This window comes from Papaver somniferum, chromosome 2 (assembly GCF_003573695.1).
Source record: "Papaver somniferum cultivar HN1 chromosome 2, ASM357369v1, whole genome shotgun sequence".
Classification (NCBI taxonomy): Eukaryota; Viridiplantae; Streptophyta; class Magnoliopsida; order Ranunculales; family Papaveraceae; genus Papaver; species Papaver somniferum.
Genome location: NC_039359.1, coordinates 82,918,526 through 82,990,614, shown reverse-complemented (window position 1 = coordinate 82,990,614; position 72,089 = coordinate 82,918,526). Strand labels below are relative to the sequence as shown.

General features: G+C 36.3%; 2 protein-coding genes and 2 pseudogenes across 2 annotated transcripts; 3 read left to right on the top strand and 1 right to left on the bottom strand.

Annotated features, from left to right (window-relative positions):
- Nucleotides 1-35,041: 35,041 nt before the first annotated feature.
- Nucleotides 35,042-37,756, bottom strand: LOC113351508 (annotated as a pseudogene).
- A 12,371-nt stretch (nucleotides 37,757-50,127) lies between these two features.
- LOC113351507 (F-box protein At3g07870-like) lies at nucleotides 50,128-50,838 on the top strand. The gene has a single exon (XM_026595477.1). It carries the CDS (start codon nucleotides 50,128-50,130, stop codon nucleotides 50,836-50,838), a length of 711 nt encoding a protein of 236 aa, XP_026451262.1.
- Nucleotides 50,839-53,403: 2,565 nt separating this feature from the next.
- Nucleotides 53,404-57,011, top strand: LOC113348216 (annotated as a pseudogene).
- Nucleotides 57,012-64,678: 7,667 nt separating this feature from the next.
- On the top strand, nucleotides 64,679-66,656 carry LOC113348215 (E3 ubiquitin-protein ligase ATL42-like). The gene has a single exon (XM_026591922.1). The coding sequence runs from the start codon at nucleotides 65,004-65,006 to the stop codon at nucleotides 66,339-66,341; it is 1,338 nt and encodes a 445-aa protein (XP_026447707.1). The 5' UTR covers nucleotides 64,679-65,003; the 3' UTR covers nucleotides 66,342-66,656.
- Nucleotides 66,657-72,089: the final 5,433 nt, after the last annotated feature.

Below are 72,089 nucleotides of genomic sequence, written 5' to 3'. Positions count from 1 at the left end.
ATACTATTTTCTTGCTTTTGTAGAAAGTACATGGAAACCAGTTCACTCCGAGAAATAAACGCTTAAGTTAAAGCTTAAAATGGCGTTTGCCGCGAAAATCAAAAAACAAAGTTGGCCTGGTATCTTCACATATCAGCAGCATAAGCAGCAACTTCATTTCTTGTCAACAGAGGGTTATGAGCACTATCGTTTTGTGACTTATGCTACTGGTGGAGAAAGGTGCCATGACCAGGAGAGGTTGGATGTTGTATGTGTGATATTTCAGTCGTACAAGGAGCTGGTTTTGTTTCCATGGCCAAAAACTAGAAGGGTTAAGAGCTGAACTAGTTTGTTGTGGTCGACGTCGAGAGATGAACATAACAGCAACATCGATCGAGTATGAGGAGATGGAATCTGGGAAGTCGACCATGAACAGTGGCTGAGTTTGACAGTGTTGTTCGAGTGGCAGCATACACAGTGGTCGTGGTCTCGTTTACCTGCAATGGCCGTGGGGGTCTTGTACCGAGATGAAGAGTTTAATGCCGCTGTCGTTGTTGGCAGTCACTGGAGTTTTTGGTGGTGGATTTATCTAGTGGCTTGGTGTCTTGAATATCGAAAATGAGGAATCTCAGGATGGATGGTTGCTGGCATTTGCATTCGCAGATCAGGTAGATAAAGGCGCTGGTGGTGGTACGGTGATGTTGTTGTTGTGCGAAGAAGAGCTCGAGATGGAGATCCTGTTTAAAAATGGAGTGAACACGGATTGCAGTTTATTGAGGTGAGAGTTGTTGTTGCGATGGATAGACAAAGAAGGAAAGACGTGATTTTCCGAGACTGTTCGACTGGAAGCAAACAAAACATGGAGACGAAGTTATGCCGGAAGCTCAACAACAACGAACTGAAGCTGGAAATCATGGCTGCGAGAAGGTGTACTAGTGGAGATGCATGTGTTAGCTGAAATCATTCCTTTTCGTGTTGTGTTACTTAACCGAATGAAGTGGAAGCTCGGCTCAACAATTGCATGCAACGGTAATAGTTAACAACAAGAACAGTGGGGTTTTGGTTCGCCTGAGATGGAGTCATGAGCACATAGGTGAAGTTTCGAAAACTGCAGTTGCAGCTAATGGTGGCGTATGTGTTGGCTTGGCTGTACTGGTTGTGTTAGATGGATCGAATTTTGGCGATAGTGGTTCACGAAAGATGGCCGGTGGTTGAAGTTGAGATGTCCTGTGAATACAAGTTAGTGGCTTGGTCGGATTTAGGAAATATTGGACCAATAGAGAAGAGTAGTGGACTGAGCCTTGGCAACTGCTCGGTCCTATTTGCTGGACTTTCAGATTCGCAGCAGCAAGACATATTTAAACCTACAGAGACAAGAACAAAGGGGAGTTCCGACGGAAAAAAATTGCGGCTACTGGAACAGAGAAGAGGAGGCCGGCGAGAGTTCTTTTGCTAGAGGCGACGGCCAGAGAAAAAGGAGAAAAAAGCAGCGCTGCATAAGTGTTTTGGAGCATAAGAAAAAGAGACGATGAGGAGGACTTTGGTTTGATCGTTTCTCTTTTGATTATTATTTTTATGGGTTTTAAGAAATTCATTTCGATGTATTGTTAGATTTGTAACTAGGGTTTATAATTGAAACCACTCGGAGTTTAAGGCTATTTTGAATCGAATGAAATTGAGCAAAAAGACTATTATGATTTGAATATGGTTAATTCTTAATATTGTTTATCAATTTATCAAAATATAAGTTGTCACTTCACCGGTTTTGTAGAACCTTTGTGCATAATTGTTAGGATAACAAATATATTTGTCTTATTGTCTGATACTTCATGCTTGGGTTAATTCCTTTGATGGGGTATGCTTAGAATAGCCAAATATTATTTGTGAACCTATATTTAGTCTCGTATAACTTTCTCGCTAATGCAATTTGATGGTGCATGCTTTTGTTTAGTATTTTGATGTGCCATGCTTAGGGCGTCCTAGTGATATTTGCGAGTCTAATACTTATAATAGGTGATGCCAATAGAACGAACGATAAACACATGTTCAGAATTATGTTTTATTTCAGTGATTAAATGGAAATAGTGGTGGATACCAATAAAATCCTGGTTACTGATTCTCCCATTGGATTCATTTTGTTACTTTAGTTTATTTTTCTGTTATTATTATTTCAAAAATCCAAAAACATTTTTATTGGTTTATTTATCAGAGATACTGGTTACGGTATTTCCACCGCTCCTTGTGGGTTCGACCCGTACTTGCCTCTGTCTACTAGTTAGACACCGTGCGATTGCGGTTATTTATATAGGCATCTCCGGATCCTATCAATAGCAGAAAGGGGAACCGATCCTATGGACATGTGCAACACATATAAGTTAGATACCATATATATGTGGGGAAACGATCCTAGTACCTACTCAACCGAATTTTTGGAAAGCTAGTGTGACTATGCACAATACTCACATGGAGGTAGAACCGAAACTTGTTTTGGTAGAATCGTAAACCCATGATTGTGATTGAATGTTGTTTTGATCAATCACATAGTTCTTGAAAGTCAGATGAACCAATTCTAAACTTGTTTGGAAGTGTGGAAAATCGGTTTCATGCTTGTAAGTGTGAAAGAGAACTTACAAAGTTAAGATGTCGACAAACTTTGAACACGTGCTGTGAATGTTTATTTCTTTAATTGTTCAAAGATATTCCTTAACGGCTAAGGGAAGAGAATCCCAGGATCAAAACATAAGTAAGTTAAGAATCTTTTAATTAAGGTTATTAATTTCATTTTGTAGGGAAATTACAGAATTAGTAATGTGCATTTACTAATTAGATTTTCCGAGACATTTCGATCGTTATTTTTGGACAGAGCATTTACAGGAATTATGAAAACCGAATTTGTGCTTTAATGAGTATCTTGAGAATATTTTCGGTTTTGGAAATTCCTTGGTGTCCAAACTTCCTTGTCTACAAATACTCGAAGTTTTCCTTTCTAGCAAACTAATCCTTCGTAACAACAGATTTACTCTTTTGTTGTTGTTCCTGGTGTAGCCGCCTATTCAGAGAGGAGAGTAAGCGAATTAGACGAAATCTCTTACGACCGCTCAGTTTAAAGTCTTCTTTGGGATTGAGAAGCTCTAGCGCGACCCGTTGGTGGGAAACTAGATAATTGCGGTTTATCTTTTGTTTTCGATTGATTTTATTGACTAACGGTGGTTGAAATATGATTGCACCTAGTTTGTTTATTCTTGAGAATCTTCTCTTCTGATATAATATTCACTCAAACTAGTTCAGAGTTTCGACAGGGATCTTTAGACTGTTGTTAGTTCTAAAGATGATCTTGTGATAATCCATTGTTAACAGACTCCGTTCTGTGCTTGATTGATCACAAGAGATTCAAGTGATTGTGTGCAGGTTTTTATCGAAGATTTAAGAATATTTGAAGACAAAGAATATATTGAAGATATGACTTTGGTTTTATAATTTTTGGTGTGCACAATACTTGTTTCGGTAAAAGAGGATCCAATTAATAATCGGTTTATCCTTGTGGTAGATTGGATTGATTAATTGAGTAGATCGGCATTAACACGATTCTTCGGATTAAGGGTGTTGTTGGCTCAATCTTAATAGATTACCTTTGGGTGATTGAATATAAGATAGATCTAAGGACCTGACGAAGGAGTTTATGTTGAGATAAACGGAAGAGCCTTTGTCCGACTCATATCACTTGGTTGAATAGAGTTGATACTGATGTGTTTTTTAATTTGTTGTAGTAGTAAGATTCGAACTCTAAGACTTGTGAAGATTAAATTTAAAGGTTTAATGAAAATAATAAAAGAGAGAGTTACTGGGACTAGGATTCCACCGCATTCATATCATACGACTCAATTATTTATTCTCAACAATTATCGCTCAATAAATAAAATAACATCGACTCTTATTTTGCCAAAGTAGATTCTCAAAATATTAGTTATAAATCGTAAGCATGGAACATAAATCATCTAAGCAAGCATGACCCATCAAATAAAATGATAACTATTTAATTCAAGTCATAATTCTATTTTAATTAGTGCAAAAGTCATATAGAAAATAAAATAAATTCACCCATGTATGAAGTTCGGCTTCCTCCGTCGACCCAGTGTTGGGGTTTAGCTTCTCATATTGAAAATACACTCAAAAATATAATTTATAGCTCAAATGGTGTTTTTATTGAAGAAAATTAATATTACAATGAAACTGCAACGCTGTATTGACGTTACAGAAGTCACCGTTACAAGAGTTGTTGAAAATTCAAAACAAACGTGCCAAACTGACTGTTACGAGTACTGTTTATAAACGACAGTTCTCTGCGACAGTAAGTAGGCGTCAAATGTTCTTCTTCTTCTTCTTCTTCTCTGTAGCAGCAGAGAAATCTGCTCTGCAACCCTCTGGTCTTCTCCCCAACTCTCGATACCCTTCTCAGACTCTCGTCTCTCCTTTATATACTCATCAGACCCAATATATCACCGAGTAAATGCAAATAATCTTCCCAAATCTTCTCACAGCAAAAGTATTAACTCGGGATTATTTTCTTCTATTATTTTGTCTTCACGCGTTATTCTCCCAGCCTCCACAATCCAACACATGATAATATGAACCTCAAAACGTCTTAGCTGGAGTAAACTTTTTTCTAGCTCATGCAGCTGCCAAATACACAACCAAAAATCCGAGTATCTCTCTTACTCCCTATAGAAATCTTCTTAGTTTTCAATCATAACTCGGTCACCAGTCCACGTTTACTTTTAATAGGTTGTCCATAATTAAATTCCGCGAAACTCTATAACAGAATACCGAACAGAATATATTCCAGAAATATCATGCAGTTAAGAGAATATCTCCTTCTCTGTTTACCGAGAATCAACAAAAAATCTTCCTCTTTAACGTTTCCAATTCTCTTACCATCCCTGTCTTGTTATAACAGATCAATACAAATTCTAATCCCATGAAAATATTCGTGAAAATCTTTCCAAATTCATCTCAGAGAGTTACGCAGGTGACAAGTAAATTTCCCGCAATTTCTCAACTTTGAACGTAAAGAAGGTGAAGTTCCCTTAACCAGCCGATAAGTTCCTTTATCAACAGGGGTTCCCTTAGTACTTTGAGGAGTTCCCATAGTAATTTCCTTGGGTGTTTTTGACCTATTTTCTGGGGGTGGCAATAAAATTTAGGGGTGCCTTTAGTAATTTCTCGGAAGGGTGCAAAAAACGTTTTCTCGAGCCAATTCTCCATGAGAGATTATTCAACTAAAACAAGTTTATTAGAGAAAAATTGAGTCCCAACTAATGTATTTATGGGTGAAAATGCGTCACACTTGCGTGCTCATCAGGTACCAAACAGATTTGTTGTTCCTTTACTGTTTGGAATACGAACCAAAGGAATTGTTCCAAGTACGTGACTTATTTATAAGTTGGAGGCCTGGGAATACAGAAGGAAGTAGGTGAACTATAGGGTTAGTTACTTCGTCTCAACTATACGAAGTTAGTGTAATTTTGTGTAGCGGCGTAATCCTGAGAGTATTCAATTCTGGACTAGGTCCCGGGGTTTTTCTGCATTTGCGGTTTCCTCGTTAACAAAATCTTGATGTGTCATTTACTTTTATATTCCGTATTATAATTGTTTTATTATAATTAAAGTAAATTACACAAACATTAATTCTTATTTACTTGATAAGAAATACTATTGTGTTTGGTTAAGTCCGAACCTTTGTATCAAGTAAACATACTTCGTTGTTGTATTTTCTCAATCTCGTATCCATAGACGATCACGTGAAGTGTGAACCGATTAGTTGTATTGTCTCGACCCAGTCCATAGACAATCACTTTCGGATAAAGGACTTATATGTAGGAAAAGTTTTAGCTTGAGGTATATTTGGGTACCCTCGACTTTTCAATTGGTATCAGAGCAGGCAAACACGAAAAAATCTAACAATTTTTGTTTGGTGCGATCCAACCTATAAGAATTGAATCTAATGTCCGATTCAGTTAACGTTATGCAAGAGTTTGAATTCTCAAAAGTTGAAGATGTTAATACTTCGTTAACTCATGATCCAGGAGTTACGAAAACATCTATGTCTTTTTTCTGAGGAAAAAGAAGATGCTGGTAAAGAGTTGGTAAAACTCCTAAAGCCTATACAATCTTTGTCTTCTAAAGTGTTTATTTTAAAGATAGAGTCAAATCTTCTTAAATAGGAGATCAGAGAAAAATACATTCAACTGAAATGTCTAGCCAAAGAGAAAATGGATCTCACTGTCAAACTAGAAGCTCTTGGTAAATCTCTTACAGATAAAGAGACACGTCCTATGACTCTGACGAATGATGTTGTTGTGATTTCTTATGATGAGGAAACTAAAAGTCCTTTCTCGACTTTTACAGATAGTGACAAAACCGGGTTAATCACATCTGAAACAGATCAAGATAATAGTAGTTTGCCTAACTACATCAAGTTAGAGGAGGATGAGAAACCAGCTTCTAGATCTACTGATGATCAAACGAAATCTTTTCCAAAGGAAACTTTGAACTGATTCCGTGGTGACTCTAAGTAATACAATTTTCAGTCACTTGACAGGAAACTTATACTTTTTCAATATTCGGTGGTAAAAATTTTGAAAGAAGTTTCTTGTCTTAAAAAACTGAAAGATTATTCCTCAGTAGAAAGACAGATTATACTACATCCTAATAAGATCAACTCAATGGAGTCAGAGGAAAGAGTTGATAATTGCTTTTGGAAAAAGGTTCCTCCGCATCCATATCGAAACAGTTCTGGTTTTGATGAGGAACGACTTCAGAAGGAAGAGAAAGAGAGAATCTCTGCCAAAAGAAACAATCAGGATTTTCCGATAGTTGTTTCAAATGATGACACTAATGTGAATAATAAGGAAGTCCTTAGAATGAGAAAATCTTATGAAAAACTCATTGAAAGAATTAAGAGAGATCTATTTGTCTCCGAGAATTCTCACATTAGTACATTTTCTCCACATGATCATATCTCTAGAGTTAGAAAAGATCATCGTCTTGGGAGAAAATATTTTGGGCAGAAGTTCCCTAAAAGAAACATGAACTATGTTTCTGATATTCACTGTAATCTAGAAAAATCTTACTCCGATGCAACTTAGTTGTATCATATGTTGTGCTTTCTCATCTTTTCGTGCTCATAATCTTTGATGGGAAATGCACAATAAAACAGGAGCACATGTACCTTGTATAGTAGTTTATCAGAAGCTAGGTGATAGTATATGGGTTGTTGCGAATCCACGACAGTCTAGAAAAAGTTCATGTTTAAACATGTTTCTCCAAATTGGAGTTATTTGGAATTTTCGGATGTTTTTAATAAACCTTCCAACTTAAGTTTCTCGGATTATTTTCGGATTTTCCAGAGGTCTTTTTGTCTGAAAGTTGTCTCTTTTAAGAGGTGAAACTTTTTCTTGTTTGTATTCGAAACCCTGAGGAATCCTTTATATTCGTTCACAATAGATCATGCCTCCAGTAACTCGCAGTGTCTCAAATACTAATAAGGAGGAATCTCAAAAGGTTAAGGGTTGTCAAGGAATCAATATAGAGAGAAAGAAGAAAGGCATTATGTCTGATTATGACTATGATGGTTCAGTTGGATCACAAGATGAGTCATGTCTGTTAGCTTACAACAAACAAGATCCAACCAAAACTCAATGGATTCATTCTGACAGTATGTCTCAATATATCCAAAGTTTTGATGAACTAGAAACCAATCTTGCTATGACTATTCAACATCAAGATTGGGTAAAAGAGAAGTATGAACGAACAAGAGGAATTCTTGCTGAGCCCAAAGCTCTAATTGAAGAACTTGAAAAACAAGAAGTGGTTGCATACAAGTCTCTTGAGACATGCGTTAAGTGTTTGAACACTGAAGAGACCTCGGTGAACAACAAGAGCACCACTAGAGATTAAGTGATTTGCTGTAATACTTAATCTAGTATAATAGACATCAATTTTTGATTTCTTTCATTGATTGTATTGGTCTATTATAAATAAAACTATTATGAATAAAATTATTTAATTAGTAATTTTTCTTGTGATAGTTTTCGATTTACATAGCCTGTGCTTAAGTGCTTTTATCTTATTGCTATGTATGTTTATGGGATGTTTGATTTCGGTTTTACTACCTTAATATTCGATCTCATATATTGTGAACCCGTATGGTTTGGGTGACTTTTTGATTTAGCGGTATTAAGTTCTATCCCTAGTAGGTAGGCTTTATCAAAGGATCATGAGGGGTTCTGATAGAAACAATATGTGAAAAAGTTACAATATGTTGAATCGGTTTTGGCTTAACATAAAAGCATATGTGTTTCGACGGTTTTCAACTTTTTCTTGCAATTGTTAAAACCGGTTTTCAGCCTTTCTCTGGTAAAGGTTGAGGTGTGTTGTTATTATTTTGTTTATGCATAAGGATGACAACGTGGTGATATTTCCATATCAATTCTCCCTAGACGAAGATGCTATCATATTGGAGAAGTGGATGCGAAATTTGAGGTAACAATCTTGTTAGTTAATTGTTTTCCTGTTTAAGAAAAGCCTGAGTTTATATTATATATATTTGTTGCTTTTGCTTAACAAAATTTCAGTTCAATTGATATTTATTCCATGATGTGTATGTGGATGTGTGTTTCAATTGATTCCGGTTAAGAAAAACTATTGTTATCTTGCTCTATTGTGTAGTATCAAATGTTTAGGTTTACAAAAATTCGTACAATCGATGTGTGTGTGATTCAATTGGTTCCGGTTAAGAAAAACCATTGTTATCTTTCTTTTGTATGGTATCAATTGTTTAGGCTTAAAAAATTACGGTGCAATTGTGGTGCTTTTAATGTCTATGTTGTTTCAATTGCTTCCGGTTGAGGTGAATAATTATGCAAGTTGATTTATTTTGGTTTGTATGAATTATTTATGGCTTAACGAAATAATCTTTGTACGGGATGAGTTGTTTAGTCCAATTCGATTCCGGATAAAAAACTAAGTTAATTCTGATCTTAGTTTGTCTTATCAAAGTGAGGTTTCGGTTATTCAAGTCTAATCGAATGCCTAAACAAGGAATGCTAGTTAACTAACCTAGTACTTGTCTTGTTTAAAATTGAAAGGTCTAAGTTTATGGATAATTAGAACTTGATGAGAAAAATTGAGTTTATCTTTATTTTGGTCTTATCGAATTAAGCGGTTGTTTTTGAACAATCGGTTTAGCAAAGGGACTAATATGCTTAGTTGTTTTTGGTTTGCTGAACTAAATTGGAAAAATTGTTTCGGACAATTGTTTCCTTGATAACATATCAAAATAAGACTACTTGTAGTTTCAGTCTATTATGAGATTTGTAAGATTCTTTTCGTGTTGTCCTTTATTTTTTCGTTTCTTTGTCATTTTTGTGACAAAAAGGGGGAGAAATATATGGAGTAAACAAGTGATGCTGGCATTGATTTTATATTGATTGGCATCGATCGCTAGGGAAAAAAACATTGGTACTTGAATGTTTTATCTAACGAAAGAGTGAAAGCACAGACTAAGGGGGAGTAACATGTCATATAAGTTGGTATAACAAAGACGTGCGGATTAAATATCTACCTATCTTTCTTAGGGGGAGTATTAGCTTTGTTATTATAATGTCAACATCGGCATTTTCAAGGATTGAATGTAAGCAGTTTTACTGTGCTGTTGAATCGGGAATCAAGCGGATTGTAATGAATTCTTGTAATTTGTTTATCCATATGATGTAAGAGTTTTGTCACTAAAATTGACAAAGGTGGAGATTGTTAGAGCATTGCTCGGTTGAACCCACCAACAGTTGGTATGTCAAGTCTGGTTGTCATATTTTAGTGAATCAAAACTCATGTTAAGAGTCGCTTGATTATGTACTAGAGTCAACTTCGTATATGTTATCTTGAAAGTATTAGGATATGAGACATTACAAGTATTGCGAAGTCTTGAAGATGTGAAGAAGCAAGGAGCTACAACGACAACAATCATCCTTCCACTTGAGGTTAGTGATATTTTACTTGAACTGTTTCATACCCTAACGTATCTTTAAGTCGTGCATATTGAAAACATAACTGCGGCGCATATTTTGAACTATAGATAGACATAGTATTAAGGAATACAATACGAGGTTTATTTCTTAACCATTAAACTTTGTAGATAAGACATCCCCATAATCATTTGAATGCTATTGTGATTATGTCTGGGTATGAGGTGAGGATTTCATCCCAGGGAACAATGTTTACATGTGTTCTAAGGAAGTAAGTTCATAAACTCGTTGTGGACCGAAAAGGAAACTGCCAGGTGTTATTGGTTTTGTTATTCATTTCATACCTTATGAACAAGTAATATGTATGATATAATATAACCGCTCACAAGTTGTTGTGTTCTTGGTAGAACTATTCACAAAGGCCTGACTTATGTATTGGTATAAATTTTATTAGTAAAACCGATCTTAAGTAATTACCTGTGGTATGCCCTGATTTTGAATGTATGACCAATTAAAAGGAAAGGGGAACCGATCCTTGTAAGGGGTGCAATACATCAAAGGGAACCGATCCTTGTATGGGGTGCAACAAGATTTATAGCAGAAAGGGGAACTGATCCTATGGACATGTGCAACACGTTTTTAGGCAAAAGGGAACCGATCCTATGGACATGTGCAACACATATAAGTTAGATACCATATATATGTGGGGAACCGATCCTAGTACCTAGTCAACCGAATTTTTGGAAAGCTAGTGTGACTATGCACAGTACTCACATGGAGGTATAATCGAAACTTGTTTTGGTAGAACCGTAAACCCATGATTGTGATTGAATATTGGTTTGATCAATCACATAGTTCTTGAAAGTCAGATGAACCAATTCTAAAATTTTTTGGAAGTGTGGCAAATCGATTTCATGGTTGTAAGTGTGGAAGAGAACTTACAAAGTTAAGATGTCGACAAACTTTGAACACATGTTGTGAATGTTTATTTCTTTAATTGTTCAAAGATATTCCTTAACGGCTAAGGGAAGAGAATCCCAAGATCAAAACATAAGTAAGTTAAGAATCTTTTAATCAAGGTTATTAATTTCATTTTGTAGGGAAATTACAGAATTAGTAATGTGCATTTACTAATTAGATTTTCCGAGAGATTTCGATCGTTATTTTTGGATAGAGCATTTCCAGGGATTATGAAAACCGAATCTGTGATTTAATGAGTATCTTGAGAATATTTTTGGTTTTGGAAATTCCTTGGTGTCCAAACTTCCTTGTCTATAAATACTCGAAGTTTTTCTTTCTAGTAAACTAATCCTTGGTAACAATAGATTTACTCTTTTGTTGGTATTACTGGTTTAGCCGCTCGGAGAGGAGGGTAACCTAATTAGTAGAAATCTCTTACCAACGCTCAGTTTAATGCCTTCTTTGGGATTGAGAAGCTCTAGCGCGACCAGTTGGTGGGAAACTAGATAATTGCGGTTTATGTTTTGTTTTCGATTGGATTTATTGACAAACGGTGGTTGAAATCTGATTGCACCTCATTTGTTTATTCTTGAGAATCTTCTCTTCTGATATAAGATTCACTCAAACTAGTTCAGAGTTTCGACAGGGATCTTTAGACTATTGTTAGCTCTAAAGACTATCTTGTGATAATCCATTATTAACAGACTCCGTTCTGTGTGTGATTGATCACAAGAGATTCAAGTGATTGTATGCAGGTTTTTATTGAAGATTTAAGAAGATTTGAAGATAAAGAAGATATTGAAGATATGGCTTTGGTTTTATAATCTTTGGTGTGCACAATACTTGTTTCGGTAAAAGAGGATCCAATTAATAATCGGTTTATCCTTGTGGTAGATTGTATTGATTAATTGAGTAGATCGGCATCAACACGATTCTTCGGATTAAAAGTGTTGTTGGCTTAATCTTAATCGATTACCTTTGGGTGATTGAATATAAGATAGATCTAAGGACCTGACGAAGGAGTTTATGTTGTGATAAACGGAAGATCCTTTGTCCGACTCATATCACTTGTTTGAATAGAGTTGATACCAAACAGATTTGTTGTTCCTTTACTGTTTGTAATACGAACCAAAGGAATTGTTCCAAGTACGTGACTTATTTATAAGTTGGAGGCGTGGGAATACAGAAGGAACTAGGTGAACTATAGGGTTAGTTACTTGGTCTCAACTATACGAAGTTAGTGTAATTTTGTATAGCGACTTAATCCTGAGAGTATTCAATTCTGGACTAGGTCCCGGGGTTTTTCTGCATTTGCGGTTTCCTCGTTAACAAAATCTTGCTGTGTCATTTACTTTTATATTTCACATTATAATTGTTTTATTATAATTAAAATAAATTACACAAACGTTAATTCCTATTTACTTGATAAGCAATCCTGTTGTGTGTGGTTCAGTCCGAACCTTTGTATCAAGTAAACATACTTCGTTGTTGTGTTGTCTCGATCTCGTATCCATAGACGATCACACGAAGTGTGAACCGATTAGTTGTATTGTCTCGACCCAGTACATAGACAATCACTTTCGGAGAAAGGACTTATAGGTAGGAAAAGTTTTAGCTTGAGGTATATTTGGGTACCCTCGCCTTTTCAAAGTGAGTACCTTTTTTGAGTTGTATCCATGTCCGTCTGAGCCTTAGCGAGAACTTCTCTTCTTTCCATTAAATCAACAATGGTGATAGGGGGTTGGCATCCTCTGTATCCTCCGGTCTCTCGTCCTGATAGGTAAGTGGCAGTAGCTCTAGTAACGACCGAGGCGTTATGCTTGAAGAAATATTGGTGGCGGCAGCGACTCTGGCTCTGGTGATCGGAGGTGTCACATCTAAGGGAATGTCTCGCTGTTGTCCGGGTTGACATAATAGGCGAACCCTTTATGATGATTTTAATATGGGTCAAGCCTCCTTTGTTGTTGTAGATATACTAATTCTCGGAATTACTCCATGTTCTGGATCTATACGTTTTGTTGATGAAGTGGTAGCGGATATTCCTGACTTTAAATTGGTAGCAGTGGTGGAATAGAGATAGACCTTTTATTTTGTTATCTATGCAGGTGTCTCCTTAGGACTCCAATGGTGTTGAGATTTGTTGTCGACTATCTCCATACTGGAATAACAGCTACGCAAATCTTCACTTTGTATTTTTGGGTATGGACCCTTTGAGGCATTTCTGGCTTGCTCCATACAACAGTGGTGGTGTTTTCATAAAAGGCAGTTGCTTCATCCGGGTCTCCAGAGAAGCCGTTTCGTTCTTCTAAGAAGTAGTCACGTCTTCTTGTGTATCCACGCGGGTCTATGGTCCTTTCATCTGGGAGATTTACTGGTGCTCAGCTATCCAAGGCATTTCCAGTAGCATTGCTTGAAAAAAGCATTTTTATGAAGCTTCTTAGCGAATGGAACACCAGAATTGAAATTGGTTGTTGAAACTAAATTGAATTTAACAATTGAAATATTCATTTTGCAACTGAGAGATCAATCTCCCACTATGGTCACCAATTGTTTGAGGGTAAAAACTGGTTCTGCTGTTTTTGGTAAATTTGGGTGTGTTGATGAGAAACGAATTCAAACCCTAAACAATGCACTGCACGGGTGTACTTTTAGATTCGAGAGATCAATCTGTAAGACTCTGGCCTAAACCAAGAAATGGTCATTCCAGATTCAATTCGGTCACAAAGTGAAGGAGAAGGGTTGATCTTAGGGAGGGAAGCGAAGATGGTGTTTGAGATCAAAGTATTGAATTATGAAGGTGTGGATGTTTATGATTTGTATCAGAATGTGGAACTGGCTTGCATAATATAAGCTATAAGTTCTGGGTGTTTTCTGGATATCGTGTTAACAAAATTTGTGTTCCTGTCGAAATAGGTTGAAAACCTATTTATACAAGTCATTTGAGCGCAACCCTGATCTCGTAGGAAGTGGAGTAGGTTAAGTAATGGAGTCGTGTAAGAGGTGGTGATCATTGTCTGGTCACACCTTCACCCACTACTCCATCATTGTTAACCGTCCGTCCTTTCCTGACACGTTCTCGTAATGGGCGCGTTGCACGTTTGTGGCATGTTTGATGTCTCTAGTAGGTGGGCCAAGTCGTGGGACTTTCCGCAAAGAATAACATACAGTGCTATTGAGTGAAACAACTAAGTTGTTTATGGAGTCCATATTCATAAAGTATCGCATGTGTTCTATGCATGTAATGCATCGCTTTTAAGCAAGCAGCTCAAGACAATCGATATGCATGAAGCATCGTTGTCTTAAATCTTGATTGAATAAGTCGCGGATTGAGAGTCTTAAAATAGAAGCATGTCCGACCTCCTTCGGGTGATCGTTTGAAGGACGCATGGGCGAGCCATCATTTGGTCGATCGCTCCCCGTGGAAGAGAGGTGGCTGATGATTGTCATGCTGCTTTGCGGGTTTGCTGGAAATAAATCTACATCATCCAACTATGCATACAAAGTTCGATGGATGAGATGATTTACGACGGTTGCATATTGCCATTAATGCAATTTAGGGTTTGAAAACCGTGTGACCCACCACCATTTGGGAGTGTGTTTCGAGGCATCGAGTCCTGGTTTGCATAGGCCGGCAGGTCACATGTAAAGGTGGGTCGATGGTGGTCACATTAACACCTTTGGGAACACTTGAATCTAGATCTACACCACCTGTTTATGCTGGTGAATATGGATGGTTGTGATCAATTTAAGACATAAGTGTGTTGCCATAAACCCAATTAGGGTTTTGAAACAGCCACGACTTCTCTAGTTCGATCGAGCAATTCGATGCATCGTTGACTTCCCATGGGTAAGTCGATCGAACAGGGATAATGTTGGGATGGTGGTGGACTCATGCATACCTCCTTGATTGTCCATAACACGATCTAAGTCATCCAAACAGGCTGGCTAAGTTGGATGGTCGTGATAGATTTAAGACACTAATACACTTCCGCGACCCAAATTAGGGTTTTAAAAGCATCGCGTCTGCCATAGTTTGGGCAAACAATTCATTGACTTACGAACTTTCCGCGAATAGACCGATCGAGTGGGGGGAATGCTGGGTCGCAGGTGTGCATGCTGGCACTTCCTTAATCACTCGTAGAAAGATCCAAGCCGTCCAACTAGGCTGGCGAAGCTGGACGGTCGTGATACTTTCTAAGAATGTTTTGAAAAGTCTAGCTCGTTCGAGCTTCTTTTAATCAGAGCAACCACCCTATTTAGAGTTTGCGTTTGACAACGCTGGAATGGGTTAGACAAAGTCCGGCCGGTCGGAGAACTAGTGGGCCCGCTGGCGGAATGTGGTGATTACCTCGTTCTACCAGGAGTAGTCTAGGCTTGCTGAAACGTGCGGCCAAATTGTGTGGTCGGGATCGTTTATGAGACTGATATTGACAGTCTAGATTTTCCTTAAGGAATTTTATCATGTTCGATCGAGCTGTCTTTAATTAAAAGTACTTTGATAGGAGATTCTCTTTGTCAGGGAGTGACGGAGCCTGTGTGGGGTATTTTCATGCAGATCTCAATACTGGCACTTCCGGAGATTCATGCTAATCTGCTGAGAGTGAACACTTAATCGTCATGTCATGTCAATGACAAGAGTTCGGATGTGAACATAGCACGGAAAATACTAGGCATATCATGCATTAATTAATAATGCTGGTATAAAATAGAAATCACAGAATATTTGGGATTGCTACTACGCGCACCATTCTGAGTGAATTTCATATACATTGAATTGCTCAATGAGCGAGGAGGTTTTTTTCACTCGTTACTTTTCAAATGGCTTTACCCCTTGCAGGGTGACAACGTATTAAATATTGGTTTTACAATTTTAGCCTTGAACTAAAAACCACCATCAACAAAAAGTATCAGTAAAATTTAAATTGTAATATATTCAATGTGTGGATTATGTGTTGGTTAGTTGGTCATGATCGATTTCTAGTTTTGAAAAGACGAGGGTACCCAAATATACCACAATATTAAAATTTTCCACCTATAAGTCCTCTTACCGAAAGTGATTGCGTATGGACTTAGTATAGAAAATACAACGAATCGGTATTCACACTTTGTGTGATCGTCTATGGATACAAGATCGAGACAATACAACAATCAAAGTGTGATTACTTGATAATAGGTTAGGACTTAACCAAACTCTATAGGATCAATATCAAGTAATACGGAGTTAACGTTTGTGTAACTTACTTTAAATTATAATAACAACAATTATAATTGTGGAAAAAAAAGTAAATGACACAACAAGATTTTGTTAACGAGGAAACCGCAAATGCAGAAAAACCCCGAGACCTAGTCCAGAATTGAATACTCTCAGAATTAAACCGCTATAAAAAATCACCAACTTCGTATAGTTGAGACCAAGAACCTAAACCTATAGTTCACCTACTTTCTTCAATATCCCTGCGCTTTCGACATTCAACAAATGCACGCACTGGAACAATTCCTTTGGTTTGTATTCCAAACATTGAACAACAAATATGTTTGGTAACAACTCTATTCAATCTCAGTTATATGAGTTAGACAAAGGATCTTCTGTTTAATCCAATAAACTCCTTTGTCGGGTTTAGATCTATTTATCCAACAACTACCAAAGTAGCCGAGTTTATATTGTACAATCAAAAATAGGATCTAACAAGATACTATATAATGATGTCGATCTGCGCAACTAATCAATTAAATCTATCAAAGATAAACCGATTATAGTTGGATCCCAGCCGATCAAGTTTTGTGCACACCAAAGATTATGAACCCAAATAAGAAATCTTATTTGTCTTCACATCTTCTTAAATCTTCAATAAACACTTGCATACCACAACTTGAATCTCTTGTGATCAATCACACACAGAACAGATTCTGTTAACAATGGATTATCACAAGATGTCTTTAGATCTACAAACAGTTCTAAAGATTCCGTCGACACTTCAATCTAGTTTGAGTGAATCTTATATCAGAAGAGAAAATTCTTAAGAATAAACAAACTAGGTGCAATCAAAGTTCAACAACCGTTACTAAATCATATCAAATCGAAAACTAATAATAATGCAATTATCTAGTTTCCCACCAACGGAACTCGTAGAGCTTCTTGATCCCACAAAAGTTTTTAAATGAGCGGTCGTAAGAGATTTCGCCTAATTAGGATATTTTCCTGTTCGAATATACGGCTCCACCAGTAACACCACAACAAGGTAGTTTTGCTGGCTCTTAGAATAGTTTGCTCGAAATGCAAACTTGGGTATTTATAGACCAATGAAGTTTGGACATCAAGGAATTTCCAAAACCGGATATTCTCAAGATATGCAATATATTTCCAAATTCGGTTTTCATAATTCCTAAAAATGGTACGTCCAAAATTAACCGAAATCCTACTAGAAAATCTCCAATTAGTAAATGCACATTACCAATTTTTATTTTCCATAGATATGCATTTTAACTGCTGGTAATAAAAAGCATATAAAATTAAAAACCTAAACTAAAAGATTCTCAACTTATTTCGGCCCGTGATCTCCTTGAGTTATTAAGGAATATCTTTGAACAATAAAAGATAAGAGTTAATGATCATGTTCAAAGTATGTCGACATATTATTTCTTTGTAAATCCTTTTTCATATTTACAATATTGGAACTGATTATACCACACTTTCAAACAAGTTTAGAACTGGTTCATCTGATTTCCAAGAACTATGTGATTGATCAAATATCAATACACTAATCATGGGTTTACGGTTCTACCAAACACAAGGATTATTTCTACCTGAATATGGTTACTGGGACCGGTTACATCAGTTATCAGGATCGTTACATCAATTACCAAGACCGGTTACCATATTCTCATAGTATTACTTGTGATCGGTCACACTAGTTACCAGGATCGGTTATACCAATCACCAGGACCGGTTACACCAATTACAAGGATCGATTGCACACTTTTTTGTGATCGGTCACACCAATTAATAGGATCGGTTACACCAATTACTAGGATCGGTCACACCAATTACAAATATATATCATACCATCTTAGGTGATTACTTAGGATCGGTTACACTAATAAAAGTCATACCAATACATATGTCAGGCATTGCGACTAGTTTTACCAAGATACATAACAAGTTATGATCGGTTCTACTAACTCAAACATATTGGTAATCCAAAGATATGCAATGAATAACAATACCAATAATCCTAGCGATTTACCTTTCGATTCATAAAACAAGTTCATGAATGTACTTCCTTTAAACGAATGTAAACATTGTTTCCTAGGACGAAATCTTCACCCATACCCATACACATAATCACAATAACATTCATACGATTATGTCGATGTCTTATATACGAAGTTCAAAAGATAAGCGTTATACTTCGTATTGTAGTTTCTTAATACTATGTCTACTAAAGTATAATCGTTCACAGCTTCGCAGTTATATTTTCAATATAGCACGACTTGAAAGATACGTTGGAAATGAAACAGTTCAAGTCAAAATATTACTATCCTCAAGAGGAAGGATGATGTCGTCGATGTAGCTTGTTACTTCTTCACATTCTTCAAGTCTTCGAGTAATACTTGTTTGTCTCATTATCCTAATATTTCTAGCCTAACTTATACGAAGTTGTCTCTAGTACATAATCAAGCGACTCTTTAATTGAGTTTTGATTCACTAAAATATGACAACCAAACTTGACATACCAACGCTTGGTAAGTTCGAACGAGCTATGCTCTAACAATCTCCCCCTTTGTCAATTTTAGTGACAAAACTCTTACAATCATATGGATAAACAAATTACAAGAATTCATTATACATATGCTTGATTCCAAGTTTCAACAGCATAATACCCTGCATATATTCAATCAATAAATGCCGATGTTGACAATTAAATAACAAAGCTAATACTCCCCCTAAAAGCGAGATAGGTATATTTTCAATCCGCACATCTTTGTTATTTCTCTTTGTAGTCCAAATAACTACAATCATCATATGACATGTCCCCCCCCCCCCCCTAGTCAATGCTTTACTCTATCGTTAGATATAAAGTTTAAGCACAATTGTACTTTCCTTAGTGGTTACAAATCGCCCTTTTTGTCACAAAATGACAAACGTCTGAGAAAATACCAAAACCAAAAGGATCTTACAACTAAAAGAATTGTACAACCTATAAGAGTTAAGCACGAAGGTTTCACATACCACTTTAGATAACCAATATCAAAACCGAAACTACAAGTAATTTGGTTTTAATATGTTATCAAGGAAACAATTACCCGAAGAAATTTTCCCTAATAGTTTAACAAATTGACTAAGAAACTTAGTTCCCTTGCTAAACCGATTGCAAAAATACAATCGCTTATTTCGATAAGACCAAAATAAAGATCCGAATTAACTTTATTTTTATCATGAGGCACTAATTATTCAGATAATAACTTAGACATTTCACTTTATACAAAACAAATACTAGGTTAGTTAACTAATATTTCTTGTCAAGGCATTCGATTAGACTTGAATAACCGAATCCTTTACTTTTGATAAGTCTAACTAAGATCAGAATTAACTTAGTTTCTCTCATCCGTAATCGAATTGGACTAAAAAAAATGATTCTGTATTTTTTTAAGCCATAAACAAGACATACAAACCAAATAAATTTACTTGCACAATTATTTTTCTTAACCGGAAGCAATTGAAATAAACATAGACATTAAAGCACCGCAATTGCACCGAAATTTCGTTGAGTCTAAAACAATTGATACCAAACAATAAAGAAAGATATCAAACCAGTTTTTCTTAACCAGAAACAATTGAATCACACAATCACACACATCGATACACACATAATGGAATAAACATCAATTGTACCGAGTTTTGTTAAGCAAAAGAAAAATATATGCAATAAACTCAAGCTTTTCTTAAACAAGAAAACGATTAACTAACAAATTCGTTACCTAAAATTCCGCATCTCCCCAGAAATGTATATCATTAAGCGCAAGTTCAAGTTAGAACTCTCCCCCACTATGTTTTCATCCTCTCACAAGAACAAAAGAACAACAACAACAACAACCTTTACAAGAGAAAGGTTGAATCGGTCTTAACTAATGCAAATAGCAAAAGTTGAAAACCTGAAACACATATGCTTTTTATGTTAAACACAAATCGATTCAACATATTGTGACTTTTTTACATATGAGTTTCAATCGAAACACCTTATGATCCTTTGATAAAGCCTACCAATATGGGCTAGAACTTAATCCCGCTAAATCAAAAAGCCACACAAACCATAAGGGTTCACACATCATATGAGATCGAATATTAAGGTTATGAAAACCGAAATCAAACATCCCATAACACATAGCAATGATATAAAGCATTCAAGCACATGCTATGTAATCGAAAAACTATCACAAGAAAAATTATAAAATAATAATTTTATTCAGAAATAGTAGATAGTTTTATTCAGCAATAGGCCTTACACAATAATTGAAAGAAATCAAAATTGATGTCTATTTTGTTTGGGTTAAGTATTACAACATATAACTTAATCTCTAGTGGTGCTCTTATTGTTCACCGAAGATTCTTCAGAGCACTGATTCTTGAGTCTTCTCTTTTCTTTCAGGAGGTTGAGTCTCCGTTTTAAGAGATTCACTTCCACAATCAACTTCAACAGATTTGACTCAAGCCACTTCTCATTCTTTTTAGAAGCTTCCAATTTTTCTTGAGCAATCTCAAAATCTCTCATTAAATAGAACATGTGATCAAGTGATATGTGATTCCTCTTATGTTCCATTGAGTAGTAGCACTTAATCCCAGTGGGCGGAAATGTTTCAAGATTCTGTAATTGTGAATTGATATCAATAGTATCTTCACCCATCTTTAACCTCAGACTAAACGAGTAGGAAATAATCGGTTTATAAGATGTTTTTATATATCAAATTTAACTTGGTTTCCAAGTTTTTTGAGACACCTATTCAAGGTATTTTTATTTGAAAAAATACGTGAAAATATACACTTTCGGAAATAACAGTTAAAGTTTTCCGAAACAACATGATTAAGAGGGTCCGAAAATATTCTACCCAATTTTTGTCACGACCTTTCCTAAGATCGAAAGTATTCTTCTAAAAATAGAAAAAGTAGAATCTAGAAAAATACTTTAGATGTTAATGATGAGTACATAAATATACCTTTCAAATATTCCAGTGCTCTTTTAATAATTTCCCACTATATTTATATTGAGCACTAGATGTGAAAGTCCGATCAGCAAACTTAATTGTTGAAGTGAGCACTTGATTGCTCATTTTCGTATTTGGGACATGGCTCATTATTATAATTTCAGACATCTTCCTTTTTGAAACCATTCCATGAATAGGTTTCTTTCATTAAGTCACAACTTGAGTGATCTGGTGCAACAGAGGGATCATCAGTGTGACAGGAATTCTTTTGAGTCACGAAGTGAGCAGAGCTCTTATATCGTCCCAAATAGTTCTTGGAATATGACATCACCTTTTGATGAGATTGTTTCCTTGATTCTGATTTATACAGTTGATCAACAACAAAACAACATGATCTAAAATCATTCGTTTGAGTGCATTTCTGCTAATCATTGCCATACACAGTAGGATAATCCTTGTCAGACGTTTTGCTTGATAACATATCATCTATCATATTATTCCTTGAAGCACATCTCTCGTGATTCTTGCAAGTGATTAGACTATTAGAATGCGGATGTCGTTTATTAGTTAAGAGATTCCAGGAAGCATATATCCTTTCTTTAACTAATAGATTTCTTCTGACATGATCATTGTCAAACCCTTCGGATCTAGTTTCAAGAGAAAAAGGAGCAATATTTTTATCTTGATATAGGCTAGATGTGATTTTCATCATGTCATGAGGTTCATGAACTTCAAGAATTTTTTTAGAGATAGCTTCTTCATGAAACCTGGTTTTTATCAGAGATTCTCTGATAATTCTCTCGACAGATGGATAATAAATGTTATCTTTTAGATTATAAATTTCGGCAAGCTTCATGAAAACTTTAATCTCATTATTGTCATATGAGTCTGACTTGTCTGACACAAGTATTTGTTTTCATATTAACCCATTACAGTTAATATTTCATGAGTTTTTTATCAGGTTTTGAAAACAAATAGCCTTTCTGAAGTATATCATTTTCTTGCTCTGAGTTAAATGAATTACCCATAGATTCAATTTTTATAGGTTGGATCGCACCAAACAAAAATTGTTAGATATTTTCGTGTTTGCCTGTTCAGATACCAAGTGAAAAGACGAGGGTACCCAAATATACCACAATCTTAAACTTTTCCACCTGTAAGTCCTCTTACCGAAAATGATTGTCTATGTACTGAGTCGAGAAGATACAACGAATCGGTATTCACACTTTCTGTGATCGTCTATGGATACGAGATCGAGACAATACAACAATCGAAGTGTCATTACTTGATAATAGGTTCGTACTTAACCAAACTCTATAGGATCACTATCAAGTAATACAGAGTTAACGTTTGTGTAATTTACTTTAAATTATAATAACAATAATTATGATTTCGGAAAAAAAAAGTAAATGACACAGCAAGATTTTTTTAACGAGGAAACCGCAAATGCAGAAAAACCCCGGACCTAGTTCAGAATCGAACACTCTAAGAATTAAGCCGCTATAAAAAATCACACCAACTTCGTATAGTTGAGACCAAGCAACTAAACCTATAGTTCACCTAGTTTCTTCAGTATCCCTGCGCTTCCGACATTCAATAAGTGCACGCACGGGAACAATTCCTTTGGTGCATATTCCAAACAGTAAAGGAACAACAAATCTGTTCGGTAACAAATTTATTCAATCTCAGTGATATGAGTTAGACAAAGGCTCTTCTGTTTAATCCAATAAACTCCTTTGTCTGGTTTAGATCTATCTATCCAACAACTACCAAAGTAGCCGAGTTTATATTTTGCAATCAAAAATTGGATCTAACAAGATACTACATAATGACGCCGATCTACGCAACTAATCAATCAAATATAAACCGACAATAGTTGAATCCTAGACGATCAAGTTTTGTGCACACCAAAGATTATGAACCCAAATAAGAAACCTTATTTGTCTTCAAATCTTCTTAAATATTCAATAAACACCTGCACACCACAACTTGAATCTCTTGTGATCAATCACGCACAGAACGGAGTCTGTTAACAATGGATTATCACTAGATGTCTTTAGATCTACAAGAGTTCTAAAGATCCCGTTGACACTTCGATCTAGTTTGAGTGAATCTTATATCATAAGAGAAGATTCTCAAGAATAAACAAACCAGGTGCAATCAAAGCTCAACAAACATTAGTCAATCAAATCAAATCGAAGCTCAACAAACGTTACTACAATTATCTAGTTTCCCACCAGCGGTACTCGTAGAGCTTCTTGATCCCACATAAGTCTTTAAACGAGCAGTCGTAAGAGATTTCGCCTAATTAGGGTAGTTTCTTCTCCGAATAGACGGCTCCACTAGTAACAACACAACAAGGTAGTTTTGATGGCTCTTAGGATAGTTTGCTCGAAATGAAAACTTGGGTATTTATAGACCAAGGAAGTTTGTACACCAATGAATTTCCAAAACCGAATATTCTCAAGATATTCAATATATTTCCAAATTCGGTTTTCATAATTCCTAGAAATGCTATGTCCAAAATTAATCGAAATACTACTAAAAAACCCTCCAATTAGTAAATGCACATTACCAATTTTTATTTTCCAGAGATATGCATTTTAATTGCTGGTAATTAAAAGATATAGAATTAACAACCTTAATTAAAAGATTCTCCACTTATTTCGGTCCGCGATGTTATTAAGGAATATCTTTGAAAAATAAAAGATAAGAGTTACTGATCATGTTCAAAGTATGTCGACATCTTATTTCTTTGTAAATCCTTTTTCATATTTGCAATCTTGGAACCGATTATACCACACTTCCAAACAAGTTTAGAACTGGTTTACCTGATTTCCAAGAACTATGTGATTCATCAAATATCAATACACTAATCATGGGTTTACGGTTCTACCAAAGACAAGGATCGGTTCTACCTTAATATGGTTACTGGGATAGGTTACATCAATTACCAGGACCGGTTACCATATTCTTATGGTATTACTTGTGCTCGGTCACACCAGTTACCAGGATCGGTTATACCAATTACCAGGACAGGTTACACCAATTACAAGGATCGATTACACACTCTTTTGTGATCGGTCACACCAATTACTAGGATCGGTCACACCAATTACAAATATCGATCATACCATCTTAGGTGATTACTTAAGATCGGTTACACTAATAAAAGTCATACCAATACATAAGTCAGGCATTGTGACTAGTTCAACCAAGATAAATAACAAGTTATGATCGGTTCTACTAACTCACACATATTGGTAATCCAAATATATGCAATGAATAATGATGTGATTTCAATGTTGTTGTAGTAATATAATTCGTTCAAGACTTGTGAAAGAGGATTTTTAGTTTTTTTTTTTAATAAATAAAAATAATGAACTAAATTAAAAGATGTTGTGAAAATTATGGAGAGAATGGGGCTAGGATTCCACCATTGGTTGATATTAGTGATTTAATAAAACAATAATTATGCAACTAAAAATTCAAATTGATTCTAATAGTGTTGCCTAGACATGTTGATTTCCAAAAGAATAGATGTTAATCCAAGCATAGAATATCAAAACCCTAAAGCAAGCATATTCTATCAAGAGAAAATACACCTAACTAATCAAAATCATATAAACAATTTTTAGTTCAATGCAAAAATCATAATAGGGTTGTTGTAATTAATTAATAGAAATATATCACTTTTACCGAAACAACGGCTTCCTCCATAGCCCCAAGGATTGGGTTTAGCTCATCATGATGTTGGAAACACGCTCAAAAGTCGATTTCATTGCTCAAAGTAGGTGTACAAATGATGAAATGGAGAAAATGATGAAAATCGGGAGTTTGCAACGTTTATAATTGTTGCAAAACACTGTTACAAAGAACGATAAATATGAAGTGCAGTAGTCTCTGGAATACTACGACCCACACCAAACTGTCGTTCTCTCTTGCAAATACGACTGCTGGCTGGGCGTCTAATGTTCTTCGTGTTCTTCCTAGCAGCACTAGAAAATTTTTCTCTGCAACACGATCAATCTCCTCTGTTGTTACTCTAAACTCTCCCCAAACTCTTCATCCTCCCTTTTCTGCAACACCAGAACCCTTTATATATCCAGAGCACCAAGAAATCTCGCTATAACTCAAGATAATTCTCTCTTAACTCGGCCTTGATGAAAAATATTCTGGGAATATTTTCTTCCCTGATTTAGCTTCTCACGCTGTTTCCCCACGCCAAATTACTCTCAACGAATCCAGTCATTGTCCAGAAGTGTTCCAACATGCAGCAGCCACGCGAAAATCTCTTGGTCACTCAATCAGGACTCGGAATGGAAAACCAACCCGTGATGCTTTGATTTCATATCTTGGGTTATCTATCCAGATTTTATCGAAACAAACACCCATAATAGCTTTGTTCTAACAAATCACATCTACCCATGAAGTTTCAGAGATTGAATCGCAAAAAAACTCCTCCAAAATCCGATCGAAAAATCTGCCTATGAATGGAAATGTTTCCCGCCATTTTTATTTTTGAAACGTTGAAGATGAAGTTCCCCTATCCTTTTCTGGGGTGATAATAGCAGATGGGTGCTGAGGAAAAATTTGGGTGCTGAGTATGAATTTGGTTTACGCATAACCTTGGGTGTCCCTTAGCCAAATCTGGGGTCCGTATAAAAAATGTCCTCCAGGGGTCCAAATAGCGCTTTTTGAGCAACTTTTTGCACACAAGTGTATTTCTCCAAAAACACCTACACAAACATAAAAACACCATAATAAGTACAAAATCAAGCACTAGTAATAGAGACACTGAGGACAATTCAGACACAAAAATGTGTTTATTAAATACCCCCAAACTTATTATTCGCTAGTCCTCGAGCAAATCTAATATAAAATGACTACACTTAGCACGTGCAGCAATCCGTTAAACCGCTAGGTGGCCCTAGCGGCGGAGTGTTGTCTCCGGAGAGTTTATCAGAGGTGTACCCACAAAACTATTACTCCAGACCCTAGCTATCTATGCAGAACCTCGGAAGGCACTAAAGAATCTCCTTGGTTGGCATACAAACATTGACTATAGGAGGAAGTACCCTGATGCGAATTTCCAATTGTTGTACATCAGTTTGCACTCAGCATACTATAATTCATATATAAGTGACAGAGCTCTACTCAGATAGTTTCTAGACATCATACCCGAAGTCAACCAATCACATGGAAGTATTAAGAAGATGGATAAAGAGATGGTTAAAAGTGAACGGTGTTTCCCATATCTGTCTGAAGGCCTCTGCCAAGGTGAACCTATCCTAGTGGACTGAGATACCGGTCTGACTAATATCAACACAACTGGCATATACAAGGGGACTAATGGTCGATAAACCTAACTCTAGGTCAACACAACTGGCATATACAAGGGCACCAGTGGTCGACTTTATTGAATTTATTCTGGTTGGTCTAATGGTCTGGTCTCTTTTTTTTTTTTTGTTGTCTCAATCACTCTATTCCACCCTAGCAAAGGTAACAACTTGAATCGTGTGCCCCACCAAATCACTTAAAAAATAAAAACAGAAGGATTAAGATTCAACGAGATATGGCGAAACTACCATTTTTTTTTTTTAATTCTAACACCTGAGCTTTGTGCTTTTATGAATAAACTCTTTAAATGTTTCCATCTAATCATATTGGTTCCTCAACTCCTACAACCAAGATATTCCCATCCACTTAGATTGGTTAGTGCCAACCTTAATAAGCATAAATTTCTAAGCTCTGGAGTTTATTTATTGCAACTAAAAGTTTCTCCCATACCCCCAAACTTAAATCTAACATTGTCCTCAATGTTCTAAAGATAAAGCATGAACAAGGAGAAATTGTTACCACTTGAAGCAAAAGAGTTAAGGAAAGATATTATCGCATGAGCATGGGTTACCTCCTAGGAAGTGCTAAGTTTAAAGTCTTCATCCAGACTAAGAAAGGATTAGTCACCACGAAGAATCATATAGCAGCAGCCAGAATAATTGCGGGTCATCTGAATCAAAAAGTGTTACCCAAACGAAGAGAAAATCGCAACAGACCATGAAGATACCGAACATACCCTTACTTAACTTTAAGATAACAATATCTAGTTGTGGTTCAGGTTCGGGTTCTATAACTGGGTCTAGATAAAAGGTTTTCATCGGCTGGACTTCCTCAAAGGCAGGATCCTGAAGGTCAGGTTGTAGAGTCTGCAAATACTCAACTAAGAATTTAGAAGCACGTAAAAGTAACCTGAATAACTGGGGATCCTCTAAGTCAATCAAATTTGACTTACACAGCTGACCATAATGAACGTGGTGGTCTTCCTTAAACAAATGTGTCGACCCTAATCTCCTAAAGTAATTAGGTTTAGTCTCAAAACTCAATAATTGACACATCTGAAACTTATACGTTCCCACAATTGGTTGAAAAATATTTGGTGGGAAAAGAAAGTCAATTTGGGTACTATCGCCTGGGTAAACCACATCAACCAGAGGATGGGTATCTAACAACTGAACTTCTTCCTGGAAATTATTAGGTTCAGGAGATCTAGTATGAAGGTATTCTGGCACAATGGTTGAGGCACATATATCAAGTCCTAAGTGAGGGGACTTTCTGAGAGTTAAAGGTAACGCACTAAGAAAGTGATAATCACCACCAAACTTAGAGTTTTCAGTGTCTCTAGATAGACTAGTCACAATCTCCCTAATTTCTAGATCATCAGATTCTTAAAAATAGTCAATTGATTATTCTAAGTTACAATCAGCATCCTCACTTATCTCTAAGAGTTTATCTTCTTCTAAGACTAGCGTTTTTAACTCGCTAGACTCTAAAACAATATTCTCAGGGTAAACTCTTTCCTCTAAACCATTATTGGCTTCGCAAAAAGGAGATACTACATCGTCTAAAACGGGGATACTTCTAGTCAAATCCTCGTCCTTTTGAATAGGTGAATAATTACTAAAATTATTTGGATTTGAACTAGAAATAATATTATTATTGTAAAGCTCAGTTGGAGTAACAAATTCCTGATCACTATGCCTATATGTGTCTGATTCTTCATCAACACTATCCTCATCATAATCATCATTATAATAATATGAAAATGGTTGAACCTCATCTAAACTAGTAGTGTTACCAATTCTAACCTCGTCATCTTGATTATGTGAATAAAAACTATCCTTATTTTCAAGGGTGGTATTGGGAACACTATATTGGAAGTTAAGACTATCTTGAGCAAATTTTTCCATAATCCTATTTGTACTCTCATTAAACTGCTTGAGGGACTCTTCTAGAGACATCTTAGTTGACTCCTCTACGGACTCTTATGGAAGCGGAATATTATAAGTCTCTTTCATAAATAAGTGAAACTTCTGTGTTGACTCATTGAAACTCTTGAGAGACTCTTCTAGAGAAATAGGAGGATCGTTTTGCTCGTATGACCTGTAGGTGTGTGAATAGTAATTAGGCTCATCATGGTATGACCCATAACCTTCAAAAGGTGGATGTTCCCAACCACTATTCACACTATGGTCAAAGTAGTAATGTCCATTTTGTTCAATTGTATATTCGTTGTATTGGTTTTTGTACCAGTTTGACATTCTCAAAATAAACCCATTGACAAGGATGAATCTACCATAGCAAACCTACTGATTTCTAGCAAACAAAAAAGCATGATGGCTCCACTTAGATTGTTTCTAGACCAGCTTCTAATCCTTCGAAAGGGAATTCATTACAATTTAAGCAACCCCCTCTGGAATCAATCCGAGTTAAAGTAAGTTGAATAGAGGCGAGGGAAGCTCGGTGTAGCTTTGATACCCAAGGCCTCACCGGTATTACAAGGTGGCGCAGTCACGCATTCAACTTACAGAAACCATCAAGAACTTCGAAGTATGCTTAAAAGAGTAACCAATATTTTTCGAATGACTTTCCTGTTAATCTCGTTACCCTATCGGTCTCGTTCTAGTCAAAATTTTAGGCTTAGGTTCGCGTTTGGTGTCGTTTTCCTAAGGCGGGCAAGAAGAGAACGGTGATGAAATCGAAACCCTTATCTTGTATGGCCAGTCCTTTCCCTTTACTAGGAAATTAAAGCATCCGTTTTCAAGTCCTCAACATATATGCATACGAAGGAAGACAGTAACTCGCTGACAGGGGATTCGCGAGTGTTTCGACAAATTTAACTCCCGTACCAGACGGGGGATGAACCTTTGTAGTCGACACGGGCCACGACTCCTATGTCATGTACGAACCCGAGGGGCCGAGGTGATATCGTAATCACCGTCCTTCTCTGCAAACAGTTTATATTTAAACTACCCTTCCGTAGGGTTTAAAAATAATGTCCCAAAATTTAAAGTCCAAAGTCCAAAAATATAAAGTGCAAAAGAAAAAGAAAGTCTAAAAAAAATAAAAATCTACAAAAATAAAAATGTCTCTCTTTTTTTTCTCTCTTTTTTTTTATAAAATAAAAAAAAATCATCTTCTTTCGCTCCTTTCGCTTTGCCTTTCACTCGAAGTCTTTAAGTATTCACCAAAAGCTTTGGAAAAATTTTCTTTCGCTCCAAATTACGAATTCTGTAAGAAAAAGACAAAAACCCAAAAACGTAAAGAAGAAACAGATAAAATAAAAACCTAAAAAAAAATCTAAAAACTCTAGCCTAAAGACAAGTCCGCGTCGGCGGCGCCAAAAATTGATGTGATTTCAATGTTGTTGTAGTAATATGATTCGTTCAAGACTTGTGAAAGCGGATTTTTAGATTTTTTTTAATAAATAAAAATAGCGAACTAAATTAAAAAGATGTTGTGAAAATTATGGAGAGAATGGGGCTAGGATTCCACCATTGGTTGATATTAGTGATTTAATAAAACAATAATTATGCGACTCAACATTCAAATAGATTCTAATAGTATTGCCTAGACATGTAGATTTCCAAAAGAATAGATGTTAATCCAAGCATAGAATATCAAAACCCTAAAGCAAGCATATTCTATCAAGAGAAAATATACCTAACTAATCAAAATCATATAAACAATTTTTAGTTCAATGCAAAAATCATAATAAAGTTGTTGTATTTAATTAATAGAAATATATCACTTTTACCGAAACAACGGCTTCCTCCATAGCCCCAAGGATTGGGTTTAGCTCATCATGATGTTGGAAACACGCTCAAAAGTTGATTCATTGCTCAAAGTAGGTGTACAAATGATGAAATGGAGAAAATGATGAAAATCGGGTGTTTGCAACGTTTATAATTGTTGCAAAACACTGTTACAAAGAACGATAAATATGAAGTGCAGTAGTCTCTGGAATACTACGACCCACACCAAACTGTCGTTCTCTGTTGCAAATACGACTGCTGGCTGGGCGTCTAATGTTCTTCGTGTTCTTCCTAGAAGCAGCAGAAAAGTTTTCTCTGCAACACGATCAATCTCCTCTGTTGTTACTCTAAACTCTCCCTAAACTCTCAATCCTCCCTTTTCTGCAACACCAGAACCCTTTATATATCCAGTAGCACCAAGAAATCTCGCTATAACTCAAGATAATTCTCTATTAACACGGCCTTGATGAAAAATATTCTGGGAATATTTTCTTCCCTGATTTAGCTTCTCACGTTGTTTCCCCACGCCAAATTACTCTCAACGAATCCAGTCATTGTCCAAAAGTGTTCCAACATGCAGCAGCCACGCGAAAATCTCTTGGTCACTCAATCAGGACTGGAAATGGAAAACCAACCCGTGATGCTCTGATTTCATATCTTGGGTTATCTAGCCAAATTTGATCGAAACAAACACCCATAACATCTTTGTTCTAACAAATCACATCTACCCATGAAGTTTCAGCGATTGAATCGCACAAAAACTCCTCCAAAATCCGATCGAAAAATCTGCTTGTGAATGGAAATGTTTTCCCGCCATTTTTATTTTTGAAATGTTGAAGATGAAGTGCCCCTATCCTTTTCTGGGGTGATAATAGCAGATGGGTGCTGAGGACAAATTTGGGTGCTGAGTATGAATTTGGTTTACGCATAACCTTGGGTGTCCCTTAGCCAAATCTGGGGTCCGTATAAAAAATGTCCTCCAGGGGTCCAAATAGCGCTTTTTGAGAAACTTTTTGCACACAAGTGTATTTCTCCAAAAACACCTACACAAACATAAAAACACCATAATAAGTACAAAATCAAGCACTAGCAATAGAGACACTGAGGACAATTCAGACACAAAAATGTGTCTATCAAATAACCATACCAACAAGCTTAGAAATTTTCCTTTCGATTCATAAAACAAGTTCATGAATGTACTTCCTTTAAATGTATGTAAAAATTGTTTCCTAGGACGAAAGCTTCACCGATACCTATACACATAATCACAATATCATTCATACTATTATGTCGATGTCTTGTATATGAAGTTCAAAAGATAAGCATATTACTTCGTGTTGTAATTCCTTAACACCATACCTACTAGAGTATAATCATTCACAGCTTTGAAGTTATGTTTTCAATATAGCACGACTTGAAAGATACGTTGGAAATAAAACAGTTCAAGTCAAAATATTACTAACCTCTGGAGGAAGGATGATGTCGTCGATGTAGCTTGTTACTTCTTCACATTCTTCAAGTCTTCGAGTAATACTTGTATGTATTATTATCCTAATCTTTCTAGCCGAACCTATACGAATTTTTCTCTAGTACATAATCAAGTGATTCTTTAATTGATTCACTAAAATATGACAACCAAATTTGACATACCAACACTTGGTGGGTTCAACCGAGCTATGCTCTAGCAAGTTTGTATGCATCCATGCAGTTCGTTTATGGCATTCGATACTTGCTAAGGTGCAGTTGAGTTTAAATTAATGTATAGATCAGTTGAGAGTCAGTTATGGATGAATTTCTCCATGTCATAAATTTTACGAAAAAATGATTAGTCTTTATGATTAGTATTTTGAATAAAAGTTTTAATATCCTTTTATAAGCTAGCGGTCTTGGTGTCCCTCTAATGATACCAAAATATCTCTTCATAATTCCTAATAAAATAGGGAGGAAGAAGAACACTGCTTCTGTTACTTCATCTCATTCTTTATCAATTAAGCCAAATACAAGGTCTATCATTATGCAAGAACGTAACATCCTTCTTATATATGATGTGTATGTCACAATAAGTCTTCTTTGGAGGATAGTTTGATTCGTCATGGTACTGCTGACTTTAGCTCTTGGTTATTTGGTAAAGCGAAGAAACCTCACATATTTTTCTCCACTTTTATTCTGTTATTTTTCTAGGGATACTTGGCGTTCTTTTATTGAGGAGTTATATATATATATATACTTCAAGCCAAAATTAAGGAGTTATTTTCTTCGGTTCGTGGTCGAGAATATCCTATTGTCCTCCTAGCTCTATGTGTGGCCGTTTTTTACAGGGCCTAAGGGACGACCACCTTAGTCCCAAAAGATGGAGGTGCCCATTTTTTTATCTTTTTCCCAAAGGAAAAGAGGTATCAAGTTTATTAAAAAGGAAAAAAAGTATAAATAATTTTTTAACTGATTTTCGATGTATACAAAATTACATATATGTTATTAAGTTTATCTACAAAGATCATGAGGAAATGAAGCATATTAGCAACATGTATATTTTGTATCGCCTCGAGGTTTATCTTTTTGACTTCTTTCCATTCAGTTTTCCATCTTTGTTTAAAATAACTAATAATTCAGTTAATGTTTAATATTTACAAATGCCGTGCTCTTATAAATTTGTAGAATTACAGAACTATCATGAACTTAAAATTATGATAAACCGTAGAATTTAATTTTGTACTAAAAATATGTTGCAAATTAGTTTGGTATTTTGATTATATTTTTGTGGAAAAACACAAATTAAAACGTAAGAAAATTGGTCGGCCTTCGACCACTATTTTATAATTTGTAAGCTAGCGTACCTTTCCAAGTAAATATTTTTATTTTTGTATTCTTATTATACCTTTATACGCAACGGAATGCTCGATTCATTTAATTATGCGATTTCTCATTTATTATTTATATTTTCCATATACATTTTAAACAAAAGTGTTCTTTTTAAAGTTCTTCTTGAGCCTCTAAAATGTTAGAGATGCACATAACAATTATTTATGTAGACTTTTAATGGTAATATAAAAATTTATGTAGACTTTTCATGGAAATATAAAAAAATGGGAAAAATCTGGAAAACATTTCAAGCTGTTACAGGGCCTACGGCCCATGGATGTGTGGTCCATCTAGTTACCTAGAGTTTACCTTTATATGTAAATAAAGGAAATTGTATCTATGTAACCCTATTATCCTGATCAATATAAACCTCTCTTTGCCTATTTACATTCTCCATATTTTCCACTGTAATACGTTATCAACACGAGCTCTTCCCTGCCACTAAAGAAAGAATTTTTTTTTTGGTTCTCATCAATCAAAGGATATTTTTTGATTAATCATGAGAAGCTTGCAAATGGAAGTTTAGATCATCTGTAATTTTAGGGATTCATGGAAAAAGAAAATCTAGTGTTCAATCTGTGGAGGAAAATCTAATTGAGGTCTTTTGTCATTTGGAGATTTATGGATCTAGATTTTGGTCCTAGCCGTGGAAGATTACGAAGAAGATCACACCTTCTCGGGATGACGAAGAAAATCTCCCACAGAAGAAGATGACGCTTGTTCATGTCTGCCTACGTAAAGATTTTCAAAAACGGCCAGGTCCGGTTCAATCAGACCGGTCCAACCCGGTCCGGTCCAGTCTGATCCATTCCTGTTTCCAACCTGGTACTAGGATATGCGCGACCAACACCATTTTGGTTTCTTGTATATACAGCAGGAACCCAAGTCCGAGGTATGTAACTATAATGTGGGTTTTTACATTGAATACTTGGTAGGCTTATTTATTTATATTTTTTTAGAACATGCCTCGTCAATTTAAATTATGATTGATGATCTCGATCATTAAGAATTATGGTCTTAATGCTATTTTGTTCTCTTGAGTATATAATATTGGCGGAAGTTGAATAGTGTCTTTTGTTCAATTGATTGTACCAACTCGATTCCAATGTATTTATTTGGGGTTTAGAAGTACTTGGACCATTATTGCATACTTGATATTGTCTCCCCAAATTTGAATATTCCGTGCAAATAAAATCACACGTATTCTAATTTTTGTGGAAGAACTCACAAAAGGTGTTATGAGTCAGAAAATTTCAATTTATATACTTCATCCATGGTACTAACGAACCAGTATATGTTGAAGTATGACAACAAGAGAACTATCTTTAGTGATCTATTTAACCTAAAGTTATTGGTTGACATGGGTAGTAAAATTCTTTTGGCCTGTTGAGATAAAGAAATTTCTCAAATTAAGATAAATGTAGCAAAACTGAAAATGGAAATAATCCCGAAGCAATGCGTGTTAGACGTACCGACTCATATAAAGCATGTGAAAAGGGACATATATATCATAAGACAAAAACCAGGCTCAAACTAAAGTTCCCTGTAACAAAATCAAGTTACCCCTGTTCACTTGGGAATCTAATAATCCAACAAAATTATCAAAAAAAAAATTAAAATTGAATTAAAATTATTATCTTACTTCATTTACGAGTTCAACAAACTACAATCTCTTCCAAATGTGAAAATAATTTTACAAAAAGATTGAACAACCTTTCTTGGTGGTTCTTGTGTACACAGATCAGGACTACTAGGTTCATTCGGCTAAAATGCAACAAAAACACACAAACAACAAAAAAAAAGCTTATAAGTAAACAAAATCGACAAATCAACAAAATAAGAAAAATACTTCAATGAGAGATTGATTGATTCCTTGCATCATCTTCTGACTGCAAAGTCACTCTTGCATAAACCTCATCGGATTCTTGTTCAGCCTACAACAAAATATTCAAAGTCCAATTAGCATCATACTAGACATTATAACATAAAAAAGATCTAAACATAGATTAGAACCAAGACTAATACATGCCAGTAATTCGATATGAACAACTCGACAAAAAATCTTGAAGGTAGAGTAAACATAAGAATTCTCTGAACTAATTATTTATTTGTTGATGCTTCTAACTATAAAAACAAAATTCTTCATAAACGGATTGAACGGTGAAAAGCCAGAAAGTGAAATTAGAATATAGAAAAGCAAAAGAAGGTATACTAGACACTAGGATTCATATTTAGTGCTAATTTCAACCCTTGGTCCATTTGATTGATAGGTTGGATAATTACCTGGAAACGAATACCGTGTTTCAGGAACTACATTTTTCTTCTTAAGAACCACCACTGTCCTTCCAACAACATCAAGATACGAATAACTTGTCTGCAAGAATTCCACAAAGATACAATGTTTTAGATATGGGTGATTGAGTACATTTCTCATGGTAGAGTCAACAAAAATACGCAAATGTCTAGCAACTCTTAACAGTAAGTCATTAATACTGTGTACGAGAAGAAATACCTCGAGATGTTGATCAACTGGAAAAGGAACGATTGCAGAAGGATCTTTTGATCCCTAGGGTAGCACCACATGATGCATAACGTATATACAATCAACCAGTATGTAAAACAGATAATTGTACGTTTTTCATTTCCATATCACTTAATAGATCATGGATGAAAGGATCCGGTAAGAATAAAATTAAGAGTCTAACACAAGTATGATATTATTTGTACCTTCATGGTAAATTTTTCAACTACGGTGTTAACAAGGGGACATCCGAAACTGAAGTTAAGGTAACGCTTGCCATCAGCCGACTCGAAAAGGAAGTCCTCTAATGGTAGTCCCCCAATAACGGAAGTGGCTTTCCATCCTCCAAACAATGGATAACGTTGCTCTATTTCAAGCTCGGACTGAAACAAAAAATTCTAGTTATAGTGATTTATAAAGAACCCCATGAAGGGATTTCTTAGTAAGAGATTTTTGCAGTACAGAAGTGTAAGATGTTTAAAAAACCTTTGAATTACTAGTACGCAAGTGTGATGTGATAGTAGGCGGAGTGCACTCTAGGGGTAGTCTTGCAATTAGCTGCTTAAATGAAGATACACTACTAATCGATGGCCTAGATTGATATTCAACCCTGGAAGAATGAAGAGTTCATATGATTATGATAGATAACAATTTAGATTTAGAAACAATACAAACAGCCGCAAATCAACAATGTATCAAAAGTAAATTGAATTTCTTTCAAAACATTAGAAGACTTCACAGGATGTCAGATTATCTGGTTTCATGAAGTAAACATGCCATAAAAAGATAAGCTAAGTACATTTACGGTGCAATAATTCCACCAATACTTACGCGATAAATGAAACGAAAACCTTATTATGAACTAATAACTAACCTTGAGAAGATGCCCTTATGACGTGCACCAGCATGGGCCAGAGCATAGTGCTCTGTAATTTGTAGGCTTCCCCGGTGAGATATTTCAACGTCATGTACATGTTCCTCAACAACCGAACATGGACTGTTATTCTCAAAGTGAACAAGTATTGGAGAATATGAATACAAGGAGTACGGTTATCATATTGACCATACTTGATCTCTGCACCAGCACGGTTAGTAGGTTCAACTCTCGTAAAAGATTCAACCTTATTGCTTGGAGTTTTAACAAATGTTGTCTACTCCTTAACATGATAAGGTGATAAAATAATCGCACTATCACGGAAATACACAAACTGTGGTTCTAATTGTCTGATATCTTCAGGAAACGGTTCTAACGAACGTGTTAGTACATAAAGCACTTCGACAGTGAAGGTTTCACCAGGTTTTAATGTAATGTACCAAATTAGCTCAAAATTTTACCAGAAAAACACAAAATGGATGAAGAATGGAGAATGAAAATCAGTTTAGAGATGACGAGTCTTTACTTGCTCCATATGACCTTGAGGAAAGTAAGAAACCCTTTCACCAACATCAACAAGAGGACCAGCACACTCTCCATAACTCTGAATATAGATCGTCACATCCATAACCTAGATAAATCCAACCAAACTCAAAATCAAACAATGTCAAAATAGACACAAAATGAAACTCAGAGAAACGAGAAGCTTGATTTCTAATTTATGAATCAAAACCTAGAAAATTTAAGAGAACCCCATTATCAGAATCAGAAAAATGAGACTTCTTTTCTAATTTCTAAATCAAAACCCAGAAAAATTAAGAGAACCTCATTAACAAACACAAAAAAATTAGCTATATTTCTAATTTCTGAATAAAACCCGGAAAATTAAAACCCATTTATCATTAAAATCAAAATCTCACCTATATTTTGTACTTCCCCAGAGCTATTATCAAACAGAAACGCCATTAAAACCAGTAAACCACCACCACCAGCACCAGCACCAACACCACCTCCTTCTCTCTCACCACAAAAACCAAACAAATAAATAATAAAAACCATAAAAATTTAAGAAAAAATCGCAATAACAACAACAACAAAAAACAAACAAGATTTCAACTGCTTGATTATATGTTCTCACTCAAAAAAGCCTAAATCTAAGAAAATATCACAGAATACTAACCACCACCAATTGATTGCAGAACGTTGATTAAATCTTTAGAGCAACCAATACATCAATAAGATTACCCATATCTTAAATATCAACAGCTACAACCCAGAAACACGATAACAATAGAGAATGTTATCATCCAAGCCAGATCTACTAGTTCATCAGAAACATCACATCTGTTTAAAGTAAATCTAGGGTTAGGGGTTAGATTTTGGCTTTCAATTTGATAGATAGTCATCCAAAAGATGCAGCAGACAGTGATGAAGAACCTAGGTTTTCATTTGAACGATTTGAATCAAATGATTTTATTATTTTTTTCTGAAAGAGGTGAGATCGAGAGATAGAAAGTTGATTAGAAATGATTTCCACTGAGAGATGAGAAAAAATATGATTTAAACTGGGTTTCCGATGGTTTCCGCTGAGAGGAGAAAGAGGGAGAAAGTAGTGAGGCAGAACGAGAGAGAAGGTAATGAGGTAGAGAATTTGAGGCTGCGATCGATTATAAAAAAGATAGAGAACCGAGTCAGCTTTTCCGAGTATCTGAATGGGCTGAATAGTGAGTCAGCTAAAAGTGTGGGAAGGCACACTCACGAGTCGCACGCATACAACTCCAATCTGTTGCGAATCCCAACAAAACCACAAGTTGTGAATTTTGTAACAGAGATGAACTGTTGAAAAATTTTCGCAACTGAAATTCGCAACTGAAAATTCGCACTGGGATAAAGTTGTTGCGAAATCTAGTTACTAATCCTTGAATTTGGTGTACTGTAATGACACCAAAGTACATGTATCAACTGAATATGGTATGAATCTAAGATGTAATTCTAGCTCTCACCAAAGAGTTGGGAATTAATCCTTTTACTGGTATTGGTGCAAGCAATTGTGTTTTTCATAGCAGGAAATTAGTTTCACTGAGTTTGACATTGAGTAGCTAGGTGGTTGTTATGTAGTTGTATAAGTACTGTAGATGTGTTGGCTGTCATTGATTTGGAAGAAATAAGGCGTGGTTAACAAGATCTCTGTCTAATACCAATGCAAGAAATATTTTACAGGAAAATCTTCCATATTTTCTTATGTGAATATGTATCTCTATTTATATGAGACTCTTACATTTACATATGTGTAGGGTTTATAAATTCAAAAATTGAATACAACTAACCTTAACTTATTAAGATAGAGATAAAAGATAAAGAAAAAACTAGGTTGTTATTGTATGCTTCAAAAGGTTTTGAGCCAATCAATAGAGATGATTCAGGATGACTAATATACTTATCCTTGGCAATAATTAATTTTTTTTTTACTTAGAATATCTGTAAAATTTAAATTGTAATATATCCAACGTGTGGATTATGTGTTGGTTAGTTGGTCATGATCAATTTCTAGTTTATATGCATCTATGCAGTTCCCTTATGGCATTCGATACTTGTTAAGGTGCAGTTGAGTTTAAATTAATGTATATATCAATTGAGAGTCAGTCATGGATAAATTTCTCTATGTTATAAATTTTACGAACAAATTATTGAAAGAGCAGATAATTTTTGTAATCAGTATTTTGAATAAATGTTTTAATGTCTCTTTAATGAAGCTTGCGGTCTTGGCTTCCCTCTAGCGATACCAAAATATGTCTTCATAATTCCTAATAAAATAGGCAGGAATAAGAACACTTCTTCCGTTACTTCATTTCATTATTGATCAATTAAACCAAATACCAGGTCTGTTGTCATGCAACATAACACCCTTCTTATGTATGATGTGCATGTCACAATAAGTCGTCTTTGGCGGATAATTTGATTCGTCATGGTACTGTTGGTGTTAGCTCTTGGTTATTTGTTAAAGCGAAGAAACGTCACATATTTTTCTCCACTTTTATTCTGTTATTTTGCTAGGAATATTTGGCCTTCTTTCGTTGAGGAGTTATATATATATACTTCGAGCAAAAGTTAGGGAGTTATCTTATTTTCTTCGATTAGTGGTCGAAGATATCTTATTATCCTGGTAACTCTATGCATGGCCATTTTTACAGGGCCTAAAGGACGGACTCCTTAGTCCCAGAACATGGAGGGGTCTTATTTTTTTTCCTATCCCGAAGGAAAAGAGGTATCAAGTTTATTAAAAAGGAAAGAAAATATAGATAATTTTTTTAACTGACTTTCGATGTATACAAAATTACATATATGATATTAAGTTTATCTACAAAGATCATGAGGAATTGCAGCAGATTAGCAACATGAATATTTTGTATCAGCTCGAGGTTTGTCTTATAGACTTCTTTCCATTCAGTTTTCCATCTTTGTTTAAAATAACTAATAGTTCAGTTAATGTTTAATATTTACAAATTCCGTGCTTTTAGAAATTTGTGGAATTATAGAACTACCATGAACTTAAAATTATTACAAACTGCTGAATCTAATCTTGTACTAAAAATATGTGGTAAATTAGTTTGGTAATTTGGTTATATATGATGTGGAAAAACACAAATTAAAATGTAAGAAAATTGATAGGCCCTCGAAGACTATTTTATGATGTATAAGAGAAAAAAATGTGGCAAATTAGTTATATCTCCAATACACATATTAAAAAAAGTTTTCTTTTTCAATGTCGTCTTGAGCCTCTAAAATGTTAGAGATGGACGCAAAAATTATTTAGAGCCCAACTTTGTGCACTCCCACTAAGCCGGGGTGCACATTCCGACTTCATTAAGCGGCTGAAAAAATCAACAAAATCACCTTTCTTTACCGTTTTGGTTTAGTTTTTCTTTTTCTCTTCCCATAAATTATGTTCGAAAATAAAAATAAAATAAAGGCTCTTTCCATGAATGACAAGATCTTCTTAATCTTCTTTGAAACACCGTTGTGCTCTTTTTCGCATTATCTTCTTCCTCTACTGGTGTAAGTTGCAACCTCGTTTCAGAAATTTATTTTTCCATTGCCATTTATATATTAACAGACACCAACAAATGTTCTTAGACCTCGTCCCATCCCAAACAAATAATTGAAAGTTGTGAAAAGATAGAAGGAATTTCACATTTCAACTACTGATTTTTATTTATCCGAATAAAATTAAATTGAAACCCAGATTCAAAACTTCAACAAAAGGTGAAACCTAAGATCAGAGTTTTTAATGGAAATGAGTTCAGGAGAAGTCGATAAATATTAAAAAATAATCAGATGTACTTGATTTTATGCCTGTGATCTTAAAATTACTTTTATCATCGAGATTTTAATCGGGTTTTGAGAAATCAATTATATCAATGTATACATATTTGGTGTTTCATAGATAGAATTTCTAATTGATGTGACGAAGAAATACTTGAAGAGTCATGAGTTTGATTTAATCTATAATGCAAAACATCATGGGTTTTTTTAGCACCGACGGCCAGATAATATTTTTAAAGACAAATGGGTGATCCAACCATCCCAATGTCATCCTAGCAATAGACATCCGACGATCATGGTGTTTGTAACCTCTTTCATTATGAACCTTAATTTATTGATCTTTAATTAATGGATCACATAACTCAAGATATTAATTAATGGGTAACATAACTCAAGATATTAATTAAAATATTAAATGTATGAGCAAACAAAAAATGCTTATGGCATATATATTTCTGTTACAAATACGATAGTAAGATAATTTTGGGTCGGATTAATAGTAAACTGGTGATTAGGATACCTAATCGTACAGTTACTCATTTTGTGTAAGGTATTCAATGTAAACATATATGCATTAACTAAATTTATTTCTTCAAGAAAAAATTAACTAGATTTGGTGGTTGCAAGATAAATTGGATGGAAAGTGATATAGATAGGTGGACTATATATTACTTAAATAATTTGGTTGTCATATTTTGATATATATATATGGATAATTTTATTATGTATTTATGAATATTATTTTAGATTAAAGAAAGATATAAAATTCTCGGGAATTGAACAATTAAGATGCTGGAAGAAAAAAGTACATCAGTTAGATCAAGGCAATGCCGTTACGACACGGTCAGATAACATTTTGAGAGACCAATGTTGCATCCGACCATCCCAGTCTCATCTTAGACAAAGACATCCTAAGGATGTAATATTTGTAACCTACTTCAATTATTAATATATTATTTTAATGGATGTAAGAGTGATGTTATCTTTTCAACCAGAAATGGTTGCAAATGTCGATGAAGATTCAGCATAATGGTCCGGATATAACACAAAATAGTATCAAAGACAACCAATCTTTGGGACTCAACTAAAAAAGTTATTATTTTAGGACAAGATAAAATAATTTACCTGATATTTTATCAGGAATTATAATTTTGATCAATTACAAGTGTATCGAATTCATAATTATTTAGATGATAAATATCTTAAATTTTCATAGCCACAAGTTCTCATGGGTTAAAATAAATCTTATCATAGTTTATAGTATTTATATATTTAAATTATTTTGACCAAAAATTATACTAGTTTAACGGCACGGGTTATTTCTAGTCAACATACAAAACAAGGGAGCTGGAGATGCTAATGAAGTATGGGGCCATGAGTTTGATTTAATCAATTTTAATGGAGTCATGAGCTGGAAATACTTAAAGAGTCATGAGTTTGATTTAATCAATTTTTTATAATAATTGGACAGACGATATACAGAGTTGATAGCCTGAAAAGTCGTGCAATATATATGAATTTTAATTTCCAAATAGAAAATAAAAAAGCAATAAAAGTAAAGTTGAAAAGTAAGGTGGTTTTTGATATGACTTTCAATGATGTTGTAGTAATAAGTTCGTTGAGACTTGTGAAAGCAAAAGATTTTAGACTTATAAAACTTAAAAATAGAAAACTTATTGCAAAATTGATTTCAAGATATTAAAAGTAACAAAGACACTAGATTCCACTATTACACATGAATGAACGATACCAAATATGTTTCAAAACTCTAACTATCCTTTAAGTCATTTATTTCTTAATTCACACATAATCAAACATATTCCCAAATATTAATTGTATTCCCTAAGAATAGACTATCAATCAATTAAACAAAGTATAATCTATCAAATTGAATCACAAGTAATTAAGAAAATTATGTGAACATTTAGAACTCTGCAAAAGAGGTGATTGAATGAATTATAAATTGTAAATTAGAGAAAATAAAATTGTTACCAATCATTCATGCATAGATAGCTTCATCCATTGCCTTGGTTGCGCGAGAATTAGCTCATCATCATGGAAACACGCTCAAAATTCATTTTTATTGCTCAAAGGGTGTTTACAAAGATGAAAAAGGAGAAACAATGATAAAACAGTGATTTTCTTTTCTCTCCCAAAAACTCTCCCCAAATGTGCTCTCTAGCTCTCTATTTATACACACAAATACACATCACTCAAATATATTCTTCCATAACTCCAAAATATTCTTCTTTTTAATTAAAAAAATCTTCATAATTTTTCCTTCTCTTTATTCTATATGTTTCTTTACTAAACCCATATCTTCTTTAATTCGCAGAATAAAATCCAAGATAAAATCTTCTAAGGATATCTTTCTTGTTTAATACAAGATAACTTCCTTTTTCTTCAAAACTTCATGTTTGTAAGGCAAGAAGATATTCTTATCTTAAAGGTAATAAATCCTTTACCGTTGAAACCAAATTTCCCGCCAATTTTTTCTTTTCAAATCAAGGAAGAAGATGGAGCCCCTTTAACCAGTAATGGGGTGCGATTAGCAGTTGGTTCCCTGGGGTGCCCCTTATCCAAAACTGAGAGTCCGAATAACATGTGTCCTCCGGGTGCCTATACCAACTTTTCGAGCCGAATTTTCCAAAAATGTTTATTTTCCAAAAATACCTACAAACACATAAAACACCATAATAAGTAGAAAATCGAGTACCAACAATACTGAAAATTGAGGACAATTTGGTCACCAAAATGTGTCTATCAAATACCCCCAAACTTATTATTTGCTAGTCCTCGAGCAAATCTAATCTAGAAAAATAAAAATGACTACACTTAGCACGTGCAGCAAGTCGTTAAACCTCTATGTGGCCCTAGCGGCGGAGTGTTGTCTCCGGAGGGTTTACCAAAGGTGTACCCACAAAACCTTTACTCCAGACCCTAACTATCTAAGCAGAACTTTGGAAGGCACTAAAGAATCTCCTTGGTTGGCATACAATCATTGACTATAGGAGGAAGTACCCTGATGCGAAATTCCAATTGTTATACACGAGTTTGCACTCAACATACTAAAGTTCATATATAAGTGACAGATCTCTACTCAGATAGTTTCTAGACATCATAACCGGAGTCAACCAATCACATGGAAATATTAAGAGGATGGATAAAGAGAAAAATAGATGGTTCAAAGTGAACGGTGTTTCCCATATCTGTCTGAAGGCCTCTGCCATGATGAACCTATCCTAATGGACTCAGATACCGGTCTGACTAATATCAACACAACTGGAATATACAAGGGGACCAGTGGCCGATAAACCTAACTCTAGGTCAACACAACTAGCATATACAAGGGCACCAGTGGTCGACTTTATTGATTTTATTCCGGTTGGTCTAATGGTTTGGTCTCAAACTTTTTTTTTTCTTTAATTTTTTTTTAGGTATCTCAATCACCCTATTTCACCCTAGCAATGGTAACAACTTGAGTCGTGTGCCCCACCAAATCACTTAAGAAATAAAAACAGAAGGGATTAGGATTCAATGAGTTATGGCGAAACTACCATGTTTTTTTTTAATTCTAACACCTGAGCTCTGTGCTTTTGTGAATAGACTCTTTAAATGTTTCCATGTAATCAGATTGGTTCCTCAACTCCTACAACCAAGATGTTACCATCCACTTAGATTGGTTAGTGCCAACCTTAATAAGCATAAATTTCTAGGCTCTGGAGTTTATTTATTGCAACTAAAAGCTAACAAAAAGTTTCTTCCCCACCCCCAAACTTAAATCTAACATTGTCCTCAATGTTTCTAATGAAAGAGCAATACCAAAAAGTAAAGTAACATGAGGAATCAGTAAAGAGAGAAGTCGGAAAGATAGTACCTGGGTGAAGAGAAAAATCAAAAACTAATATACAACATACAATCGCCTCGATGGTCAATCAAGGGTAAACAGGGTCCTCCAGAGGGACCTCCTCAACATCACCTGTAGGAAAGGGCTCTAAAAAGGGTTTCAATCTCTGACCGTTAACCTTCGAAGAACTACTACCATCTGGTGTCTCGATCTCAACAGCTCCATGAGGAAAGACAGTGCGAACAATAAAAGGACCCGTCCACCGAGAACGTAACTTCCCAGGGAAAAGATGCAAGCGGGTATCATACAGAAGAACTTTTTGACCTGGAGAAAATGACTTTCTTAAAATATTCTTATCATGCACAAGTTTCATTTTGTTCTTATACTCCTTCGCACTATCGTAAGCATCTATACGAATCTCTTCCAACTCATTGAGCTGGAGTTTCCTATGGGCTCCTGCCTTGTCAAGTGAAAATTTAGCTGCTTAACAGCCCAATAAGCTCTATGTTCTAACTCAAAAGGTAAATGACATGCCTTGCCATACACAAGCCGATAAGGCGACATTCCAATGGGGGTTTTAAACGTAGTACGGTAAGCCCATAAGGCATCAGTAAGCCTAGACGACCAGTCTTTCCGATTAGGATTAACTGTTTTCTCTAATATACGCTTTATCTCCCTATTGGAAACCTCTACCTGACCACTAGTCTGTGGATGATATGGGGTAGCTACCTTATGTGTAATACCATATTTCTTCATCAAAAGCCTAAAAGGTCCATTACAAAAGTGCGACCCTCCATCACTAATTATAGCTCGCGGTGTACCAAAACGTGTAAGTATATTATTTTTCAAGAACTCAATCACAACCCTATGGTCATTTGTGTTACACGCAACCGCCTCAATCCACTTAGAGACATAGTCTACAACGACAAGGATGTAAAGGTTACCAAAATAATTAGGAAACGGACCCATAAAGTCAATACCCCACACATCAAAGACCTCAACAACTAAAATAGGGTTCAAGGGCATCATGTTCCTACGGGAAATGGTTCCTAATTTCTGGCAACACTCACAAGTAACACAGTGACTATGGGAGTCTTTAAACAACGAAGGCCAATAGAATCCACACTGCAATATCTTAGCAGCAGTCTTCTTAGCACTAAAGTGACCCCCACAAGCATGATCATGACAAAAGGAAATAATACTGGACTGGTCACTCTCAGGTATACATCTCCTAATAATCTGGTCTGGACAATACTTAAACAAATAAGGATCATCCCAAAAGAAGTGCTTCACCTCGGCTAAAAACCTAGAACGATCTTGTTTACCCCAATGTTGGGGCATTCGACCAGTAACAAGATAATTCACTATATTCGCATACCAAGGTGCTTGGGTAACAAAGAACAGTTGTTCATCAGGAAAACTATCCCTAACAGGAGGAGAATCATTAAGGGTATCCACAACAAGCCTAGACAAGTGGTCTGCTACTACATTTTTGCACCTTTTTTATCTCTAATGTCTAAGGAAAATTCCTGCAACAATAGGATCCATAATCACTATTTAGTATCCTTCTTGGAAAGAAGATACTTCAAAGCAGCATGATCAGTAAAGATTATGACCTTAGAACCTAAGAGGTAGGATCTAAACTTGTCTAAGGCAAACACAATAGCTAATAGTTCCTTCTCCGTAGTGGTATAGTTCAACTGGGCATCATTCAGAGTTTTGCTAGCATAGTAAATCACATGAAGTAACTTATTTTCTCTGACCTAGCACAACACCAATAGCATAATCTGAAGCATCACACATGATCTCAAAGGGTAGGTTCCAGTTGGGTGCCTGGACTATGGGGGCGGTAGTGAGTAAATTCTTAAGCTTCTCAAAAGCCTCTAAACAAGCATCATCAAAGACAAACTTAACGTCTTTTGCAAGCAAATTGCAAAGAGGTCTAGAAATTAAGCTAAAATCCTTAATGAATCGACGATAAAAACCTGCATGCCCTAAGAATGACCTAATATCTCTTACGGTTTTTGGGACCTGTAAAGTTTTAATGAGGTCAACTTTGGCTCTATCTACCTCTATACCCTTCGAAGATACGATATGCCCTAGAACAATTCCTGAACGAACCATGAAGTGACATTTCTCCCAATTAAGCACTAAATTCTTTTCCTTACACCTAGTCAAAACTAATGACAAATGATGCAAGCACTCATCGAAAGACGAACCAAACACTGAAAAATCATCCATAAAGACCTCTAAGAACCGTTCTACCATGTCAGAAAATATGCTCAACATACAACGCTGAAAGGTCGCAGGGGCATTACATAGCCCGAAAGGCATGCGTCTATACGCAAAGGTACCAAAGGGACAGGTAAAAGTGGTTTTCTCTTGGTCTTCTGGGGCTATGACAATCTGATTATAACCGCAGTATCCATCTAAAAAGCAATAATGGCTACGTCCAGCTAATCTCTCTAGCATTTGGTCGATGAAGGGAAGGGGAAAGTGGTCCTTCCTAGTGACCTTGTTCAATTTCCTATAGTCAATACAGACACGCCAACCCGTGGTCACCCGGGTTGGGATTAACTCATTGTTATCATTCTGGACTACAGTAATACCGGATTTCTTGGGAACAACCTGAACGGGGCTGACCCACTTACTGTCTGAAATGGGGTAGATAATGCCTGCATCTAACAGCTTAAGAACCTCGGTTCGAACTACTTCTTTCATATTAGGGTTCAGTCGACGTTGCATCTCCCTAGAAGGTTTGGTGTCACTCTCTAAATAGATATGATGCATACAATCAGTAGGACTTATACCCTTAATGTCTGCTATGGTCCACCCTAAAGCTTCCTTGTTATTCTGAAGGACAGTCACTAGCCTACTTTCCTGATCACTATCCAAGTCGGATGCTATAATCGCAGGTAAAGTTTCAGATGGGCCTAAAAACACATACTTCAGGGAATCTGGTAATGGTTTAAGGTCCAACTTAGGAGGCTTTTCTAACGAAGGAACTAGGGTAGACTCAGAAACGGGTAGAGGTTCGAACTTAGGTTTCCATCCATTACTAGTGTCTATCAAAGGGGTTGAATCTAACAAAGCATTCACCTCATTAATCACATCGTCATCATCAAAATCAATCCCAAAGTGGGCTAGGCATTTCTCTAATGGATCTTCTAACAAAGTGTTTGGTAATGACTCCTCGACTAATGTTCCTATCATGTTCACCTCTTCTATGTTCGAGTCATCTAGTTCAGAGGGTAGCTTACTAATATTAAAAATGTTCAGCTCAATAGTCATATTACCAAAAGACAAATTCATAATACCATTTCGACAGTTAATCGCATTGGATGTAGCTAAAAACGGGGACCTAAAATCACTGGTATTTGGTTCTCTGGGTCAGGGACAGGTTGGGTATCTAGGATAACAAAATCCACTGGATAAATAAACTTGTCGACCTCAATAAGAACGTCCTCGATCACACCACGAGGAATTTTAACGGACCTATCAGCTAACTGAAGTGTCATCTGGGTAGGTTTCATCTCACCAAGTCCTAGCTTAAGGTACACATGGTATGGCAGTAAGTTCACACTGGCTCCTAAGTCAAGCAAAGCTTTCTCGACACGGTATTTACCTATTGTGCAAGAAATAGTAGGGGACCCTGGGTCTTTATACTTAGGAGTAGTGGTATTCTGAATAATAGAACTCACATGACTAGCTAGGAAGGCTTTCTTCTGGACACTAAGTTTTCGCTTTCGCGTACACATATCCTTAAGAAACTTGGCATAAGAGGGAATCTGCTTAATCGCATCTAACAATGGGAGGTTGATAGTAACCTTCTTAAAAACCTCCAATATATCATTAAAGTTGGACTCCCTCTTAGTTGGAACAAAGCCGGGCTCAGCATGACCCTCATTGGTATCTTTGGAGACTCTATCAGTCTCCTCATTTATGGATCAGAAGGGTGAACTACAGCATGTTCACTATCCGACATGGCAACCTTATTGTCAACTTTCTTTCCACTCCTAAGGGTTATTATAGAATTCACATGATTGTACGATTTCTCTCATTTCGGGTTAGGATCAGTTTGACTAGGGAATATTCCATCTTCTCTTTCACTAAGAAACTTAGCTATTTGGCCGACTTGAAGTTCTAAGTTAGCAAGAAAACGGGAATTATTCTTAAAATTCTGTCTGGTTTCTTCTTGAAAACCACAGTGGTTCTTTGATAACCTCTCATGGTTCTTTGCCAACATAATAAAGGTTTCTTCTAAGGTGGAGATCTTCTTCTCATTTTGAAACTAGGGTTGACCTGAAGAGTTCTTAGCATAACCAAAACCTGGGGGAGGCTAAGAATTACTAGATTGTCCTTGATTCTGACCCTTAGACCAAGAAAAATTAGGATGGTTTCTCCAACCAGGGTTGTAAGTCTCTGAGTATGGGTCAAACTTCTGACGGTTCTCAAACCTAGCATTGTTATAGACAGCATGTGCTTGCTCTTCACTAACCTGACCTTCCCAAAACAAGTTATTGGGTTCTACTCCACAACTAGACACTTGAGAGGCTCTAAACCTATCATCAGGTTCAACAAGAGACCTATGTTTAAGATGATTCAATTCCAAAGCTTCTAACCTTCTAGAAAAAGCAGCAAACTTAGCATCAGACCAGAAGCTTGTATCTACCACATTGGTGCTACTTCTATTTACCAAGAGTCTTTTGGGGGTTCACCACAAGACTCCCACTGTTGGAATTTTTCAGCGACAACTCCTAAGAAGGTGAAAGCATCATCAACACTTTTACTAGTGAACTCACCAGCGCACATAGACTCAAACATGGCTTTGGTTGAATAGTCTAAACCATCATAAATAATATCTACGAGTTTCATATTATCAAATCCATGGTGAGGACACTGGGATAGGATATCATTGAATCTCTCTAAGAACCTATAAAGAGACTCTCCCTCTTGTTGCACACTAGCAATAATTTTCTGCCTAACAGACGTAGTTTTATGCTTAGGGTAGAATTTCATATAGAAAGCAGCAATAAGTTCCTGCCATGTTTCAATGGATTCAGATGGTAGGTTGTTCAGACAAGTCTTGGATTTATCTCTCAAGGAAAAGGGAAACATCTTAAGTTTCAAGACTTCATCAGTAAGGTCTTTTATTCTAATTGTCCCACAAATTTCCTCAAAGTCCCTAATATGAAAATAAGGGTTCTCATTGTCTTTTCCTAAGAATATAGGGATCATCTGAAGAATACTAGGTTTTATCTCGAAATTAGCCGTAGTGGCTGGCAATTTAATGTACGAAGCTCGGGTGGACCTAGTTGGGAACATGTAATCTTTCAAAGTTGCCATCGCTGGCACAACTGAAGTACTAGGGTATTTTCCTCACGAAGAGACAGATTCTCAAAACTGAAGTTTCCAAAATCATAAAAATTTATTATATCCAGAACCAAGACATGGGACGGGTTCACGGATATACACTTGGTGGTGGCAGATGTAGTGTCTGGAGAGACATTGGAGAAACCCCTTACTCACTGCGGCATATTCAGGATGGTTTCCTGTGTCGTCGTTCTCCGTTTGGTGCATTTGCAAATGGAGCGCTTCATTGGCTTGATAAAGAGCAAAAGATCGTGTCCTTCGATTTGGCAGAGGAGAAGTTCTACTTGCTCCCATCACCACCTTTTGTCAGTGCTTTAGATGTTACAAACAGTTTTGAACTTGAGGTTTTCGGAGGATGCTTGTGTTTTATTCATCAAACGCAGGACAAATTCTTAGATATATGGTTCTTAAGGAAGAAAGAGGGGAGCAGTAGTTATGACATGAATGAGCAAGAGTACGACTTACTGACATGGATCAAGGAGTTGAGTTTACCAATTGATGCATTGCCATTCGCCCTTACACAGAGTGGTAAATTCCTAATGTGGTACAAGTCTTCTACTATCTGGTCTTATGATCCTAAGACTGCAACCATGGAGAAGTTCTTGTTGGATGGCATTTTCTGCCGGGCAATTCCTCACATGAACAGCTTTGTTTCCCTTAAAGCTCTTGGAGAAAAGTGTCGGTCCAGAAAAAGATATGCTGCTAATCCAACACCAGAGGAATATTTCGTAACACAGCAGAGAAAGGACAACGGAGAATTTGATGTCATTCAGTTTTCGATGCACTGAACACCACATCTTTCTGTCTAAGTGTCTATTTACTTGTGTGATCAGATATTTTTATTGCTTCTCTGTTTTAAGTTTAGTTGAATCTTCAAAAAAAATTTATTTGTTTGTTTTTAGTTCATTTGAATCATCCAATTCAGTATATTTGCTCTGGTAGTTTCTTTGAATGGTTGAATGCTTTGAGCACTGCACTAATCTTCCTGTTCCGAGAATGCTATTGATTGAATGCTTTTAATGTCTTTCGGCATTTGTTCCCTTATGCTGTTATACAGGCCATATGGAGGAGGGAAGAAAAGATTATTCCCTCCAAATACTGACACACTCATAATACTGATGCTGCCGGTTATACGAAATTGACAACAATACAAATGCTGTCAGTTATGTAGAACCGACAGTTTACATGACTTTGGCCAATAATATTTGACCATAACACAAACTTGACTTTCTACCCTTATTAGGTTGATTAGATATCTGTTTCCGTTTAAATTCTCAGATCTGAAGTTTTTAGTCTCTAATTTCCGTTCGATTTGTGTTTAAAATGTTCAGATATTGAATTTGGTTGTTATTGATGATTTTGTTTGTTGATTGGGAACAAGAATTCAACTTTGAGAAGTTCCAATTAGTTGAAGCCGAGAAGATTTCATCCAAATTCCATTACCACCATGAAAATCATCAACTATGATATAGAAATCATCAACCCAAACTTGTTCATACCAGAAGAAGTGTTGCTGGAACTTTCCAATATCTTCCATTAGAATCCTTATACAAGTTCACCTGTGTCTCCAAGGTATGGTTTTCTCTTCTAACTAGAACACTCAAAACTCTGTGTGCAAGCTATTATTCATTTTATGGGCATCTTGCAGTTGCATCATCTGATCTTCTCTCGTCCAAATTTGTACATGATGATGGGTTCTCTTTAAAATTCATTCACTCAAAACTTCACAAATTAACCAGAAAATTATGTCTAGTAGGTTCTAGTAATGCCTTGATTCTGGTTGCAACAGATAAATGTAATTACTATGTTGTTAATCCACTCACAAAAAGAATTTTGGGTATGATTCCTAATCGTAAAGGAAAACATGAAAGGATCAAACCGTGCTTCTTACATGGTTTCATCTGTCAATCAAATTGTTCCTCCACCACCACATCCAGTACTGGTAGTAGTAGTAGTTTCATGGTTGTGCGCATTCAAGGCTTTGATAACAGGTGCAGACACTATTTGGGTAGTTCAAGTCTGCCAACCAAATTTGAAATTCAGGTGTTCTCTTCTGAATTGGGTAAATGGAATGTGCATGAAGTCTCAAGCCCTCCTGGACTCACTTGGGGAAAATTTGATATGTGGGATCCACACAATGGTGTCTGTGATTATGATAGAGTGTGCACTGGAAGTATTTTGAGTACAAATGAAAGAGTCTTGTATTGGTTTGAAGGAGAACGTCAAAGTAGAATCATAGCTTATGATCTTAAGCAATGTCAGTGCGAGCTAATGAAATTACCCGACGGGAGAGATGAAGAAGATTTTGATTATCAGTGTCTTGGAGAGTCAGGCAAAAGCATATGTTATAGCCAATTTCAGCGAAAAGCGATGACATTGTGTATTTGGATTAACAACCAATCGTCCTATACGTCCGTGTGGGAATTGGTTCACAAGATTGAGCTACAGAATATGTTGGCACGCGATAATGATATATATGGTTCAAGGACTACTTATATCCTGGCACTGAGGTATGCCCATTAGCTTTCCATCCTGTCGATAGACAGGTTATATTTCTGGCATACCGTAACACAAATATATTGGCCTTAAATGTCCACACAAACAGATTTAATGTGCTCAAGAGACTAACTACAGAAGTAATAGATGCCTACGGTTGGCTGAGAAGTGAGTTACCACTTGTGTTAACACCAAGGCCGACAACAATCCCACGACCGTCTTCTATGAGAAAAACCAAGTCTAGATCTTAGTTCTTACGCGTTTCTGTATTTTAGTACAATTTTGCCGCAGGAGGAAATTAAATATATTCTTGTTATTAATGACGATTAGTAATTTTTTAATGGATCCCAACATTTTATTTTTCTTGTAATCTTGTACAGCTTTGGTAATCAATGTTACGATGTAATTGTTCTTGAGAACAATATGTAGTTTGCCTTGTATTACTATAACTAGTGTGCAGGCATCAATCATCAATTTGGGCACCCCGTTTCCAGTCAGGCCTACCTAAAGCTAATTCAGATGAGCCCAGTCCTTTTCAACTTCTTGACTTCAGCAGTAATAAAAAAAATACACTGGTTGGTGGCTTTCTTCTCCTCCTATTGGTTTGAGCATGCTGTGTCCTGAGTCATCCCTTTGTTGTAAGCTTTTATCTCTTTGCTCTCTGCTTTTTGTTTGTTCCCTTATCTAGCCACAATAAACAAAAAAAAAGAAAAAAAAAAACATTTGTTTCTATAATACCAGTTGAAGAGGATATTCTGAAAAATCCAGAATCTGAACACCATAGACTTTTGGAGGGAAGTAAATGTCTTTGATGCTCATCCGTCCTTATCATAACTCCAAGAAGAATTCTCACAAGGTGCTCTGTTGTCTTTTTATTTTTGTTGGGTGTGTAAATATCGAAGTGAACCAGTTTCACATCAAAATACTGCAGAATTTTTAGTTGCAAGAAATAACCAACTTTTCATACAATGGTTTTTTCTTCTAGTGCAGTACATCAAGTAATGATTAATGCCTCTGCTAATAAGCCTTCTGTGTCTCCAAATTCCGGAAATATTAAGATTTCCTTAGATCCTACTGTAAAGCCATTCTTGAAATCATTGCAAAAACTTCAAATGAAAGTCGATTTTTCGCAAGCAATGAAGAAAACCCGGGAGAGATTATTAGACGCAATTGTGGACAATGGATTTCAGTTTATTGATCAGCCATTGCTCCCTTCGCAGGTAACACATTTAAACTCATTTTTATCCAGTATTGAACTTAATAGTTAAAATTTAGTGTTAAATCCAGGAAATCCACCTTCTGATAATGTAGGCCAATTTTGCACCAATTCAAGAGATTGGTGATGCATTATGTATTGCAAGTATTGAAGGCAATATTCCAGGCAACTTTCCAAATGGTATTTACATAAGAAATGGTAAGTAAAATGTTTTATTCGTTTAAGTAGTCTCGATTCAGTGTAGAGCCAGTTAGCAAATGGGAGCAACTGCCCCTACCTGGCTCTGCCTGATGTCTTTCGTTGTTCATTTTTTGTAGAAGTAATTCATGAACATTCAAGATTCTCGGTTGCACGGTATAGTTACTATGATTTATGTAAATGCAGGCCCCAATCCTCTATTTGGAGGTTTTAATTCGACAACCTCAATGTTTGGCCGATCAAGTCATTGTTGGATTGAAGGAGAAGGAATGGTTCATGCTTTATACTTGACTAAAGATAGCCATGGAAGTTGGATTGTTTCTTACAGGAATAAATATGTTGAAACAGAGTCATTCAAAATAGAAAAACAAAGAAATAGACCTAGTTTCCTTCCTGCCATTGAAGGAGATTCTACAGCTATTTCAGCAGCCTATTTTTTAAATCTGGTATGTACATATAGTCTCCCACTCACCACTGTTTTACATTAGAAATCCTTTAGATTAGTCATATATATTTCGCATCTCATGAACATATTGTTGCATTTTGCAAAGGCTATTCCATTCGGCAGTGGCTAATGGCTATTTGTTTTTGACATCATAGACCAGGGCGCAAGTTCACATCAATAAAGTACACTCTGCAGTTCACATTATGGATATTGACTCATTATTACTCTCTTTTATAGTACTCATTTTTCATATAGTTGCTTTGCAGTTGAGATTTGGAAAATTCAACAAAGTCATCAGCAACACAAATGTTTTTGAGCATGGTAAGAAGTTCTATTCGGTTGCGGAGAATTATGTGCCACAAGAGATAGACATAAAGACTTTGAAAACATTAGGAAACTGGGATATAGGTGGTGCTTGGGATCGTCCTTTTACTAGTCATCCAAAGGTTCGTATTTATTTGTGTCGATCCCTTGACATTTTAGTTGTGTTTTACTGCAAAGTGATTTTGACACCATGTAATTTGTTGATAAAATTGCAGAAAGCTCCTGGAACGGGAGAGCTAGTAGTAATGGGAGTCGACGCCGTGGAGCCTTTCTTTGTTTTGGGAGTCGTCTCAGGTAACTGGCAAAGTACAAAAAGAGGATTATGCACTTGCATAGTAATTGAAGTATGGGTAGTTCACGGACTTGATGAAACATTTCTTGTTTGCAGCTGATGGGAAGAAATTAGTTCATAAAGTTGATCTCAAATTCAAAAGAAGTAGTCTTTGCCATGAGCTGGGGGTAACAGCAAAGTAAGATTTATGCTCTAAATGATACAAAAATACAGTCTTTATGTGTCTCAACAAGTGAACCCCCCAGTCATTTGTCTTGTTCCTAGGTACAATGTGATCATGGATATACCCCTTACTATAAACATTAACAGACTCATTAAAGGCGGTCCGTAAGTATTTTTCTTCCTTATCCTTGTTCTTAGTACTGTAAATATAATTTGTCCTTAACTAGGAATTAGAGCACTAGATTGTCACTATTTGCCATTTGTAGATTAATAAAGTATGATAAAGAAGGCTATGCAAGGATAGGAGTGATGCCTAGATACGGTGACGCTGATTCAGTTCAGTGGTTTCAGATAAAACCACATTGCACATTTCACATTATCAATTGCTTTGAGGACGGGAATGAGGTAACTCTCCAGGCTTCACTTTCTCGCTCGAAGCTCTCTCTATAAGAAACCAATAAGATGTTATTTGTTGCACATATTTTGCCAAGCTAAACTTTTGGTGCATGTTTATACTGAAACAGGTTGTTGTGAGAGGATGTAGAGCCAGTGCATCAATTATTCCAGGACCTGAGTTCGGACTGAATAAATTCGAATGGTTTTCGAGAGGATTTAATCCTAACACTACAAGTGAATATGGGTCATTTTTATCTCAAGTGTATGAATGGAGATTAAACATGAAAAACGGAGAAGTTAGAGAGCAGTACCTTACTGATACTTCTTTTTCCATGGATTTCCCGATGATTAATGAAAAGTACTCTGGCGCAGAAACAAATATGGGTACTTACAGGTTGTTGATTTAGTAGAAAGCTCCACTTGTAGTAAGAAATTTGAAATAATCCCTCAAATCATCAGTTTTCCTGTATTCTTATATACATTTTGACTACTTTGTTCCTTCGTGCTCTTTATTGTAAGCATTTCATCTAATTTATGTAGGGATGGCCAAGTATGGAATGGTAGTGAAGCTACACTTCGATGAACAAGCAACTAGCACAATACAGGTAATCTTTTTATTCTTATTATTGTTTCAGAGATGCTTCAAAAACAATTTCATCCAGCCTGCAGCTAGCTCAGTAGGTGGCCGTTGTCATTTGGATCTTAAGGAAATGTGATTGCTTAAATTCAGCTCATTTGCCATCAGCTGATCTTGAGTTTACACTAGCATCATAATAACGCACTGCCGTCTCACATCTGATGGCATGCACATGTAGAGTTTACGCGACCCTGTATATATAATCCGCCAAAAATATATACGTATCACGCTGCGCACAGTTGATCTTTACGTTTTCATGTGATTCAGACGAAGGACCATTCAGATGTTAATGATTCAGATTCAGAGAAGCCAATAAAAGTTGAATATCACAATTTTGGGAAGAACACTTACTGTTCTGGAGCTGTTTTTGTATCAAATCCTGAACATAGCTCAGATGAAGATGATGGTTGCCTTATTTCCTATGTTCATAATGAAGAGACCAATGTATCTCAAGTAAGCTCACTCAATGGTTTACGCATCCCTTGTCTATATTGCAGATTATTTGCGCTTGGGATGCTATTTTGTGATATTTACTTATAAATTTATTCATTTGTTTTCAGGTCCATATTATCGATACCAAGAAGTTTGAAAGTGAAGCTGTTGCCAAAATTACGTTGCCGCAAAGAGTTCCTTATGGTTTTCATGGAACATTTGCTTCTCTATGATTTTTGTTTTCTTCAGTTTTTGATAATCCTGTAGCATAACTTTTTGTTGTACCTCTTTGTATCATATATCATTTGGCTTGGCTGTACCTGTTTTTATGTTTTTAATCAATAAAAGATAAACTTGTTTCCATCAACCACAAAAAAAAAAGAAAAAAAGAAAAATGAGAAGAAGAATTTGAAGACAATTTGCTGTTGTCAAGATTTTTAACAAAAAAGGTTAAATTTTTTATTGAAGGGGTCACTACTCAGTACTCACTGGTAGAATTGACAAGATTTAAACATCAAAAAGAAAGGCAAGAAAAGAAAAACTGTCAATATGATTTTTGCATAGGCCAGGAATTAAATTTTGAGTGCCCCGAAAAACCAAAGATTTTTTTTCTCGTCACCGGCAGGAGGACACACTGATTATGGCGGAATTGAGCTCATAATACCTGGCGAGATTGGGGTATACCCAAATTTAAATCGACATGTGTCCTTACTAAGGGGAGGTCAAAGCAGGATGAAGTTACTTTAGTACCCCTGCTCTAATTAACCTAAAATTAAACCCTAAACTTAAAAAGTTTAATCTTCTTCTAATCTATCTTCTCTAATCCCTCTTTTCTTCTCCTTTCTTCATCTTATTCCATCAACCAAAAATCAACCAAAATTTTCAATTTTGATATTTTACCAAAAATGGTTCGATCCAGTAGCAAGAGAGATTCAACAGGTAACATGAGAAGATCCAAATCAGAGGGAAAAGGTAAGGAAAAAGTTGGAACTAGCGAACCCGAAAATCCAATCCCTGAGAATGTTGGAAAAAAACCTCCACCGGTGAAAAGAAGACTGTAAGCGATTTCTAAACTCAACCCATTATTCTTATGTGTTATATGATTGTTATATTAGGTTAGAAATCGAGAATTATGATTTTCAGGGTTTTTGGTCGGCAAGGTCGATAATTTAAAACCATGCCGACGGCTGTTGTTTTGTAAGAGCCGGCATGGTATTAAGATGAATAACCTGCCGACTTTTTATAGTAGCCATGGCCACTGTTAGACAATAACCAGGGCGGCATGGTATATTAACAAACCCTGCCGACTTACATCTGGCCGACATTGTCTTATACTTGTACCATGCCGACTTGAGGTCACAAAAACTTGATTTTCATTAGTTATAGCCGGCATCTTTCTTGAATAAGACTCTATCGGCTGTGTTTTGGTCGGCTTGGTGGATGGTTATAACCATGCCGACCACGTATTAGTCGGCACTGTATATATTCTCGACCATGCCGGCTGTATTAACAGAACCATGTTTCAATGTTTAGAATTTTCATATCTCTTATTTGTGTATTGTTTAGGTTCCCAGAGGCAACAATAGAAGATACCCCTTGTACGGTAACTGCAGAAGAGCTATTAGAATTTATTGACGGAATTTATCCCAATGTAGAAGATCCTAAAGATGAAACTGAAGAGAATTGCCCTGTAAGAAAGTTACTTCTGATGGATAAGAAAGATTCTGAAGAATTCCTAAGGTTTATGAACAGTCCTAGCAATCCCCTCAACTATGAAGAATGCACATTATCAGAGGAGGAAGAAGAGGAGGTTGATCCAAGAATTTTTTCAGGGCATGTGACTTTTTTGGAGTGAACCCCTATTACAATGAGGTTGGTGACTACATAGGTCCAGATAAGGGAAAAGCAAAAGCAGATGCTGGAGCAAAAGCTAGTGGTGGGGAAAAAGCTAGTGATATGGAGGAAGATAACAACAACAAGAAGGATCCATGAAATTCTTAAATTTTATAATGTTTCGCTTGCTTTAAAACTTAGATTGTGGTTTGAACTATTACTTTACGTTTTGAACTGTTAGTTTGTGGTTTTAGAGTTGTTAAACTTATGTTAATTTTCAATTTCAGTTGCTTTAGAACTTAATTTTTTTTATGCAGTTTTAGACAATATTAGAGTTTTACTGAGTCAGCATGGTGTGTAAACTCTACCTTGTCGACCATACCAGGCTTTATATGCCACAATGCTGTCAGGGAGTGGTGGTCGGCATGGTTTTAAATCTATACCTTGCCGACTTAAATGTTAGTTGCACTTTTTCGGTACCAAGTACAAGCCATTGAATGCTCAACGACTATAAATTTCAAAATCAAGATATTAGGTGTGTTATTATTATAAAAGCATTCTCAACATCATCTTCAACCTTTCATAAAGAATGGAAGTTTCAAGTGCAACACAACCAAATATTTGTAGTCTTTGTACACTGAGTGGTAATTTTGCAAACGATTGTCCCTTTGAAGGAAGCAAATGCACTATTGAAGGTTGTAAGGGATTCTTATTTCTCATGAAAGCTGCAATAGGAGGTGTATATCAGCCTTATGCTTCAAAATGCACTTGTTGTGAGTTTTTCTATTGGATAGATGAGCGCCTAGCTCCGTATGAAGATGAAGTTGCTAAAATCAACCTTCTACCGTTTACAGATCCATGTTGCGACGGTAAGATGAAGCTAATTACCTCTCCTACGAAATTGTGTACCAGAAAAATATACTATCTATGTCCCAAATGTGTTAGGGTTAAGTTTTTAACGTTTGTATGCTTTAATTAAGGTTTGTATGCTCTAATTAAGTTTTTAAGGTTTGTATCCGATGTATAGTCGGCATTATACTAAACTAAAAGCGTGCCGCCGGCTTAACAGTCGGAACTTATCTGTTTACAAACTATGCTGGTTACACTACCGACGGCAGGGTTCTCCTAAAAAACACTTCCGACTATAATAGAAGAGAACATCCAGGAACAACTTTTTTTCTTTTCTGATCGGCATGCATGGCCAGCATGGTTCTCCTAATCAACCTTGTCGGCCATAATAGAAAAGAACATCCAGGAAAAACTTTTTTTGAGGGAGTTCTTATCCGGCATGGTTATCCTCATAAACCATGTTGACCAAAGAAAAGCCGGCAACTTGCAAAACCAAGACCTTGCCGACCGTCCCAGGCATTTTTTTCCTGTTCTGTCACGCAGTGCCGCCGGTAACCTGACGAAAGTAAAACATAACGACCCTGGGAAGATCGGCAGGGTCGTATAACAATACATTGTCAACCAAATGAGTATACACCAATAAAACCACATCCATTTCATTCATTTGTAGTACTCCAAAGTACATTACACAAAACACGCATGCGATTACAAAAGTACTCCAAAAAGTACGAATGTTTTGTGTAGTACTCCAAATTACATTACACAAAAAGATTCCTTATTCCCAAATCATAATCACTCATCACTCAAATCTATTGGAGGGAGTTCACTCAAATCTATTGAACCTCCTTTAGTCAAATCTATGGGACCTTCCCTAGACTCATCTAAAACATTCCAAAGGTCCATGTTATCCTCATAAAGTTTCATCCATTCCTTGCTCTTGTTATTTGTGAACTTCTCCCAAAAACTAAGACTACAAAGAGGAGGTAATGGACATTCCTTATTAAGTTGTAGATCAATAAAATGATTGTTATCCACCAAAGCCATGACAATTCTTCTGTGCTTGAGTTGCTCGACACAAACCGCATGTTTCGGTGCAAATGTTATAGATAGTCCCTTACTAAAAAAATGTACCATGCATGACCACGTATCCGCCAATAGATGACCACACTTTGGCATTCTCATCCAATGCTCTCATTTGACCGGTGAATTTCTCTCCGGGCCTTTAACACTAGTTAGCAAATCTTTAAAAGTTGCTTCTTTTTCCTCCATGGAACCTTCTAGCATCATTGAGATATGAAACTCCTTGTCATTTTCTAGTCTGACGACCATCTTCTTTCTTATGTATTGTCATTGGGTGAGATTCTCCTCAACCGCTCCACTTAGGTATCCCAATTGTTGCGAGACAGCGTGAAACCCACAATTTCCATCCTTTGGGACGTCGCTGATACCAATAACGAACTCTTGAATAATTGGAGGGAGTTGTACGCGATACTCTTGCAACACCGGTTGTACTACCTTCCTTGGACGACCTATTTTCTTCGCAACATCTCCTTGGCTTGCTTGACTCTCAAGAGGTAGAGTGCCATTTGGATTCAAGTTTGAGACCGTTGGTGTAGTTGAATCCTTCCTTGGCCGACCCCTTTTATTTCCAACAAATTCCACACTTGCTTGACTCTTAAGAAGTGGAGTGCTATTTGGATTCAAGTTTGAAATATTTGGTGTAGTTGTTTCTTTCTCGGACGACCTCTTCCGGCTCCTCCTTGTATTGCACCTCGGTATAAACATGTCCGGATGGATCACACTTTTTACTCAAATGCTCTTTAATTTGTTCCCTTTCGGATTGGTCGTACTTTGTACTCAAATACTCTTTAATTTGTTCCCTTTCTTCCGCCCTCGTCTTCGGAGTAGATGGTCTACCGTTAGGATCTTGTTTCGCCGGTTCTTGAAGTTCTTCCATAAAAGGGTAAACAATCGCCAAGTTCGCCAAGTTCTTCATTCAACTTGTGCTTCATAGTTTGTTTGTCCAACCTATTCAACTTGGGGTACTTTTCGAGGATTATTCTCCCAAGTTCCATGTCGCCAAACTCTTCACCGGGATATTCTCTTGGAGCCGGTTTGAAAGATAGTTGCTTCGAATAAGGATCGATATCTCCAATAGGAATGGGAGTTTTATACGCGCCAAGCTTATGAAGACATGGAAGTCCGATAGCCTTTATTATCCTACACTTACAAAGAGTGCTCGGGTCTTCATACCTTTTATACTTTTTATACAATGAGATATGTTTCATCATGAAACGTATTGCCCAATGCGAGACATTTCTATGTATACCAACAAGCAACCAATCATCCTCCTTAAACTCCTTCAACTTCCGGAACCTACTTTCTTCGAATTGCTTTCTTATCTTGTCGATATCATTATTAGTGTACTCATGGATAGCATGTTGCACCGTCACAATCCCATTTTTGACTCGTGAAAAGTATACCTTTTAGTCTCCCATGAGCTTCCTCTACCATACTTGTGGACTCAAGTTTGAAATGTTTATAGTCGTAAGTAAAAGCATACACAAACCTCTCTTTGTGTGGCCTCAACCATTGTCTCTTGCAATATTCCACTACTTTGGGGTAATCAACGCCCCACTCATCCTCGAAATCCTTCAAGTTTAACTCATATCTTCCCACACTCATCGACCAAATCACTTTATCCTACGCATTCATGAATAACCCAAATTTGATCTCGCCCGCTTTCCATTCTTCATCTTCTTTCTCTTTCTCCTTATCTCGCTCCTCTTTAGTTAGTTTGCTAAGACGTTCATCTTCCTCCTTTTCACGTTTAATACCTTTCTTTTCCTTTGGTTTTTGTATATGATTTCTACAATTCTTTCTAAGATTGCATTGTATATGCCAAGTGCAAAGAAAATTTTGTGCATTTGGAAAAACTATCCTCACGGCGTTCATTATTCCTTGCTCATTGTCGGTCACTATAACCCCGGGAGTCTCGTCTTCGTGGTAGAGAAGCTTCAAAGTTTCTAATTCCCAAATATAGCTATCATACTTCTCACGATCCATAAAACAACGTGCCACCGTGAACGATTGCTTATCCGAGGTTTGTCCTACAATGTTCAACAAAGGCATGTTGTACCTATTCGTCTTATAAGTACAACTCATGAATAAACTTGGTAAAAGCAACACGCCAATTGAATCATATCGGGATGTGCAAGAAAAAGATGATCCACCATGCCCTCCGATGACACATGGTGTCTCACCGTGTAGTTGTATTTGTGTACTAACCATTGTTATTCTTCCATCACTTTTCTTCCATCCCATTTAATTCTTTTGATAGTTTCCTTGGCGGCATAAATTGTAGACAATGAAGAGAGGTTATTCTTGTCATCCCTCTTGAAATTAAGAAGGAGCTTGCTTGGTTTAATTCCCCAACTTGTTCTTACTTGTTCGAACTCGTGCGGTTTCAACTTGGCAACTTGACAATGCCCAACCAGAGTTTCCGGATCTTTATGGTTATGCCAACCAACATCAACTCTACTCATTCTCCACACGTTATCGGTTTCTTTATTCCTCTAAAATATAATCTTGAATGGGCATCCACACTTCTTTGACTTCGTCTTGTACACCCTAATCGTCTTCTTATCATACACATAACCCTTTCTCTTGTGACTTCCGTCCGGCGACCCATAACACTCACATACCATTTCAAACCGTGTATCTTTTTGTTGGGTATTTTTCACTAGAATGTACATTTTCTGTTTTGCTTTCTCAACAATCCAATTGACCGCGTCCATTTTATCCTCCCATTCCAAATCATTAGCGTAATGTGAGGAAGTATCAGGACCCCTAATACCGTGAGCTTGAGGCTGATCCTTCATCGGTACCAATGCAACAATCTACAAAACATCAAAAGTTAGTTGACATATACTGCAATAGTCGGCAAGGTCTATATAAAAAACAGAACCGACCATACACTAGCCGGCATGCTATAAAAACTTTTCATTGCCGACCATATAAAAGTCGGCAAGGTCGAGGATTCCAAAACCTTGCCGGCTTAAACATGTTCCAAATACGTCTCCTGTGCTGCAAAAATTAAATAGTCGGCAAGGTTCAAATTTTATAACCTTCCGGCTCTATTACTGCTCAGGAAACGTCGGCAAGTTTTAATTTTTAGAACCTTCCGGCCACATTACTGCTCATGAAAAGTCGGCATTTTCTTCAAGAGAAATAATGTCGGCAGCCTTGCCGATACTGGGCAGCAAAAGTGGAAAAAAATCCATCTTTTTGCATGGAAAAATCACATTCTTCACCACGTAAGTTTTGTACCTGATTATTTTCATCTCCCTTTTCTTGTAATGGTTCAATAGATTCTTCATTTGGCTCAACACATTCATCACTCTCATAACCATCTTGAGTTTGAGGAAAATAAAAGTGAGCATCATGCAAATAATCCATTTGATCATGATTTGGTAGATCATCATACAAGTACTCATCTGTAGGAGGGAAATTAGAAGGCTCCCCTACTTCTAAATTAGGATTAGAATCACTCATATCACTCATATCACTCATATCACAAATTTCTCAAAAACCCTAACTTTTCCCCCCACCAAAACTTCCTCTACTACTTCATTCTAATTCTCCCTCTAGATTATTTCTAAAACCCAACTTATAAATCAACTAACTAATCCAACTAATTTAACTAATCTAATCATTTCAATTAAATTAGAGCTAATCATTGTGGGGGCAATTTAGTCATTTAGAAAATATTTGGTTAAGAGATTTTTTTTTTACTTCAGAATGACCTTATTTCGTCTTATTGGGTATACCCAATCTATCAGATTATAATAGTATCTCTATTTTTGGAATTTAAGCTAAAATGAAAAAATGAATGTAATACTTTTTTCCAGAAACGGAGGTAGTACAATAAACTGAAATGGTCAATATAATTTTTGCTTAGGTCCAATTTTGACATACACAATTCCTGGCCTAGTTATTTGTTTAGATCAGAATTTCGTGATTGTCCATATTTTAGATTTGTTTGAGGTGTAGAGTGGACACTCGTACGTTTGGTTTACGATTTTTCCCTTTCAACTTCTATAATTAATCCATTGAGACAAGCCAATTAACAGACATATATTCCAAATTTTTTTATTTTTTTAAAAATACATATTTTAAAATTTTATCTATAAACTTGTAGACTTTTAGGTGGTCATGAGTCCCTTTCCGGGATGCTACCTACCCTGCTCCCAACCTCCAAATTATTCCGTCTCTCAGCCAGAAAAAAGAATATAACCAAAACCATCGTAATAAACTATACACGTGCATCATGCATATGCTCTTTTCACTAGTTCAAACAAGTGCAGACAGATCAGATAGATACAAACAGGCCTCTAGTTGACATTTAAATCGCCTTACATTAATGAAGAAGAAGATGCATTCATAATGCAACTCACTTGTCAGATCATGTACAAGTTACGGCACATCTCATCGCATAAACTTAAAACAACTAGTTGTACAGAATCTACAGGTATACATACTAGTTATAAGCACGCGATAAACAGCTAAGAGCAGTTTAAAGAAGTTTTTCCAGCAAACTTCCCGGAAACATATTCGCCGGGGTAGTATAAAAAAATTTCAGGCGACGTTGATGATCTGAAACTCTGCTACGAAATGAATAAAGATTATAATCGTAAATATAGTGTATTCATCATTCGTGCTATTGTGCTGCTGTTTTTGATCCAAGCCGGCAGAGGACAAAGTCCACCAGTCACTGATGATTATTATGGGCCTCCGATGCCTGATATGAACATCTCCTTCCGTCCTAGTGTTGCAGTTGTGATCGGAATCTTGGCCGTGATGTTTGCGCTTACATTTTTGCTTCTGATATATGCAAAATTCTGTCATATCGCAGTATCGACAAATCCGGTGTATATTAACAACTTCCGCGGTCACTTAGATGATCATGCGCTTATTTCAGACAGCAGGTCTGCAAGATTTTCAGGTATTGATAAAACCTTAATTGAATCACTTCCTTTCTTCAAATTCTCAACTCTTAAAGGATCAAAACGAGGTCTAGAATGTGCAGTCTGTTTATCTAAGTTCGAAGATACTGAAGTTCTCCGGTTGTTACCGAAATGTAAACATGCATTTCACATAAACTGTGTTGATCAGTGGCTTGAAAGTCACTCTAGCTGCCCTCTTTGCCGCCACAAAGTCCACGCAGAAGATCTGTCAATGTTTAAGTCATCAAATAGTTCGAGACTTTCGCATAATCCGTCATCGTTGGATCTTCGGGAGGATCCTAATATCGAACTTTTTGTTCAAAGAGAACAAGATCATGAGCAACAACATCTTGGGTCATCATCTTCAAGGTTTAGTATTGGTAGTAGTTTCCGGAAAAACGAAAATGGCAAGAAGTATAATGAGGATCAAGAACTACTTAATTCCGAAAACGGTTCCGTGATAGACCATCAAGAAGTACATGATGATACTGCACTTGACGAAGGGCATTTAGACAAATTCAAACACAAGATTATAGTTTCCGATATCGTTTGCAAGAATCGGTGGAGTAACCTGAGTTCATCGGATCTATTGTCTTTGAATTCTGAAATGCTTAATTTTATGTCGAGTAAAAGATTTTCTTCTTTTGGCTGCTCAACTAGTAATTCTGGTGGGATAAGCAACGACGTTTCTTCTGGTCATGAAGAGACGTCTATCCCTACCAAGACTACTGCATCATCTAGGTCCACGTTCTTAAATTCGGCAACAGCGACAAAACGATCCATGTCTGAGATTACAAGTATTTCAAGGATTTCACATTTTGGTTTTAGTAAAATCAAATGTGTAGAACCGAATAATCCAAGCGGAAAAGAGGAGAGAATCAGCAGACTTTGGTTTCCTATTGTGCGTAAAACGGTCGAGTGGATTGCTGGTAGAGAGAAGAGAATGAAGCCACCTCATGATCACGAGGATCATCCGAAAAATTCAAGATTGGTTTCAATAGTTTAATCGGCGGAGACAAAGATTTCAAAAACAAGGGTAATGTCTTTACATCTTTAACAAATGCTTACAGCGCTAGGCGGAGCCGAGTAAAAGAAGGTAAAAACAACCGGCTCCAAACTGTTATTTGTGCATATTTTTACACAAATGTTTCTTAATTTGCCATTTTTTACGCAACAATCTACAGATTGGATGTATTGCCCTTCTTACCTTTGGTCATGGCTATACCAGTACCAAATGTAACTGTAATTATTTTTTGTATGTGACTATAAGATTAAATTTACAATTGATACAAATTTTTATTTATGTGTTGGGTTTTCCATCTGAATCTTGATTACTAGTTTTGTTGTTTATGTACTTTGATTAGATCACCGGAACTAATTTTATAGAGAAATACATTTATGAAATAATAGAGCAGTTCAACCTGGTTTCATCATCCATTTTATTATAGTTAAGAAATTTTGGCTACATGTTCCTTGTTGTCTGCAGACTCTGCACCATATACATATACATTTCTCTATATTTTATTTTCCGTTGTCAAAGTCCAACAATTTGATTTTAGGACCATTTAGAAATATCAATTTTTTATTGTTTCGGAAGGAATGGGATAAGGGGTGGACGAATGAACTCGTTTAATATTCTTAAATTCAATTGATCTTGGACCCACGTAGCGGTTGACGATGGATGCACGTTAACTGTAGCCTGTAGGTGCCAAAATACAACTCTGGTGGTGACTGCTCGAGAAAGAGAGAGAGGTAGCTGAAGGGGAGAATCTTATTAACAACCTTATCACCAAGGCCGGCCAAGACAACCGTTTTTTTTGTTTTTTCTTACCAAGTAAAAAATTGGGAAGATTATTTAAATATCCTTATTACAAGACCTTTTCGAAATACCTTTATCAATTTATACAAATATCCCTAAGCTTAATACATTACTAAAATACCATTTTTTATATGATTGTATACAGAACCACTACCACTACACTATTAAAAAAACAAAAAATAACACTTTACTGCTCACCATTACTGTCAAGCACCACCATCACTGTTCACCGCCGCCGTCGTCCACCAACCACCACCACCGTCCACCGCCGCCGACCACCACCACCACCGCCGCCGCCGACCACCACCATTTTCTGCCACCGGCAATCGCCCCCGCCAACCACCACTTTCCGCCACCGCCGACCATCAGCCACCACCACACCGGACCATCAGCCACCACCACCGCAGACCATCACCACTTTCCTCGTATCCACCACCACCGCCACTGCCACCCACCGCCGCCCAACCACCATCACCGCCACCAATTACCACCGTCATGTGGAGTCAACTTGCTGAAGTTGTGTCCATATCAAAGACAACTAGCTCAAGTTGTCTCCAAAAGTGGAGGCAACTAGCTCAAGTTATCTCCAACAAATAGTGTACAGAAACAAGTTGCAAAACAAAATGGAGCCAACTAACTCAAGTTGTTTCCGAATCTGAGGCAACTACCTCAAGTTGTCTTCAAAAGTGAAGGCAACTAGCACAAAGTTGTTTTCAAAAGTGAAAGCAACTAGCCCAAGTTGTCTCCAAATAGAGGCAACTATCACAAGTTGTCTCCAAAAATTAAAACATATACACAAATGAGTGAACCTAGTGTGATTCGAACACACATTTTCTGACATATAGTCAGTTGTGCTACCATTGCACCACAGATTCGTTTATACAAAAAAAAACATATCAAAATCACATACCAGCATCTCCGGCTTCATATCTCTTTACTGCATTAGCAGATTTTTAATTGCAAACCCAGTAAACAGACTCACATATTCCCCCACACCATCAGTGCTCAACCAACAATTCAAACCACCACCAGACAATACCATATCCTCCATCTCTGCTACTGCAACTCTACCTGCAACAGCTTCATGACCACAACCATCTATGCACACTTGCAACATGAGCCAATAGCTGCAGTCACTTCCATTCCCCTACTCAAAACCATCAGCAGCACAACCATCATCAGCAACTCAACACAACCTTGTGTTACCATATAAGATAATCAGATGAATGAATGGACCCAAAAACATAACCAAGTTTCCCCCGAAATGGAATCAACTAGCTCAAGTTGCCTCCAAAAGTGAAAGCAACTTTCTCAAGTTGTCTCCAAAAAAAGGAAGCAACTAGCTCAGGTTGTCTCCAATAGTGGAAGTATAAGATGTTATGGGGTCAAAGGATGAACGTATTGCCAAACAACATGACCACACCATAAAAGGGGGCATAGTGGCGTACACTTTAAAAAAGTGAATAAAATCAAAACTTGTGCAAGATAATATTGTCCTAACTACAGATTCCATGAGGTATTAGCTGCTTCTCCCATCTTAGTGAAATTACAAGTGGAAGTTGTAGGAATACATTACCTCGTTGGGAGAACAATATGGTCGGTACAAAACTTCGTTGGCAGAGCGTCCATAAAAACAAGGTCTCTTCTAGTGATTGCTTCCAAGACAACCCAAAAGCTATAAACGTCATTGTTTTCATTTAGAAGGCTAGTATTTGCATATCCTGGTGAAAATATATGCAAGAAGTACAAAAACACATTACTACTCTGGAATTTTAGCAGTCTGAATATAAGAGAAAAAAAAAAAGAATAAGAACAAAATGACAATTACTACCCAAAGGTTCCCATCACTATGGTAATATGGATTTTCCAGCTCCCAACAGCTTTGCGAAACCAAAATATGGCACCTTAGAATTGAAGTTGACGTCAATTAGTATATTGCTGGACTTGATGTCCACATGGTTCTCCATCCAATTCCAGCAGATCCCTTTGTCATCATAGAAACAAACTCACCATAACCGATCCTGCCATCCTGATACATAAACAACATTTAGCAAAAATGAAGGTTCGCCTGAAATGATAAATGAACAATAAACAAGCCTAAATTCAAAAGTTTAATGATTTTCAATATATACATTATCTTGATCAACTTAGTCTCCACTGTTCACTTCCAACTCCAACGACAAAGAGCTGGTCCTCTTTCCTGCATTTTCGGCATCAAACAATACTGCATCTGCAAATATCAGTTCAAGACTGATTTCAATCTCACCAGTTCTTGTAAGACATCACCACCCCCACTGCAGAGACTGAAGCACCACCATTTTCCTCCATTGCAGCAGCAACCTAACATTCATCTAACTTCAACTCTGCATCACTACTGCTAAATATGCTTCAGCTCAATCATCAAGCAACCACCGCAATACAACCACCACCAAAAATCATCCAGATTACTACTTCATTTCAGCTTATCCTCCACCATCTGCATCAATTTAGTCCAAAACCACTAAACCAACAACAAAAACTTCATCTCAAAAGCCAATAACAACTCAATCTCGTTTGTTGTCATGAAATCAAGCAATTACAGATTGTATTTGCACTTATATCTCACTCGAACATACAACAAAAAATAAAAATTAAATTCAAATAAAAATCTTACCTGTTAATCTCGGGATCAACTTATACAACTCTACGAATCTTCAAATTGAAATCACCAAATCTGGGAATAGGATCAATTATCAAATTTCGTTGCTCCTGTTGGTGGTTGATGATTTCAACCGAATCACTCAAATCTCTCTCTCGAATGATAATCCGTTTTTGGTGGTGGTTGTATTTTCAGATAATCAATTTTTGGTGGTGGTTAATAATACCACCAACACCAGCAAAAACTCAAAGCAAGATAAAGAAGGTAATCCATTTTTAATCATTTTGGATGATTGGATTTTCAGATCCAACAAATTGATAATGATTTTCATTCCGTCTTCCAAATCGATGTGCAAAGAATCTGTATTAACAAATTGATAACGATTTTAGTTTTTTCAATCCCAACCCAGTTAAAATCGAGATGAATTTGAAGTTTCTGATGCTTTAGGTTTTAGTCATCAAGTTATCGACAGTGCGATGAAGATGAAGGTGTCGGAGATCTGGTGATGTTGGTAGCGGTTACGGCGGCGGATAAACGCTGCTGATGGTGGTGGTGGTGATGAGTGAAAGTGGAGAAGAGAAATTAAAGAGATAAAGAAATTTTTGATCTCAAATGTTCACGAAATAATTATGGTGTTCTTTTCTTTAAACTTAATGGGTATTTACGGAATTATAAAAAAAATAGTTTCCTTCTGAAAGAGAAGGGGTATATACATAAAGCATAAGGGTACTTATGCAAGACCCATGAATAGTAAGGGTCTTTATAACATTCCCACTTAAAAAATTTATCAGAACAAAATATTAATTACATTAAAGACGGAAAACAATGAAAAGAGAGCCGAACCAACCCCAAAATAAGATTTTAAATCTCTTGTACTCTGTTATCTGATTAATAAAATTTATCTTTCCATAAGAAAAAAAAACCCAAAAAACTTGCCAACTACTGATTAAAACGATAATAAAAATGTCCTTGGACGAAGTTCATCCTACGTATAAAACTTTGGATGACACCCTCAGAGAGAAAACAACCTTGCTTAGCCAAGGTGTCCGCATACATGGGTATTGGTTTCCATGTAAGTAAACTCAATTGATAGCCGAAAAATTAGCACATGCTAGCTGCCAACACTGCTACACAATCCAAGATTCCAAGATAAGTTTCCTAGAAAAATAAAAGCTTGAAAACCAGTTGTTTTTTTTTTTCTATAAGTTAAAATGCATTGAAAAAAACTAACTTAGGGAGTTAGTAACCCTTACAACTTGGTGAGTAGAGCCATCTAATGTTGGGCCGGAGGGATCGACCCTAACATTTGATTTATCTACTTCTAAAGCTATTCTAATACATTCTGGAGGTTTCTTCCCCCAATTAAGAAGGGAGTTAAGGTTTTTAGCCTCTTTGACCATTAAGTCATCTACATTGTTAGTTGTTCTCGGTACAAAATAAAATTCCAAAAAGTTATTACAAGACTTGAGTACATTGATAGTATAATCTAGGATGGTTATATTCTGCCATTCTCAAAAAGATTCTTTTCCATTAAGGCAAAAAGTTTCTTGCAGTCTCCTTCTATTGAAAAGTTGGACAAACCAATTTCTGCCTCCCATTGAGCTCCCTTCAACAGTCCTAGGGCTTCCGCTTCTTCAGGGGTAGAGGCTATGAATGCTTTTGCTCTTCCTTGTTCAAGATTCCTGCATCATTTCTAAGAATTAAAGAGAAACCTGCTGGAAAATTAGCAGAGATCCAAGCTGCATCAATATTTATTTCAGCTGAGATCTCTTAGGTGGATTCCAGTTAGGATTCTTATGTCTTCCTATTTTAACTTGATTTAGTAATGGATGATCCTTGTACCAGAATTCTAAGTATCTTTGAATTTCAGTAACTATTTGAACACTTGTCTGCTGTTTGTTTTCAAACACTAGATTACATATCTCCTTCCATATGAACCATGCTTTTGTTAAAGCAATTTCTACGGGTATAATAGTGTTCTGTTTCCTATCCAGTCTTTACAAATATCTAAGAAAGTTATAGAACTATGAAACGGAAATTTCCTGGGTATGGTTCAGCTGCCCACACCTTATTGGCAAAAGGGCAAAAAAATAACAAATGTTCTATAGATTCTACAACATTACAGTTGAAAACCAGTTGTTGAAACTGATCGAACTAAAACATTACAAAAGCCACATCTGACGGCCCGCCCACTCAATCCCATAGTCTTCAACATCCAAAGCATGGTCTTTAAAAGTGTGCGCTTCACGCTTCGCTCCAAAAATTTCCAAAACGCTTCGAGTCGTAATAGTGAAGCG

Excerpts from the sequence above, each read along its gene's own strand:
- LOC113348215 (XM_026591922.1), top strand. The coding sequence starts at position 65,004 with ATGAATAAAGATTATAATCGTAAATATAGTGTATTCATCATTCGTGCT.
- LOC113351507 (XM_026595477.1), top strand. The coding sequence starts at position 50,128 with ATGGGACGGGTTCACGGATATACACTTGGTGGTGGCAGATGTAGTGTC.